The 72,089-nt window shown below is 39.1% G+C and overlaps 2 long non-coding RNA genes across 3 annotated transcripts; one reads left to right on the plus strand and one right to left on the minus strand.

Moving 5' to 3' along the window:
• The first annotated feature begins 19,579 nt into the window (after positions 1–19,579).
• On the plus strand, positions 19,580–30,883 carry LOC124904869 (uncharacterized). The gene is made up of 2 exons (XR_007067529.1): positions 19,580–24,322; positions 25,969–30,883. It is a non-coding gene; the product is annotated as an uncharacterized LOC124904869 (long non-coding RNA).
• A 6,902-nt stretch (positions 30,884–37,785) lies between these two features.
• LOC107985406 (uncharacterized) lies at positions 37,786–39,548 on the minus strand. 2 transcript variants are annotated; one of them, XR_007067530.1, is made up of 3 exons: positions 39,141–39,548; positions 38,262–38,470; positions 37,786–37,945 (listed from the first exon to the last, which is right to left on the minus strand). It is a non-coding gene; the product is annotated as an uncharacterized LOC107985406 (long non-coding RNA). The 2 variants fall into 2 exon arrangements; XR_001754498.2 differs by having other exon boundaries at positions 37,786–38,470; positions 39,141–39,264.
• Positions 39,549–72,089: the final 32,541 nt, after the last annotated feature.

Here is a 72,089-nt window from a genome sequence, read left to right on the forward strand (position 1 = left end):
TTCTGCTTTGTTGTTGATTAATTCTTCCCCTGACCTGTATACTGGCTTTGCACAGACGAGGGGTTTCACCAGTCAGCCTGGCTGGGAGTTCTAGACCCTCTCAAATGGTTTCAAATCTTTTCATCCCCCTTGTGTCTCCCTTTGGAACTGCACCTCTAGCATGCTGTGTACCCTGATTTCAGCTACTTCCAAATTCTGGCACCTGATGCCTCAGTGCTCTGAGTCAAGCCAGATAGAAACCAGTCCCCCAGGCTGCTCCTGGGCAAGACAATACATGGTCCACCCTTTTGTTTGCATTTGGAAAGAGGAGCCCTGTAAGATAGGTTTCCTCCCACTTGGTTTATGGTATGCTGCATAAGAGAAGAGGAATCAATAGGTATGCCAAATGCCCTGATTTTTACTACAGATTTCTCTGGAATTTCATCTTGATTCTATATGGCCTGGGTGCTGCAGCCTCCTACCTGGTCTCTAGAGTTTTCAGAGGTATTTTGGTACATATATTGTCATTAACTTGGTGTCTCTGTGGGGGAAGAAGGGCCAGTAGCTTCCTAGTCTGCCATCTTGCAGACTTGTCTGGATGCTCTTTTATGCAATATTTTTAGAAATCAAAGTAAATGCACAGAATTCATTATAGAATTTCAAAATTTTAACTAAAGGTAAGATCAGAGTGTATATTATATTTTTAAAGTAAAGTTCTTAGAGACCACTGACTTGTTACAGGTAATACATCTTTAATGCAAGGAAGAAAAGTTATGTGTGATTTAGTATGTTGTCACTAGTTCAGGCTCATAGGCTAAGATGGTTGCAACCACTTCAAGGAATAGATGGAATCACCTTATGGAAAACAGATTTTCCATTAGGCTAAGATGCAGAATTTTTAAAAAAGTGGAAGGAAAACAATGTGTTTTCAGATTTTTTTTTAAAGTTGGAGGAAAATAATGAAATACGAGAGGTACATTTTGTCTTATTTAATATGATCAGACAGCTTATGGTCAACAGATAAGCAAAAATGAAGGAAAACTTCGGATGGAAAAGTTAGAGGGCCAAAGTGTGTGTTACATAATGCATTCTTGCTAAGGCAAGTTAAAGAGGATATTTTTGATCCTCGTACCTTAATACTCAAAGGAGAAATGCAAATTTTGAAACAAAAGATATATTATCTGTTGTAAAATGCATCTTCCATTTTGCAAGTCCGTTTGGAAAAAGGTAGTAACTGAAAATTTAAACAGCAAAATTTTAAGTCTTATTAAAAATTTGTCTTTGAATTGTCCCTAAATTGGTAGATAAGTCTGAATTTTCTATACTCAATCCTGTCCAGCCTCTAGACTTCTAGATCTCCTCTCTCTGGCTCATATTTCTCTGTGTACACCTGCTCACATTTATCTTTGCTCAAGTCTACCCTCAGGAAGATTTCACATTTGTTAAGAATGTAAGCCAGTGCTCTCTCCTGCCTAGGCTCTTGCATTTAGATATTATTTCGCTGCAAGAGTAAAACAGCCTATTTACCTGTCAAAGGGATTTCAGACCTCATAGAGGAGATTGTAACTGCTAGTGGAGTGCAGTTGGGAGATGTCACACTTTCAATTTTGCTTCTGCAAAGGCTGCTCTTCGTAACATTGATCATGCAAAAAGAGCTACTGATGAGATAATCTTTCAAAAGTATATGAGATCGAAATGATGTTTTATATTGAGTTGAACCATCTTTATAGAGAAAAAACTTGATATGTCTGTACCATTTTTTGACATTTGTTTTCTAAACAGTCTGAGGATAATCAGCAACAAGTATTTTCCAAGAACCCTCAGACAGTTTGGTAGGATTAGAGACATGCCAAACTGACAGCCTCTTAGAATTAATGGTTCTACCTGGAGTAAGAATGCCACCTCAAAAATATTTTATGAACATATCCACTTATTTTTTTAGTTAAAACATTCTTATGAGCTTGTAATGTGTGCCAGGCATTGTTCCTGAAACTTGCTTTAGAGAAGATAACAGATAAAAATTCTTGTCGTCTTGGAGTTTACATTCTTCGAATTAGAAGGGGAGACATAGAGAAGACAATAAACATAATACTTAAATCTTATTGTGTATTACAAGATGGAAAGTTCCAAGGAAATCAAAGTAGGGCAGGGTCAGGGGTATTGAGAGTTAGGAGGGTGGTGCGAGTAGACTGCACTCTTAAATTGGTGCTCCTTTGCATAGCAATTCTTAAATACCCCTTTCTTTGCCTTCTGTAGGAGTCTACAAAGTATTTTTTTCTTCTGCAAAGATCCAGAATATAAATATTTTAAACTTTGTGGGCCATATAGAGTCTCTGTCACATTTTTTTTTGTTTGTTTTATATAAACTTTTAAGATATATATATATCTTTAAGATATCTTTAAGATATATATATCTTTAAGAGATATATAAAGTATTCTGAGCTCCTGGGCTATAAAAGAACTAAGAACAGACTGCATTTTGATTTTGATCATGGGCAGGAGTTTGCCAACCTTTGTCCCGGAAGACATCAAACTGACAAGGTTTGCCATGGAAAAGGGAAAAAGGTTGTTCTAATGACTTGATAAAGCCTCTATGATTAGAGTAGATATGTAGAGAAACAAGAGTCCCAAGAATGACTCCACATATCCTGAGTACCTTTAACTTGGCCAGTAAGAGCACACTTATAATATCCATTATTTTTAAGACATAGTTTCAGCAATACAAACCCATTTTTGACATTGAATGTGCTACCATATTTCTGTTAATCACCGATAGAAATAAGGGGCTGGCTTGAAGTAGCCATGTCTAGAGTAAAGCCCTTCCTGAAACGTGCTGGTTGAGAACATTTGACTGTGTTTTCTGGATTAGCAAATGGATATTGCCTTCAATTAGGCAACACACACAGTAACATGTGATATACTGAAGCATTTTTATGGGCAATCACTGGCTTATAACTGTGACATTTTTGGCATCTTGACAAAGGTGGCTTTAGGTTCTTTATATCTGAGGTTGCCAACTTAGTCGACTTGGGAGGCAAGCCCTTATTGGTTTCCAGGTTTGTCTTCTAAGTCAGTCTTTAGAGAAAGCCCAGATCTGCCACCTTGTCAAGGTGTGGGTAGGATCTGGCTGTGTCTGTAGTATGAGATGCTTATAAACATGAGACAAGACTAAGAGAACCAAACATGAGTGATGGAAAAGCACTGCCTGATTTGATGCTTGTCTTTGTCTCTAAACTCAGCTTCCTACTTGCCCACCGAACTCTGCAATCACCTCCACCATATCTGTTGCCAGCATATCCTAACCTTATTTCTTAGCACCTTTGCCCTTGCTATCTCCTCTGTCCTCAGCATGTTCTTCTTTCAGATAATCAAATGCCATGTTCCATCAACCCTCCATTCCTCTACTCAGATGCCACCTTTACAGAGAGCCCCCCATCCGTGGTCACTCTCTCTCAAGTGGCCTGGTTTTATTTTCTTCATAGCTCTGTGGCATGTGCATTTGGTGAATGAATACTTTTCTGTCTGTCCTCCCTAGCATCTAAGCGCCATGAGAGCAGGAATCATGTGCCCCCATGGTCCAGGAGAGTGCCAGACACAGAGCTGATAGTCAGGAAATGTTTGCTGAACAAGCAAAGGGAAACAGGAAGAAGATGAAAACACAGATGCACACTGGATACAAATGAGTTCCCCTAGATAACGCCGTCACCTGGGATATCACAGAGGACCACATGCAGCTGTGGTTCAAACTGTAGAGAACATAAGAGACTCCTGAAAAGAACAGAGCTTGGTGTGTTGACTTCTAAAAGCTGTTTTATCGGCATGTATCAATTAGAAATCTTGCTTAGCTAGCAATTGATTTTCCTAGCAATGATGATTAAGTAGCACAAGATGTAAAAATGCTCTCTGCGTCATCAAAGAAAATTAGATTCTGTTAAACACAGAACGTTTGTTAGATGTATTTCCTAATTATTTGAAAATCTGTGAGTCTCTATTAATCAGGCAACGTGATTAACTAGGAGAGCTTGTTCCCTGGCCTCGCAAGGCAACACTGGGTTTGCTGTAATGTGACTGCTTAAAGCCAGCAAGTCTGTAAAAATGTCCAGGAGGAAGCAGGAGGCAAATATATTTTAACTATTCATGAGTTGATGTAAAAGCCAATTGTAGGGAAAATTGATACAGAAAAAAAAAACCCAAAAAACAGTCAGACTGATTCTTGGTGTTTCACACTACTAGTAATATCCAGTACAAAGCTATGAAATTACAGATAATGAAGGCTTAGCAATCTGCTATTACCTATCACCTCTAGCTGAGTTTTATTCCTTCTTCCAGTAAATTAACAGAGAAGATTCTTCAACAGAGCCTTACTTGGGAAGAATAGGGTTTGGAGGAAGAGAGTGAACAGATTGACATTGCTCCTGGCTGTCCAGAAATAACCAAATGGAACATCTTGCACCTTGTGTGGCAAGCCAATCAATATCTTTTTTATTTCAAAGTCATAAAAATTTGAATATGGAAACTGTACTGTGAGAACTGGACCAGCAGGGGACATACAAATAAATAAATAGCAGATATCAAAGTTCAAATGGCCATGGCAATTTCCTCACTGTTTTTGTTTTTTGTTGACCTGAAATTGCAGCATACGCCTAATAAGTCTTTGATATGAAGTGATGTATCACTGTATGAAGAAAGAATTCATAATGACTCTAAGTCGCTGTAGCAGCTTCTTTTGTAAGTGGGGTAAAGAGAACATTTGAGAGGTAATGAGTTTTAGGCCCAATGCACTTGGGGTGGAGAAAGTTAATAACCACAGGGAAGAAGACATTAGTAAAAGAAGCCACTCTTATTCAGAATAGTAGAGAGGGTTTTAGCTCAGAACGTCCAGAGTGGGAAAAGAAAAATAAAGGGGCAGGGCAGAAAGCAACACAGTCCATTTACCTTATAATAGAAACATAAAACTCATTAAAAAAAGAAGGAAAGAAAGAAAGTGCATCTTGGTTTCTGTCCATCAGGTAAGAAGCTTGGAAGCTGTCACTCCATCCTAACAAGTAAAAAACTGGAAACTGAAAATCAACAACTCTTCTTAGCTATCGGAGAATTGAGGTCACAGGACAAACTGCTGCCCTAAAAATTGAAGAAACAGACAGGCAGATACAGAAAATTATAATTTACCAGAGCAGAAATTCACAAAGAGAAACTGCTGTTCATGAGAACCAGTACCAGGGTAGAAAAGCCATAACTGTCATTGATGAATTGCTGGAGGCTTGGTGAGAATAGGTCAGAGAGGTAAAAAGGCCATGGGGACCCAGCCTTAGAGGGCACTTAGGCTTTTGTAGTTTTATCTCTAGGAGCACTACTGGGTACTCAGTAAAGACTGGAGAAATATCCCTTCATACTTCCCAGCATGTAGCCAGTTTAAAATACTCTAGAACATTCTGTTCTTAACAAGTCCTGCCTTTAAGAAAAACTATTCGAGCCCCCAGTTGATGGAGGTAGCTTACAGAGTGCTTCAGCACTGTAAGAGAATCGTTCTGTAAGAGAACGATTGTACTGTGGGGGTCACCTGAACCGTTCACAATTTTTCCAAGAAAGAACTAAACCTTTGTTTTTTTAAGCCAATAAGTGACAATCTGGAGTTTTGATTTTAGAAAAACTGAAGCTAAAGAAAATCTCAAGGGTAAGTGTGGCATGATTAATTAGCCTATCTACCATGAACAAGAGGAAGCATTGTTCTTGTATTTGCCAATGGTGAGACCTTAGCATAGTGATGTCCGTTAGAGATTTTCTGCACTGTCCAATATAGTAGCTATTAGCACTAGTGGCCATTGAGTACTTGAAGTATGGCCAGTGCAACTAAGAAATTGAAATTTAACATAATGTTGATTTAGCCGTGTATGGATCATGCTTGTCATATTGATCAGCACAGCACATACCCTATTTGCATGCATATTCTAGATTTGGTAGGGTGAAACAAAGAGCACCTGGATACTAAGAAGAATTTTTAACCAGTTCTTCCTACCTTTAAAAAAATTACTCAAAAGTGAATACTTATAACATGATTCTTTTGTAAGCATGGCCTATTTTTTGAATTTCTTGAGACTGTAGGGTGAGGAAAGTATGCCTAGTAGTTTTAGGCTTCAAAATATAATTTAGTAAAAAATTTAAAAAGTCATGATTTTCAAGATATAATCTACTATACTGAGACATTATCCCTTGTACAAAGTGTTGATTTTAGAATTTACCTAAAAGCAAACACCAAGATAAGGGTTTGAGTGGGGACGTATTTGGTGATGTGATTTGAAGAAGCACAAGGAAGAAGAAGGAGGGCCAATGAAGGGGAGATTAATGAGTAAGCCATTTCTGTGGGTAACTGAGGTTCAATCCTATTGAGACCTTCAGAGAGATTGTACAAAGTATGCTTATCATTGATCCCCCAAGAACTGAAGAAGAAGGGGTATTTATCTATTTACTCATATGCCCAATTAGTTAAAAGGTAACCCTGAGGGACGTTAATATCCCAGAACTTTCAGCGTTTTAAACCAGAGCTGCTTATTTGCCAAAAGACCTCAAACAGAGGTAGACATGGAGGCTTGAGTAGGAAGCTGCCTGCATGGTCAGGAATTGACCTCCAGAGCTGCAGATGTCCTCCAGGATGGGCTAAGAACAGTATCTGCTAAAATGTGGAATATCATAAAGCTCATCCTTGGTCTCATTGAAGGGGTTGGCCTTCTTTCAGTATAAATACCTAATCAGAATATAAGCAAAATATGAAATAGGAAGCTCTGTCTCCTTTCTTATTTCAGAGTCTCAATGTCCAGTTGACTGCTTAGTTCTATATGCTCTTCCCAATAGGAGCTCAATGTGCTCAGGCTCCCCTGGTATTTCCTCACTCACCTTAGCCCACATCACCTACAGTACACGGCACCTCACTTATAATCTGCTCTTACTAAATGGTCCATGCTGCAGATTATGTAAATACATCCAAATGCATTCTTTTCTGGCTCATTATTACAGGATTCTGATATTAGATGTGAGAAGAGCTATAATATCACGAAAAGCATTCATATTCAGTGATATCCCTCAAGAATATGAGTTCTAACTAAGAAAAGCCAACCATAGAAAAATCTAGAAATGGTGAGACTTTATCCATTAAAACAGGTCAGTAGAGATGCTAGATGGGCCCTGGAATAAACATTGTCTCTTCCCTACCCAATATCGACAGCCCTCTATGCCGCCTTTCATCTTATTTCAGAGTCATGATTTCTCAAGATACAGCCACACCAGGATCCCAAGAAATATAAGCTTCTACCCTAGTTTTCAGGGGCAAATCATGATAGGTCTAGACCTGTGCTTGTCCAACACACCGTCCCTTGCTTCTTGTAGTGCTAGAGTACTTAATATGTGCATAGATTCCACTGAGATGCACTTCAAGTGTAAATGTGAAATATCTTGTTAATAATTTTTATGTTGATTATGTAATGAAACAATAATACTTTGGATATACTAGATCATATGAATACATCAATAATTAATATAATTAATAAAACATTAAAATTTATTGCACCTCTCTTTACTTTTTAAATATGGCTACTAAATTATTTACAATGTACATATGTGGCTTGCATGATATTTCTAATGGACAGTGCTGTTCTAAACAAATCATGATGATCTCATTTCCCATGGCTAGTAATCGATTCAGGGGTGGCAATGTGACCCAGTTCTCTCGAGATCTAAGAATAAATACGTGTGTGTAACTCCTGGGAAAGTGCTTGTTTTCTTGATAAAAATAAACAGTTTTGGCTGGCATGTTTCTCTGTTCTTTTACTCTCTTCTCTTCCTTTGCCCTGAAACACAGATGAGATGCCTGTGGTGTGGTAGCCATGTTGTGACTGTGAGGCAGGAATAGGCCAACAACTTTAAGGAATCAGTGTAACTCAATGTGAAAGGTGTTGGGTTTTGGATGATATTGTAGAGCACCTGCATCAACACTGGACTGTACTTCTCTTGACTTCTTGATAAGTCTCTATTAATTTAAGCTCTGCGTTGCATTCAAGGTTTTATTTACATGCAGATAAATTGTGGATTAAGGGCAGAGAGCCATTCCATCATCCTCCATTTACACTCACCATACTTAAGGGCAAGCCATTTAAAGAAGGCATTTTGAAGGAGTTTTAATCTTATAAAATGGTCTTCATTCACTACTAGAGGGCAGTTTACTAATTATCTTCACTCAAGCTCGGTGTTATTTCACCTGTCTATGAAGAGTTGATTCTGTATTTGTGTTTACCTAATATGTAAAATTATTTCACTATATAATCAACATAAAAAAATTAACAAGATATTTTACTATTTACTTAACACTTGCAGCACATCTCAATAGAATCTTCTCACATTTTAAGTACTCTGGAACTACAAGAAGCAAGGGACTGTGTGTTAGACAAGCACAGGTATGGACCTATCATGATTGGTTTCTAAAAACTAGGGTAGGAGCTTATCTTTCTCATGATCCTGGTATGCCTGTTTCAGGATTAGGCTAGTCCTGAAAGTGTGGGTAGCAGACATTGTTGCTATTCTGCCCAGGTCCACTTTGCAGGGTTAGAGTACCAATACCTGCTGCTACAAGCAGAAGTTGTTAACAGCTCCCAGCTGCCTCCTTCTCCAGAGGGTTCCTGTCAGCCTATGAGAGTCATCTCACCTAGAAATAACTGAGAGATTCTATGTTCTCCCCTTGCGGACAACCCAGAGCTAATGACTGACCTGTAAGGAAGACAAAAAAGTTGACTCTCTTTTCTCCAGTTGGACCAACTCTGTGGTAGCACGCATGCTCCAGAGCACCCTGTGGGACCTAGGCTGGACTCCAGCTAAGACCACATCATTGCTTGGCTCCACATCATTGCCCTGTCCTGCTTCCTTTATTTCCGTTATCCAGAGAGCTCTTGCTCAGTAAGTCGCTTGGTCAAGAACCCTTGCCTCAGGCTCTGCTTCTAGAAAATCTGACTGAAGACATATTTTTATAAGAAGTTGACACTCACTGTTTTAATCCATTAATCATGAAGAAAATTTATAAGTGCAATTAATGATGTTATATCAACGTTTTTAACATATCCTGGAATAGCTACCAATTATTTAAATAAATTGGTAAAACAGGTATTTTCTGCTTCAACAGGTAATTCTTCATGAATTCTAAGAATTCATAAAGCTACTCTTTATACAAAGAGGAAGGCTATTCCACTGTGTAAAAGTAAGATAGTATGCCAAATCCTACATAATTTTGTGTTGCTCTGAATCTTCATTTCACTTAAAAATTTAAACCATCTACAAGCAGCATATTCAAACTAAGTAAAATATCTTTGCTTTAAAACTACTTTTGCTGTACCCCTAATGAATAGAATAGAGGAACCATAGACAGAAAAGGGTTTTGAGATTGTCACAAAATTGATTTCATGCTCGACAGGGGCATGAACTAGCAAGGATAGTTCTTTGTAATTTCAGCCAGGTGCCCAAAGGAAATCAATATGTAGATATGAAAAACATAACTCTACTTCTACTACAGAGTCAGGCAAAGAATTCTGGTGGCAGAGTGACTGGGTAAGAGATTCTAATTAGGGAATGGGAAGAAAAGGAAATGAATATGCTCCCCTAAGGATCTGACTGAAGGGTGAAGTTCCCATTCATTTGCATTAGGTATTGTAGTCAAAGCTGGTTTTGTTCCCTGAGTCAAGGGAGAACTATGGATATGGGCCAGATTTAAATGTGTTTTGTGTAGCATTTCCTGTGCTCTCTCATCTTTACATTGCATAATTTCATGGAAATGCTTAAAATATTTTGAGAAAGTAGGTTATAGGTTTTATGTTCTTTGGAAAAATAAATTGCACATATCTGGAACAGGGCTGCTCTACTGTTTTGGTCATTAACATTATCAGTATTGTTGTGTGAGTTCAGATGAATCTATAGGCTATCTTGTAAAGATGAAGGATGTATTATCTAGAGTTTTTTTTACTAATTTACTTTCACACAAGCACCCTGTGGCTATTTTTATTTATTCAGCAAGTACTTTAAAGCTCCTACTATACCAAGACTTAGTGTGAGACTTTGGCGAGATCTTATGACTTCACAAGAGAAAAAAATATACAAATAGAATTCCAGATCAACATTGAGAGAGATGTATGTTAAAAGACAAACATGTGAAATGCCCTGGGGATTAAGAAGAGAAAAGACTATCTTTAGCTACTACTGTGACCACTGGAGGAAAAGGTGGCAAGTATCTGAAATCATTATTGTAGACATCACGCTGGATATTATTAAGACAGTCTACATGTTAAGCAGAGATAAACAGGGCTATGATTTAATGAGTTAATCTCTCTCATATACTAAAATCACGCTTCTAACTATTTTAAGTCTAGAAACTTTTCACAAAGACTGAAAATCCAGGAGTTATTTTTCAGAAAACTTCCAAGGATTTCAAAAAAATGACTTACTAAATAGAAAGCTCTTCACAAAAATAGCTGGAGACAAAGTCCCAAAGAAAAGAATTTTGATGGCATCTATTTATTAAAAGAATGTTTTTTTCCAGCATCACTTCAAAGTGAAGAATTTCATTTTGAGGAGTCAAGGTTTTCAGGGACAGAGGTTTCTAAAAATCATCAAAAACCAAAAGAGAAAAAGAAAAAATACATAGTCACATCTCATCTCTGGATTTCTGAAACAATGAGGAATGAGAGCGGGGAGCGAAGGAAGGAGAGAGAAGGAAAAGAAGCACAGATTTACTAATTGGTTTAGAGAAGACCTTATGCTCTTTACATAGTTGACCATATTTTCAAAAAGAAAAGTAAAAACTTTCATTAGCTTGAGGATGAAAGTAAGGTAGATATTGGAGAGAATAAAAAGATTTAGCAGACCTCAGAATTTTTACTTTTATAACACTTTCTGCTTTTGAGATTTGCAATAAATTTTAGGAATTTGTTTCTTGATTCTATATGTAGATGAGCTTTATTTTAAAGCAGAAAGTTGGTCTTAGTACTCTATGCTTATATAATATTTATTGATTCATCAACTACCGGGTGTTTACCCTGTGCCAGGCACTGTGCTAGACATCAGGGATACAGAGATGAGATTTAGTACTCACAAGTTGTAATCTAAGGTGACAAACAAATTCATCTCTCATATCAATACTAATAACACTGAATATATAATCTGTTTCATACTCTACTAAACACCATATATTGGATTTATGAAGACGATGGGTTTTTACTATTAAATTAGATTCTTACTCTTAATAAATAGCCCAGAGAAGTTAAATAGCTTGCCCAAGATCCCCTCTGCTGAGGTTAGGCTCCTAACCATCACACTATTTGTGTATTATTTAAGAGCTATGTTAGAGTCTATAATTATTTTTGCAAAAGAAGTGAGAAACCCTGCCTGCCTAGAGTTGGGGATGGGGGAAGGAAGAGAATTTGTTAAGGCTCTTCAACACTGGAATATTTGAGATGAATCTTAACAAATGAGTGGCTGGGGGCAATGAGAAGAGTGTATGCAGAAACTCAGCAATAAGAGCAAATAGCTCAGGATGGGACACTGAATAAGCTGGGAAGAGGGGCAAGAGATAAAGCTAGAAAAGCAAGCAAGATTCCAGGGAACCTGGCATGTCTTGCTTGTAGGTGTTTGACATGATCGGGGAAGGTTATATGTTAAGGCACGTTCCACAGAAGCAGGCTGTGAGACAAGGATTCATTCAGCTATAAATGATTTATTAAGGCAGCACTCCCAGGAGAAACTGGATGAGGAAAGAAGGACAGGAAAGGAAAAGAGGCTAAGCAAGGATACACTTTCAGGTAGAGTCTCGGTCTCAGTCTGATCCCATGTGGGAGCTCTGGAGTCTAGCATACATCTCAGAGTAAATTTTGCATAAAAGCAAATATTCTGGGATTCCTACTGTCCCAGAGAGATATAAACTCCCAGAGACTTCCAGTTCTCTGTGAATATGGGAAAAGCAACTCCAGTAACCCAAGAGTGGACCTCTGAAAAAAGGTGCAGAATGCAGTCATTTATCAGCAAAGCAGGCAGAAACTGGGACGCTGTGAACAGAACATGGACAGGGAACATCAATGTCTGTCACAGCTGGTAATCCCATAACTGTCATTAGAATAGACATTCAATTAGAATGGTTGTCATTAGAATAGACATGTCTATTCAAAGACATTTAAACTCTTGAATTGAAACATGTTAAAGTCTCCAGGAAAAAAGAAAGTTGTCTATTAAGCAATGAAAGTAACAGAGGCAGAGATGAAAAGCCTGTGGAATTATAGGCGATTAGGACAGAAATCAGAAGGAAGCTTAGAAATTACCCAGCCTGAGGACTATGTATAGATGAAGAAACCACAACCAAGGAAATCACTACATTCATATAATTAGTAGAAGTTTTTTTAATTTGGTAAAATTAAGTTTTAAATTTGGTAAAGTGAATGTGTTTCCATATGTGTATCCTAGGAGGTAGAAAGAGGTGGGAAGATGAGGTATCCTAGAAAGAGACTTCTCCAAAGTCTCTTTGGGCATTTTGCCTTAAAAAAACAGAAGTTTTTCCTCCTGTTTCCAAATTGAGTCTGTTCTGTATCCTATTACTTTCTATCCCACAACTTTAATGCTGAGGAGACCTTCTATTCTAACTTTAAGTTGAAAAATGACAACATCTATCTTAATCACTGAGATTTTAATTGATTAACCATTCCTTGTCAGCCTGAGTATGTTTCCTAGGCTCCGTTGCAGTTAGGTGTGGCTTTGTAATTGAATCCTAGGCTGTAAATAGAGATGATACAGCTAGAAGCACCACTTCCAGACCTTCCCACAAAAATATTCAGGTAGCCTTCTGTGTTCTTGTGTTCCATATGCTGGCCATAATGAAGAGAACTCCAAGGAAGTGAAAAAAGGTAGGTCAACAAAATGACAAGATTCTGGATCTCCAAACTATGTAGAGCAACCCCTCCTCCCCAGCTCAACTAATCATCCCACATTGAACTATAACATGGGCAAATAAATAGTAAACACTTATTTTGGTCAATGACCTAAATTTGGACTTGATTTGCTACAGCAGTTATCTACCCCTACTAATATATAAAATTGGTGAGATTGATCAAACCTTATCAAGTGCCTTTTGAGCCACTCTAAGGCACCAGGCTGGTATAGTAGGAAACCCAAAGATAAATAAAACATGACCTTCTTCTGAAGTGTTCTGTATCATAGCCAGTGAGAAAAGACATGAACACAGGAGGAGAGGTCAGGACAATAGATGCTATTGGAATTAGAAGCAGTAATAAAACACTTTGGGTTGCATGGATGATCTTTCAAAGAAATAGTAGCTTACTAAAACCTTAAAGGATTGATCAGTATTTTTGTAAGTTAAGATGGTAGAGTGAGAGTCAGTCACATGTAGGAACGACTGAAACAATGACAGGATGTGGGAGTCCTCTTGGGATGTAATCAAGAAGTATGGTAAAACAATGGAACCAGATTTTTGAGGACATTGCATTTTAAACTGTGTGGTTTAATCAGGTGTCTGTTACTAGATAGCAAGTGGCCCCAAAATTTGGAGACTTAAAACAACTATTTATTATTTATTACAGGTCTATGGTTTGCCCAGTAGAGTTTTTCTGCTATGGTACAAGCTTGGCTGATCTTGACTGGGCTCGCTCATGCATTGGCATTTAGCTAAAGGGTCTGCTGGAGACTGGCTGATCTGGGATGATCTCAGCTATTGCAAATTGTCCCTATTCTTTGTTTCTTAAGTTCTCCATCATGATAGCCTGGAGTTATTTTTATATCAGTAGCAGGAGACAAAAGAGAAAAATCTGAAATGCATAAGTACTTCTTAAAGTCTCTGCTTGCATCCAGCTTGCTTCTGTTCTATTGCATAAAGCAAGTCTCATGATCAAGCCTAGCATCAGTATGGGAGGGTGTACCACAGGGTATCAATAGAGGGAAGTGTGCAAAACTGGGACTATTAATGCCAGTGATATCCATAATTGGTATATGCACTCAAAGATGTGAATAAATAACTCTGAAACTAGAACCACCTGGATTCATATCCCAGCTGTATGATCTTACGCATGATATTTAAACTTTCTATTCCTCAGTTTTCTTATATGAGAAATGGGGATAAACTACCACCTATATCATAGAAGTGTTTGAGGATCTAGTAAGTTGATATATGTAAAGTGTTCATAGCAGTGCTCGGCACATGTTAAGTTCTTTCCATATATAAGTTAGTTATTACCAGGTCAATTTTAGAAATTTGGTAAAGTGAGTGTGTTTCCATGTGTGAATCCAAGAAGGTAGAAAGAGGTGGGAAGATGAGGTATCCTAGAAAAGACTTATCCAAAGTCTTCTTGGGCATTTTGCCTTAAGCTACCCCAGAGTACAATTCCAGTTCCTTTATTAGCTGGTGGCATTTTTGTAGATAGTCAAAGTCCAATTTCTCTTGACAAAGTTAACAGTCAAGGAAGAGTTTACTCAGGGCTGTTACAATAGTGGAGAGAGGCCAGATCTGAGTCTGAACTAAATATCTCTAAAACAAAAGATGAAGAGTTCCTAAGAGCTGAGGTGAGAGGAAGATCATAGGTCATCTGTGTGTGCTAATTGGTTTTATCCAAATTAAATATAACCCCTTCCCACAAGATCAACAAATCCTCTTGTGTCTTCATGACGTGAAGCAGTTTTGCAACTGGGAAATTAGGCTTCTTCCCTTCCAGAGGAACTGGGAGATAGAGGCCTGTCCTCCTTGATGATCACATTTGAAAGAAATGGTTCCCAGGGCCTTGAGAAAAACACTCCTGGGTTGGAAAACTGGCAAGATGCTTTTACAAGGCTTTTTATATCAAAGGGACAGTGAAAGGTTTTACAACTACAAGTTTTATAAAGTAAATGCTCTAAGAAAAGGGAGATCAGGGGACTAGAGCTGAGAGGACACCTGATTAAATTGTAGCCAAGCTGAGGGAATGTTAGGGCTTTCTTGGTCAAGAAAATCTTGTAGAGTTTCTATGCACTTTACCACTTCAACCTTAAACTGAGAAATTAAAAAGATTCAGTAGATGGCCAGTCAGTAACTTTTTGTTTAACAATATTTCTTGTGGGATTTTAAACCCGTGGTGGGTAACTACTTTAGACACTAAACAGGGCCCTGGTGAATATTCAAAATGCCTATTTCATGGCCACGGACACTCTAAACAAAAATGTTTTACATGAATCAAGAAGAGAAGGGCATTTAAAATGTTTAGAGCCAATAACATTAATCAAAACAACGAGCCAAAGGAAAGAAGAGGCACTTTAAATTTCCATAACATATTGTAATATGTAGTTTGTAATGCATCTATGCATTTCTTTCTTGGAATAACATGCTTCTTGGAGCATATTTTTATTTGAATCTGGTAGTGCAGATGGCACAGGAAAGTGTGAGTCTCTTGGGGTGCTGAGAAAATGAGAGGGTTAGGCTGGAATATAAAATGAGAAAGAAAGACCTATTTAGATGGTAAAGGAAAAGAGGGGAACAAAAAATGTTGATGATGAGATCTGAAGGGTGAAAGAGAAAGGTACCTTGCAGAGTAGCATGGACAACATATTTGTCTACCTAAGCCTCCTCCATATTTATTTTGGAAAACTCAGTACCATTCCCCTATATAGGGTAACTCTTCTTCCCTCGGTTTCCCATGGAGTAATTTTACAGAGGACAGACAATGCTAAGACCTGAATCAACAGGAGGGTTGGGTGTACTACTCAAAATAAGCTAAACAGTGGTGTTCAAACGATGTAGACCAAGATGGATGAGACATTGTAGAGTGGCCAACTGTCCTTTTTTTCCCATGACTGAAGAGTTTTCCAAGGAAATGGGGTTTTAAGAGCTAAAATCAGGAAAAGCCCAGAAAAAACAGGACACTTGGCAGTTTAGATGAACGTTTCTGTGGCTCACGATCAATCTTATCTTGACGAATAAGGTAGAAAATTATTGTAGTCAAATTTGTCAGTTTTCAAATGAAAATCACTCTATGAGAAATCTGGTGGAGATCTTTGCTTTAACACCCCTCACGCTCAAACCAATTTAGTTAAGACAAGCATACGAGTTGGGATACTAAATGAGAGATTATAATTTTAGAAAATGTGAAAGGGCACATCTAATATTCTCTACTTACAAATAAGATTTCATAAAATTTCTCCCATTTAGCAAAAAGATCACATCACACATTAATTAAGCCATATCCTCATCTCTCTCCCTAAACTTCACAGGTACACATAGAGAACTATCAGTGAGGTATTACAGAGAATGGTAAAGAAATAGCCTAAAATGGTTAATTGCATCTACATTAGTTACTAATATATTGTATACCACCCAATTCTGCATTCAGATGGTAACACTTCTCTAAAGCCTAAAGTCTTGGTTTGGGTTCTCCACAAAGCAAAACCTGAGACAAGAATATCAGTGGAGGTCATTTATTTGGAAGTGAGTCCCAGGGGCAAAAGTAGGGATGTGTGGAAAGTGGGATAGGAAAGAGAGAAAAGCCAAGAAGGGTGTATTAATCATCTGGTTGCTGCTGTAAAAATCTGGGGCTCAGTCCCGCTGAGAATTTGAGAATTATGTAGAAAATTCCCCAGACTTATAGGAAGATGAAGGTGCAGGAATATTTGTCCAGTGGCTCTCTTCAAACCCTAGTGGAGAGCTGACCCTGAGGGTGTTAATGGCCGGAGCATTGGGGTTTTGCAGTTTGGCAATGTTTCATGGCTAAGATGCACACTTCACTGACCCATGCCCCACCCCCATTGTGCAGAAATTAGGTGGGCCAAGGCAATGAGATACAATGCACCAGAAGCATCTGCTGCAGCATCCTAACATTTCTGCATATAAAATATTTTCCTTATACAGTCACCCTACAGGGACCTAACATAAGCTAATGAAGACTCTTGAAGACCGTATAGGAGCAATAGGCTTATTTACTAATGATCAATTGAAGCTGAGCGAAGTTAAGAAGTGACTTAAAACCGCACATGGACTCTTGGTAGAGAAAGATAAAAAACTGAAATTTTTTTCCTTCATTCCAGGGGATATCTGTTCACACTGAATGTGTGAGTATAGCCAAAGAGCCTGGAATGTGGGACAGCTACAAACACGATTTTGATATTAATGTGGGAATGATTCAGAGTTTCTCTTCTCTCATGCTTTGAAAATTATTCTTAATAGAAACATTTCATTGTATAAAAGCAAAACAACATGCTATTTGGAAATAGAAATTGTGAAGTTGAATACTGAGCACAGTACCTACTTACTGGGAAACATCAGGCAAAAATAAAATGCTTTCGTTTAGTTTCAGTTTCTTCATCTGTGAAATGAGTACGGCTTACTCTGTCTCGAAGTACGCTGCTGAAGATTAAATGAAATCAATTAGGTAAAAAGCATTGTAAGTCATAGCTACCAATGTTGTCAATATCATTAAAAGTACTACTAAAAATTTCCCCAAGTGTGACTTTTTGGAGGGTCTTTGAATCTGAGTTCTGCATACTTGCTTTCCAGTGCCCCTCCATACTGCAAAAGACCACCATGGATATGGTGAGACATGCAATAAAGCTAAGGAGCAAAAATTAGAAATCCACAACAATTTATTGTCAATATAACAACATATTGATTATTTATTGACTGAACTTTAGCACATGAAAATTGTGTTTGCAAATAAATGCAGACTAACCCAAGAAGGGCAACAATGGTTTGTTACAAGGGGTAAAACAAAAAGTATCTTAGACTACTGTTCATTTTTTTGGTTACAGTGTTCCAAAGAGCCCAGTGAGTTTGCTGTGGGTTTGTGTGTTTCTGTTTAACTATATAGCAGGCCCCAGAGAATACAGGAGACTTTTCATATCTTTGTTGCACGATGCCTTCCCTGGAACCCCAGAGAATGGCTTTGATGATTTACTCTCACAATATGCTTGAAAAGAAATCAGCATTGTTTTTGTTTGGCATATTTTTTTTCTTTATTCTTTCTGGTTTAAAATTGCTCTATTAAGCCATATGCAAAAAAGGCTTTACCCCAGGCCAGACAGATTTCAATGAAGGAGGTTAAAAAAGAGCTGAGTTAAACTCACTGTTACATCAAACTCAAACCTTCTAGGTGATAATCCCTGAAGTCAAATTTCAAACTCTAGTTTTTGTTAAGCAGCCTGTAGGCAACTCCACTAATAAAAGCCTCTTATCGGTATTGTATATCAAAGTTCACAGCTATGATTCACCACCATTATCATATGCACAATTTATGAACAGTTTGATATAAATACATATTTTTTCTATGTATTGGTGGGCTGGAGTATGCATTGAACTTGACCATTGACAGCTCTTGCCAAGAACTGAAAGGCCAGCAATTAAAAAAAAAAAAAAAAAAAACCCAAAAAAACCATACTACTGGTACATTTACCAACAAGGATGGGTCTCACAGGTATTTTGTTGAGTGATATGGTTTGGCTGTGTCTCCATGCAAAATCTCATCTTGAATTGTAATCTCCATAATCCCCACATGTCAAGACAGAGGTAATTGAATCAGGGGGCAGTTTCCCTCCTTGCTGTTCTCATGACAGTGAGTGACTTCTCATGAGATCTGATGGTTTTATAAGAGTTCAGTAGTTCCTCCTGCATTCATTTCCTTCCTGCGCCCTGTGAAGAAGGTGCCTTGCTTCTCCCTTGCCTTCTGCAATGATTGTAAGTTTCCTGAGGCTTCCTCAGCCATGCTGAACTGTGAGTCAATTAAAACTTTTTCCTTTATAAATTACCCAGTCTCAGCCAACTCTTTATAGTAGTGTAAGAATGAACTAATATATTGAGTGAAAAACATAATGAGACAAAAAGAACTCACGTTGTATGACTCCATTTATATGAAGTTCAAGAACAGGTGAAATTAATCTATGGCGATAGAAGGCAGAGAGTGGCTATCTCTGGGTGAGTGTATACAGGGGGGGCTTTAGAGAGCCTTATGAGATATTAGAAGTGATCTACATCCTTATTTGGGTGATAATTATGGGGGTTGCATATATACATAAAAATCATGAAACGGTACACTTAAGATTCCCAGCTTGTACACTTTATTGTATGAATGTTACATTTTAGCTTAATTACAGACACACACACACACATACACACAAACATGCACATGATGAGGGACCCAGATAGGTAAAGAGTAGGTTATTTTAAAAACAACTAGTTTAGTGGTTCTCAAATCTATCTGTGAATAAGAAGTCACCTGGAGAGCTTGTTAAGAATACAGATTTTGTCTGGGCGTGGTAGCTTGCGCCTGTAATTCCAGCACTTTGGGAGATGGAGGCAGGCAGATCACTTGAGGTCAGAAGTTCCAGAACAGCCTGACCCACATGGCAAAAACCCCATCTCTACTAAAAATTAGCTGGGTGTCGTGGAAGGTGCCTATAATCCCACCTACTCAGGAGGCTGAGGCAGGAGAATCACTTGCTCCTGGGAGGTGGAGGTTGCAGTGAGCCAAGATCATGTCACTGCACTCCAGCCTGGGTGACAGAGCCAGATTCCATCTCAAAAAAAAAAAAAAAAAAAAGAAGAAGAAGAAGAAGAAAAAATACACAATTTTAGGCTGCTTCCTTGACAGATTTGGCCTCTGAGAGTAGGACCCAGGGATGAGTACTTTAATTTTTTTTTAATATGCACTCCGAAGTGATTACTATATGATCAGTCTGTAATTGTCCACATGTGGCATTGAGGAAGCAGAGTTAGTTTACATAGGGCCTATGATATGTGTTCAGAGATCCTTTCCATTGATCATGTCATTTGAATCTTAATCTTATAGGGCAAGTAAAAGTAATATCATTTCTCTTTTACAGATGAGGGATTAAAGTTCAGTGAAATTCAGATACTTACCTTTAGCTCACTGAGAGTAGAGTCAGGTCTCCTAGTCCACATTTCATTTTGCTCTACCATTGTGAATGACAAGCCTTGCCTCTCCTTGAAGACTTTCTTAAATGGGCAGTTAAACGCCTCCTGTGATACCCTAGATCAGTTCAAACCCTCTGGCTACCTATGGTGACAAATCTGCTTTTTAAAAATATATATATTTTTTAATGAATGAGACCAATATGTTTACAAAATACAATAAAAGCCAAAAGCTAGAAAAATAAAATCCAAAGGCGTATAAAATACAACCTTTCATTTTTTTATTTGTGTAAATAGACTTAAAATACCATTTCAAAAAATAAGTAAGTGTAACATAGAACGATTGCTCATAAACATTTTTAAATGTTTGTACTCAGGTTTTATACTCTTCTCATCTCAAGCTGGTAACAAATAGTTTGCTAATCAACACTGGCCTGATTAGCAGTCAGACCAGTGGCCAGACCAGTGCTGATTAGCAAACTATTTGTTACCAGTCTGAGATGAGACTGGTAACACTTTCAGCAGCTGTCCTTCGCTTCATTATTGGGGGGAATTCAGCCCTTTTTTAGGAAACCTCTTTTCCCATGACTTCCAGCCAACAGGATCTGGTTCTATTTTCTGGAGCAATTAGTCGCAAGCTAACTGTCTTACATTATAACACCCCTGCCACTTGAGGACAGTTGTCTGCCGGAGATCCAACCAAACCTTCCCAGTTTCTTCTATTGACTTTCCTAAAATGGAATTCTTTTGTACTCCTTATCCTGGGCCTTCTCATCTAAACAGTCATTTATATTCCCCTAAACCAGCATCCAGGAGTGGAACACAGAACTCTAAATATGAAAGTGCATATTCTTTGCAAGACTTCTCACCTCCTCCTCCTTCTAATTTTCACAATTTATAGGCCATTCTTGGCTTTGGGTCTATAAGGACAAATTTCACTATGTTCTTTATCCCTTGTAGGGATAAAGTCTACAATCTGGCAGTTACCTAGGAGCTAAAACATCCGAGTAGCAGAGTTCCATAAGCCATTGAGTTGACAGAAAATTGCAACAAGGAAGGAGTAGCCAGTGGAATACGGCAATGGCCTGAGAGTCTAAGTTGAGGGGCAATCTTAAAGTGGCTGACAACATTCCCTTCATTTCTTGTTCTAGTGGAAAGCTTAGCACTTAGCTTCCTTTGTAGATCAACTGGTGGTTGTTTTTCTTCTCACACTGTCAGTGCCGGCTACTCTGAAGATGGGGTAGGTGTCCTACTCACTCCTTAGTGCGATCTCTGAATCATCTCCCAAATTCCTCTCTAAACACTGCCCCCTACAACTTAGAATCCCAGGCCATTGCCATATTCCACCTGCTACTCCCCCCTTGTTGCAATTATCTGTCAACTCAATGGCTTGTGGACTCTGTTACTTGGACGTTTTAGCTCCTAGATATCTGTCAGACTCTATTTCTAATGTCTTGGTGGCTCAGTTTCTTACTTCTCTTGGCATACTCTTGCCCTGCACCCTACTTCACACACACTGGGTCTTCATACCTGAGACACTGCCATTGCCAATAACTGTACCCCCTCCATTCTCTCAGTGTCAAACATCTCACACTAGCACTGCCACTTCCACACCTTCCTTCTCACTCCCTCTGATACATCACCTGCGTAGTTCTTAAATCCCACTGAGAACTCCAAATAACTGATGCTATCACCTCTTCTTAGTCCCTCAAAACCATACAGAATCCTTATCCATCTTAAATTCTGTGGCCAGCCATTATAATCACATTTTTGCCAACAAACACAAGTACTTGTGAAACTAAGCCATAGTCTTTGCTAAATCCAACTTTCTGTCTGCCCTATACTTGGTCACCTAGAGCTGAAAGTGGCTGAAAAAAAAACATACAACCATGATTGTTTGTCTCACATTCACTTCCTATCATCAACCTCAAGTGGCTCTTACCGCTATATGGTACTTAAATTTTCCCCGATCTATTTATTTATTCTCAAATCTCCTAGGAAACTATTTCATACCTTTTAATCTCTGCTCTACTCCTCCACACCTCCCTCCTCATCCTCAATCTCAGATGATGGCTCTGCTTTCTATTTCATAAAGAATATGGAAACATGCATAAGAGTATTCCTGCAGTTTCCCACTGCCACTTGTCCCTGCTTAGTTCCATCCATGCCCTATATTTGGTTTCTCTCCTATTAGGATCTCAGCATTGCCCATACTCCTAGCTAAGGGCAGTCCCTCCATTTGTCCACTAGATTTCATCCCTTCCTCACTTTCTAAAGATATCAGTCTAGAAATTCTGTCACTCTCATCATTTTTTTTTTTAAACTGGAATTTTCCCAACAACATGTAAGCACTTTTCCATTCCTAACACTATCTAGCCATTACCTTATTTCTTACCTTCCCTGTATAGCTTATCTCCTTGAAAGAGTTGCTAGTGCAGGCTTCTATTTGCCTCTTTCATTCTCTCTTGAGCCCACTCTGATCAATTTTGTCCCCATGACACCACTAAAACTGCTTCAACCAAGGCCATGAATGATTTCCATATTTACAGATCTCATTGTAAATTTATTCTGATTTCTTGTTTTACTTACTCTTTCAGCAGTAGATGACCAGCTTCTCTCTTACTTGAAATGTCTTCTCCATTTGGCTTTCTGAGTACCATAGAGATTATCTAATAGGTATTTAAAATAAATCTGTTAAAAACTGAGTTATTATTATTTGACTGAAAACATTCTCATTTGCAATCTTCTTCATCTCTAGCAAATGCTCAGGCTAAAACTCTTGGTATTACTCTTGACTGCCCTGAAAAACTTCCATCAGATAAACCTCTTCCATCAGATCAACCATATCTGATGAATAAGGAAATTCTGTTGGTGTCCATTCAAAGTATATCCAGGATTTGAGGACATCACATCTTCACTGTTAGCATTTTGGTTCAAGCCATCATCATCTCTTACCTGGGTGATTGACAATGTCTTCCAACCAGTCTCCCTGGACCCCTTTCATACAGTGGCTACTCTTGCTGATTTGGTTAAATTTCCAGTCAGATCACGTCATTCCTCTGCTGAAGCTGATGTCTCCCTTCTTTACTCAGAATGAGATCCAATGCTCCAATCGTGACTCACAAGGCCCCAGACAATCCATCTTTGATAGCCTCTCTGACTGCATCATCTTCTGTTCCCAGTCCTGTTTTTGCTCCAGTCACACTGGGCTCCTCACTTCCAGGCATTGCCGACTCAAGGCCTTTGCCTCAGATGTTCCTTCTCCCTAGAACTTTCATTCTGAGATCAGCATGGCTTGCTCACGTCCATCCTTCATATCTTTTCTCAAATAGCCTCTCTCAATGAGGACTTCCTTACTCAACTTATCTAAAATTGTAACCCTTCTATTCCCAACATATATTCCTATTTTTGCTTTCCTTTTCTTCTTACCACTTTTTCCTATAGAATTTTTTTTTCATTCCTTATTTGTCCTTTCTACTAGTTTTGGGTTTTATGAAGGCAGGATTTGGTGTGTGTTTTGTTTACTACTATATTCCTAGCACCTAGGACGCTGCCTAGCACACGGTAGGAACTCAATAAACACTTATCGTGTGAATCAATGGTTAAGTGAATGCAGGGGATGTTGGACTTTTACTTCTTAAGATACGAACATTTTATTCCATAAATACAAACTAAATGTGGATCAGCTTCTCTTATATTTAAGCAATCACATCCTACTCTTGATATATACCACGCTTATGATCAACTACAATTCCCAGCTCTTTTTCATGTGAACTTCTGCCAAGCCAGGAGTTCCCTATTATGTATTCATAGAATTATTTTTAAATTCCCACACATGGCCCTTTATAAACTTCATCTTGTTAAACTCAACAGCCCAAGTCTGCCAAGAGATAATTCTGGATCTTGATTTTGCTATATCTTACATTAACATTATCTTCTAGCTTTGACAAACTGTTTTGTTTGACTTTATTTTTGTTTATTATAATGATAATCAGATAGGACAAATAAAAAAATTTGTGGGCCATCAGAAGAGAAGTTGGGACAGACTGCATCTTTCAAAAACAGCTGCACCAATGAATGCTCTTTTATACTGTGGTGGTACTATCCCTTATTGCGATATTGGGTCTCATTTCCCTTCCCTTTAAACTGAAGACTCTTAAAACTGCCTCAATCAATAAAGTAGGGTAGAAGCAACTCTTTGTGACTTCTGAAAGTTAAATTAGCGGTGACATTACTTCTTCCTGTTTTTTTCTTTCTTGGGACATGCACCTTGGACCCTGAGCTGAAATGAAAGAAGTCTGGTTACACTAAGGCCACCATGCTGGAGAAATCACCTGGACAGACCACATAGAGATAGAAATTAAAGCCTGAGGTGCCTCAGATGTTCCAGCCCCTAGTTGTTTACATTTCTGAAGCCCTGGCACCAGACATGTAAGTGATGAAGGCATCAAGATGACTCTAACACTGCAACTTCATGAGGGACCCTGAGCCAGAACCACCTCACCGAGTTGATCCTGAATTCTTGACCCACAGAAACCATGAGAGATAAAAGAACAATGATTGTAGTTTTAAGCCACTCATTTTTTAGATGATCTGCTACAGAGCAATGGGTGACTATCACCTATTGTAGTAGAATGAGCTTCCTGGTGATCAGGAAGTTAAAAAGAATGGGTAAGACTTTACACACTGTCTTTTATAGATTCTCATGCCCACAATATCTGATCCAATGTTTCATAGTTTGATACATCTGATTATCAGCTCCTCCTCCTGTGGGAGAAGTAAGTAACAGGGTGCAGGTACACAGTTGAAATACTGTTGTGGAGAGTGGTGGACTCTACTGAATTAGGTCTTGGGGGCTATATATCAGAAACACTCAAGGTGTGGGAGAACACTAATATTCTCTGAGGGGAAACACAATCAATTTTCTTTAAGCATATGCTGAGTAGCAAGTTTCCAAAACACAGACTCTTTGGGGTAAACAAGAACAATGGTTTCAGTGAATTGAGATAGAATGAAGATGACTAGAAAGCAAGCTTTGGGAGATTGGTACAAGAATGGTGATAGGCTTTGATTCACGATTTTGCTTTGACCGGCCCCATTTGTCATTTATTTGAAGAAAATTTGAAGAAACAATTGTTTTGCATGGTGTTGAAATCTCTGTTGATACAAGCTCCTTTTCTGCATTCACCAAGTTCTCTGTGCTCACCACCTTTGGGTTTGATTTGCCAATGGGAGGACACTTTTAAGCTCTAAGGCAGAATGTTACCTTTCCATATATTTGCTCCAAATTTACATTCTCACATTTGAGTGAAAAATAAAAAGAAAAAACTCTAATTATTTCATTTACTCCAGTAATGTCTAATATATTGCAGTCTTTGGAGTGCCAACATTTTATATGGGATTTCAATTGATTCTTCTCACCTTGTCTTTTGATTTTAGGCAACCTGGGTTCATTTAAAGGCACAAACCCTATCTCAAGTTTTTCATTTAAGATACTGGCTTTAACTCTGTTCCTTCGCTCCTATCATTGTCATAATACCATTGTTTTTATATTAATAGCTTTACCAACTTGAACTGTAGATAGATATTCTAAGGTTTTGCTCTTCAAGAACAGATATAATAATTTATTAATATCTTCTTTCCCCAACACCTCTCTTTATGATTTCCTAAACTGATTTTAATCATAATGTCTGAAATTTTCCCTTTTGGACATTTATTTCAGGAGTATACAGAACAAAGAAAATTAGCCACAATTGGGTTTAAATGAACTTAATCAGATGATTTTTTAATGAGCAATGAGGGGTTGTCTCCCTCTTATTTCTCTTTTTCCCATAGAGTCGGACCATGCAAAAAATGCACACAGAATCTGTAGCCAAAAGAGAAGCAAATCACAAGGTTGTTAATTTCTGGAACTTAAGTTTTGGATAATTTAATCCCATATTTAAGTAATATCTGAGCTGCTTTTAGTTCTGGGGCCAATGGGTGTTGTCACCCATCTCTTACTCAGAATCTAAATGATATAATTTGGCATTTTTACTTCTTTCTGCAATGAAGTGATTCTGATACCTCCTCTCCAGTAGGTCACGTGGACAAGGATGGTCCTTCTCTCTGGAAAGCAGGCCTAGGGCCCCTGCAGATATGCTCACAGCACGGTGTCAAGTAGAATGAGCTTCCTGGTGATCAGGAAGTAAAAGAGAATGGGTGAGACTTTACACACTGCCTTTTATAAATTCTCATGCCCACAATATCTGATCAAATGTTTCATACTTTGATACATCTGATTGTCAACTCCTTCTGTGGAAGAAATAAGTAACAGAGCGGAAAGAGACCAGAAAGTCCTTTGTGGGCATTCCTTTTGAGTGGGAAGAAGGGGAAGAAATTACCTTGGGGTGGGCCAGTAAGGCTAAACGAGAACTGGAGTCTGTCATCCTTCACTTGCACCATCTTCCTAGACTCTATTTCCTCTTATCCAATTATGTTTAACAGCTGGGTCAATAGTTGAATTCGATTGTGGCTGATATTTCAGGACAAGTATATCAAGCCTAGTGGTTTAAAATAATAACCATTCATTGTCTCTTGTGAATCTCAAGGTCAGTGTGGTGGTTCTGGTGATCTTGGCTGGGATCATTCATGCATCTGCAGTCAACTGCTGGGTCAGCTAGAGCCCAGCTGGTCAGGATGACCTCAAATGGGATGACGCTACTTTCTTCCCTATATGTCTCAGCTGTCTCCATCAGATAGCATGGGCATGTCTTCATGGTTACTGCCAGGGCAAGAAAGTCTCTGCATGCATCCCATTTCTTCTTGTTTCATTGGCCAAAGCAAGTCACACAACTAAGCCCAGATTCAAACTGGGAAGAGAATACACAGTTATAGAACAGGGAGAATTCAGGGATCCTATTAGTTGGGACTACGAATGCAATCAAGAGAAGCAATGTATCAGGAGAGTCATGGTATTAACTTCTTGATTCTGATGTCACCCCCAAAGAAGTTTCTGTAATAATGAAAATGTTCTGTACCTATGTTGTTCAATATGGTAGCCACTAGCTACCTGTGACAACTTAAATTTAACTTTAATTTAAATAAAAGTGAGAAAATGAGTTTCTTAGTCACAATAGCTGCATTTTAAGCCTTAATAGCTAGCAGTATACTAATAACTTTTTCTAATATTTTACCTTAAATCAGTGAGGTGAAAAATTATTCACCTACAAGTCTCTATAGTAGGTTAAAATGGGACATTAATTTGCTATATTTTAGGCATTTTTGTGTCCTATTGGGAAGTGATTTAAATTGATTAGGTCATGCTCAGCCAGTTTATTCTTCTGGGGAACCTTTAGCAGCTTACTGTAATGGAGAAGGTGATATATCTGCTCTCCACAGACCTGCTAAAACATTACAGTGAAGCCAAGTTTCAGACATTGCTCTGTCTCACCTGTAGACATTTATTGGCAAACAGGCTTGAGTCTGTTTGAGACATACCCTGCTCTGCAGGATCAATCAAGACACTGTCTCTACTTTTAGGCATGTTTTTCAGCTTCACTGAATTGTAATTCTATATATTCAAGGCATACAATGTGATGTTTTGATATACATATATATTTTGAAATTATTGTACCAATCAAACTAAATTAACATAGCCATCACCTCACATAATTACCTTTTGGTATGAATATGTGCTGAGAATGCTTAAGATCTACTCTCTTAGCAAATATCAAGTATATTATATATTAACTATAGTCACTGTGCTTTATATTATGTCTCCAGGACTTACGTATCATGCAACTGACCAATGTCTGTCTATTTTCCCCATCCCTAGACCCTGGTAACCATCTTTTTAGTCTTTGTTTCTGTGAGTTCAACTTCTTTAGATTACTCATGTAAGTGAGGACATGCTATGCTTGCCTTTTTGTCCCTGGCTTATTTTACTTAGCAAAATGTCTTTCAGGTTTCAGGTTCATCTATGTTGTTACAAACAATAGAATTTCCTTTTAGTTTTTTGAGAGAGCGACAAAGGTCTCACTATATTGCCCAGGCTGGTCTGGAATCAAGCTATCCTCCTACTTTATCCTCACAAGTAGCTGAGACTACAGGCATGGCACTGTATCTGGCTTTTTATTTTATGACAAAATTTATGTTTTCCAAAAGTCTGTTATATTTCTATTTTGTTTAAAGTTTTTCTAGCAATTTTTAGTTTTAAAACATAAATGCTAGAACATGCAGCAAATGTAATTTTTGTTAATAAGAAATTGTAATCTTTTGTGGATGGTAATGCATGATCAATTTTTGTAAAGATGTTAAGAAAAATTAGGAAAAAGATATATTTTTTGTTTACAGATTATATATTTCCCTACAAATTCCAGCTTTTATTTTATATTATTTAAACTATGCATTTATTTATCTTTGTGTTCCTCATCTATCAAAGGCTGAAAACTAATGAAGGCTTCTTCATTGGTTGCAATTTTGTCCATTTCATCTTTAAAGTTTTTAATTTATGCATTTGGCAAGCTGTGATTTTATGCATGCCATTTTATGACTGCTAAATTTACATTGTGAGTGTATATTTTAACAATAAAACATGACATTTTAATTTGAATCATCCTTCACTCGGAAAGAATGTAAACTTTTGGTAATGTACTATTAATATTATTCAGAAAGGGTACAGGATTGATATAATTTCTTAAGACTTGCATACTTAAGACCTTATTTTTCTTCTGTCCAAAGAATGCCGATTTGACTGTGTAGGAAATTACTGGATTACAATCCTTTTTTGTTTTTTTCTTGACTCTGCTTCATTATCTCCTGACATTTCTTTCCTTTTTTTTTTTTTTTGAAGTAATTTGTGTTTTCTTACCATGTCACTGTTGGATTTTGTTTTCTGTGTTTTGCTAATTCAAAAATGCATCCAGTAGTTGTCAAGTTGTAATGTTTTTTCTTATTGTTTTTGTTTGGTTGTCTGTTGGAATGTGTGAGCTTTTTTAACCAGCATACTTGAGTACTTTCTTGAACTCTTTTCTCTTTTTCAAAACTTAGATCATTATTGTCTTTGGTTCTGATTTTCCTTGTTTTGTCTCATCAGGTATGCCTATAAGTCTTAAGCTAAATTTTTATCCCCTAACTCTTTGTATTTAATTTTATACCATATTGTTTTTGTCTCTTTATCTTTTTCCTTTCAGTTCTGAGAAAAATATCTCAATTCTGACCTTCACAGTCTCTGCCCCATCATGAACTAGATTTTCAGCAATGCTGCATCTGTTTTATCTTAGCTCTAGTGAGGACTTTAATTGGATTTTACAACGTCAGTGTCCTTAAAACCCTTCCCTATCTCCTCAGTCACCTTCATCTCAGCTCACTGTTTTGTACCTTACCCTGAGGTTATATAATCATCTTCGTTATTTTTTCTTATACCTTTCTGTTTCTATTTTATATAGATGAAGACGTGTCTTCTGTATTAATAGGACTCAGACTTTCAATCAACGGTGTTTGCTGAACATCTATTTTGTGCTCAGGGACACCTTTATTAGGCACAGACATTATACAAAATAATCACCCAAACAATTGTATACTGAAAAAATCATAGGGTGCCCTGAGAGGATGTAACAGGAGGCCCACTTTAATCTGGGGGGTGAGGAAGGGACTCCTTGAGCAGCTACCATTTGAACTAAAACCTGAATAAAGAGCAGAGGGAGCCAGTTACGGAGAGGTGGGGGAGAGGCTGGATGCTCAGCAAAGCATGCAGCATGGCCCAGGAAGCCAAAAATGCTGCCTCCTTCCATGTACTCATTGCCAAGATTTCATGAAATCATCTTTCCCTTAATCTGTACAGTTTTTTAAATTTTATTATTATTTTTTGTTTTTTAAGGGGATCCTGTATTGCTGTTTTCTTCTTAGGTTGAGAGGAGTTTTTCTCTGGACCCTAATCAGGGCACAGGCCCTGTGGATAAGCCAGAGCTCATCTGCCAACTTTGGTGACAGTGGAAATCCTCTCTCATGTCAAAGCTGAACTGAGTTAGTGCCAATGTGTGTAGTTTCCAGTGCATCATGCTATCGAAGCGTGTTCATCTAGTATGACATTGCTGGACTAGGCGATGTCTTCTGCTATGCAAATTGCCTGATGTGCCTCTCTTACTAAAGAACACCCAGGCACGGAAGGGCTGCCAGCTTTCCTCGTAGGGAGGGGAAGTTTAGATACCAAATTCTGAGTCAGTGTCAAATTGGTGGAAGGCATTTTTGTCTTCATGTTTCCCAGCCAATAGAGCTGCTTTGTCTCATGAACAAGGACTTCATAGAGAGAGGACATTCCTTCCAAATTCTGAAACTAGATTACTCAGCACTCCTTGTTTTTGGGTGATGTGATCAGCTTGTTTTATTTTAGTTGTTTTATCGTCTGTTCATTTACATATGTTTTAGTGGTATGTAAGAAGTTGTAACAAGATGCTATTTTAAACTAGAAGTCTTATAACTGAGAACATGTGGTATTTGGCTTTCTGTTCCTACATTAGTTTGCTAAGACTAATCGCCTCCAGCTCCACTCATGTCCCTGCAAAGTACATGATATCATTCTTTTTTTATGGCTGCAAAGTATGTTGTATATGTACCACATTTTCTTTATCCAGTCTATCACTGATGGACATTTAGGTTGACTCCATGTCTTTGCTCTTGTGAACAGTGCTGCAATGAACATAGACATGCACGTGTCTTTATAATAGAACAATTCGTACCCCTTTGGGTATACAACCAAAGTAATGGGATTGCTGGTCAGCTAAATGATAAGACCACATGGACACATAGAGGGGAACAACACAAACTGGAACCTATCAGAGGGCGGAAGGTGGGAGGAGAGAGAAGATCAGAAAAAATGACTATTGGGTACTAGGTTTAATACCTGTGTGATGAAATAATCTGTACAACAAACCCCCATGACACACATTTACCTATGTAACAAACCTGCACATGTACCCATGAACTTAAAATAAAAGTTAAACAAGTAAAATAGAAGTCTTTTATGTGTTTTTGCTCTGTGAAAGTTCCTGGAACTAGTTGATTTTAAAACCAGTCTTTTGGCAAGTGAAAATTTCTTTTAACAGCAGAAAGGAAAAGCATGCATGAAGGTCAGGTCAGTATTCTTTATTAACCAGTTCTTTTATTGTCTAGTATGAACTTGCGGGGATTTGGGTAATGTAGAAAGATGGCGAAGAGAGAGCATTGATCTGTGTATGAGGATTCCCAGCTCTGACATTAAATGTGACCTCCCTGGAGTCACGTTCCCTCTTTGCCAATGGAAGAACTCAGACAAGTCCATCTTTTTCAAGTTGTTCTGTAATATCCTAAGTCCTTGCCACTCCAAGTGTACTCCTGCACCAGCGGCATCATATCACTTGAGAGCTAGTGAGAAATCCAGATTTCAGGCCCCACTTTAGAGCTATTGAATCTGAACCCGAGTTTTTAACAAGACTCAGTGATTCCTATACTTGTTAAGGTTTGAGGAGCGCTGATTCTGCATGAGTCTATGATGCTAGAGGGCCCCTCATGGGAAAGCCAGGGGATGTGGCAGAGGGAAAAAGCAGGGTGTTGGAAGAGGATCTTTCTTCACTGTACTCTCTCCAAACTGCTTCAAACAGGGAAACCTCTTTTTTGCCTTTCTTTTCTTTTTAATAGATTAGCAGTGCTCATATATTTCCTTTCGGGAAAGACAGGTCCTTCTGCAAATAAGAAAATTCTTTGGCTAGGGTATCATCAACATTATTTCAGCCCAAAAGCTTCACAAATACACTTTCAAAGGCAAGAGGAAGGAAGGCAAATTGATTATAGCTTCAGAGGAAAATAATTAATACAATACTAAGCATACAGACTTGTTTTCTTGGAGCTCGTGTGGGATTAGACTGTTGCAGGGCTGTTGGAAATTCAGGAAAGGTTACCTTGATTTCTGCAGGAGGGAAGAAACTGGTCCTATACTACCACCAAGGCCCAGGAGAAACCCCATACCTGGATGCTCACAGAGCTCAGAGTAGGGGCAAGACAGCTCTCCCAATATTTCTAGCCTCCGAGCAAATTTTAAGGAATGTCAGATTTTTGGCATAAAGCATAGAATGGTCAAATGGCATATTATTTCTGCAATGGCAAGATTTATTTATATTCATTTGACAAGATGCATTATTAATTTCTGTTTGGCCAAAAAATGTTCATATGTCCACCTTCTATAATCTTCCCTTTCTCCCAGCTATCACCACAATAATTCTGCACAATTACCTCCAACATAATGTCTTAAAGCATGAAGTATTTTGTTTTGTTCTGTTTTTCTCGCAAATCTGCAGGTTGACTGAGAGACTGGCTGGCCTGGGCCAGGCTTGGCTGATCAGGGCTGGGCTTGCATCTGAGTCTGAAATGTGCTGGCAGAATGACTGGAGCTGGCTGGTTTGCCATAGGCTCCACTGAGATAACTCAGGTCTCCTCCCCGAATCATCCACATCTCTCTACTATGCTAACCTGTAGCTGTTATCACAAGAAATTGCAGAAAAGCAAGAGAGAAAGCAGAAATGCAAAGATGCAAAGATGCTTTTTAAGCCTTTACTTTCCTCCCATTTGCTAACTTCCCATTGACTTGAAGAAGTCCCATGGGCACCTCCAGGGTAGAAAGCCTCAGGGTAAAGGGTGTGAATACATGGAGGGCATTCATTAAACAAACTTGATTGGATTTAAATCAATTAAATTGAATATCAAGCTGACACATATGATCTTAAAACAGGAATTGGCAGGAAACCAGCTTAAGAAATGCTAAAAAGTTGAGTGACTTAGGAATAAAGTCTAAGTTCATGCCCTTTGCAGGGACATGGATGAAGCTGGAAACCATCATTCTCAGCAAACTAACACAGGAACAGAAAACCAAACGCCATGTGTTCTCAGTCATAAGTGAGAGTTGAACAATGAGACCACATGGACACAGGGACGGGAACATCACACACCAGGGCCTATCGGGGGTGGGGGGTAAGGGGAGAGATAGCATGAGGAGAAATATCTAATGTAGATGATGGGTTGATGGGTGCAGCAAATCACCATGGCAGTTGTATACCTATGTAACAAACCTGCACATTCTGCACATGTATCCCAGAACTTAAAGTATGATCATAAATAAATAAATTCTCAGAACATGGCTACCTCAGACAGATGGGGTTTGTTGCATTACAATAAGAAATAGGCACAGGTACAAAGTGAAGAGATTGACGACTTTTCAATCAGCCAGTTAGATTAAAATAACATGAGGAAAGGCCTATGGCAAGTATTCTATTTTTTCCTGTTTCTGGTTTGGGAGATACCATGCCCTGTCTTGCGTATTAACTCTCTAAACAAAGGCATGGTGTACTGCTGCCCAATTGATTTATGACTAATTCAACTTTACACGGTACTAATGTGATATTTACATGTGACCAATCATCTCTGCCAAGTACTTCTTCCATGGTCGACTTAGGCCCTCCTGTCAGGCACTGCCTTTAAAGTGCTTTTATGTAAGCATTTAATAAAGCCATGTGGCTGGCAATTACTGCAAGAAATGTTTATCTCCTGAATCTTAGATAGTCAGAAATAAGCTATGTGACTGACATACTCCTTTATCTCAGAACAAGCTTTGCTGGAGATGTCCAAACCTGGGAGGAAAACTCAGACTGAAATCTGTGAACTATCCTAAGTATATCAGGAATAACCCAGACTAATTTGAGTCTTGTTTTCCCTCCTACTGGGGACAGGAGCATGTGGGGTGGGAAGGTTAATGTAGTGCAGCCTTATCGCCTTTGGGCAATTCTGCCAACTTGGAATAGTTTTGTGTCTCTTCTCTGAAAAGGAAATGTGCTTTGCCATAGTGATAAGGAGGATAGTAAAGAGGTCAATCCAGGGAGATGAGGATGCCTACCAATGCTCCCTGTTCTACCCGGGATTATTATGAATCTAGGAAGTGAGAGGCTACAGTTAATTTTAGTTCTGAGTAATTCAGTCTCTAAGGGCTTTCTTTGAGAAATACAAATAACTCAACAGAACCTTGACAAAAAGGCCACATTCTATGCACCCAGGGCGAGGGCCCACATTTGATTTTTACACAGGAGTCAACTCAGACCTAATTCAACAAAGACAAAAATAAGATTTCTATACTTTTCAAGAATCTGTTATGCTCATCTTCCATGCCTTTGCTAAATAGAATAATTTTGCTCTATGGCTCAGGAAAAAAAGAGCAGGAATTGGTAATAACTTCCTTCTAATCATTATATCATTTTTTTTATGGCAAAGGAGAAATTTTCAAGGCCTTGAATACTAATAAGGTGCCATACTGCTGACAGGAACCATGTATAGTGAGAGGAGTTCATACCTAACTTCTGGGCAAACTTTCCTAAAAAAGCCACACTCTTCCATATGCATGAGAAAAGAGGAGGAGGAAACTCTTAGATACAACCTGAATATTGGTCCCTGTCTCCTGCTTTCATAACTCTTCTCTCTCCTTTCATGGACCTCTTTTCTATTTTCTCTCAGTAGCTCAGAATACCATCTACCTTCCTATTTAAAACCTATCTTGCTCACCTCTTATCTTCCAACTCTATACTTAAGTCAAGAAGATTTTTAGGATATTCTGGAGGTGCAAACCTTAGGCCTCCAAAAGAGCAAAATAATCTAAATAAGTGAATGAGTGGATGCATGGGTGAATCAATAAATGGATGAATAAATGAATAAATAAAATATGTTCCACTCTCTCTTCAGCCAATCCCAACAAAACAGAAATAATACAATAAACTTTCATTCACCTTCAGTACGACGGAGTTCCCAGGTCAATTAAGGTTGAGACTTCTCCCAGAATTATGGGAACCACAATCATGTCATTAAATAGGTGCATTTTCAGATTATTGGCATCTCAGGAAAGCTCAGAACTCCCTTTTCTCCATAGTTCCTCTGCCCCCACCACTTATACTGCCAGACTGTGGGGAGAGAAGTCATTCCAGAGCAATGCTATCCAATAGAAAATTACTGTGAGCTACACATATAATTTTACATCTTCTGGTAGTCATTTTTAAAGAAAAGTAGACAGTGTTTTATGTGTTGAGTCCCAGCAAAAAGTTATGTTGGAGTTCCAATCCCTGATACCTCAGAACGTGATCTTATTTGGAAATGGGGTCTTTACAGAAGTTAGGAAATTAAACTGAGGACATTAGTGTGGGCCTTAATCCAATATGACTGATGTTCTTATAAAAAGGGAAAATTTGGACACAGAAACCAAAATGCATAGAGGGCAGGTAAGGGGAATAGACACAGAGAGAAGACAGCCTTCTGCAAGCCAAGGAGAGAAGCCTGGACAGATGTTTCCCTCACAGCCCTCCAAAGGAACCCACCCTGTTGACACCTCGATTTTAGACTTCTAGCCTCCAGAATAGTCAGACAATAAATAATCAGTTGTTTAAGCCGTCTAGTTTCTGGTACTTGGTTAATGGTAACTCTAACAAACTCACAGCACAAAACCTAACACAGTGAAAAGATATTGTAATAATATGTTTTATTTAACCTATTTGATAATATTTAATATATCAAAATTATTATTATTCCACATGAAATCAACATAAAAATAGTTTACATTCTTCCAAATCCAGTGTGGGTTTGACTTTTACAGCACATCTCAATGTGGACTCACCGCATCTCAAGTGCTCAGTAACCATGTGCGGCTTGTTCCCCATCGGACAGCACAAGTCTAAGATGAGCTGAGTCATGCGGGAAGGGCCCTGCTCCCCACTTCCCCAAGAAGAATAAGTGCACATCCACTGCCCCAGGGAACTGTACAGTTGGGAGCATCTGGGGACTTTAACTTCATGTCAGAGGATACTACATTTTTTAAAAAAGCATTCCATGTTTTTCCATTCATATGGCTTCTGTTTTTAAAGGTTCATGTATTTCGAAACCTGACAATAGGGTGCATTTCCTGCTTGGGCAAATGGACCGATTCAGTGTTATTACTTTCATTATACAAATGCAAACTTTACAAGCAATTTACCATAGAAACTGAGAAAAAAACCCACCTTCTTCCAACTAAAAATATAACAGTCTCTATATAAATATGCACAACCATATGATGAACAATTTCTGGGGCAGAGAGCTCCATTTTATTTCCCTTAAAGAAGTCAGTGTGGTGGATCTTGAGTGCTATGTGCAGGCACGGATTCCTCATCCACATGCCCACCACAGGCGGGCGGGCAGTGCCTTCATCCTTGGGTTGGCCCTTCAACTCTGACTCTTCTATCTGTTGCATGGCACCAGAAGAAAAGAGCAGAGGGAGAAGACATTTCTCATATTGGTCAACTTTCTTTTTATAGCTTAAAAAATAAACATTCACAAATAAATATGGTTTATCTTGCCAAATACCTTTTCCAAGAAAAATAAGCACTGCCTGGAAAAGCTGGCACAAACTACTAATAAATGGGAGAGTTATCCAGGTAGATTCTAGTAGGGGAGAGAAAACGGAGTCCTGTAAAATTATGAGGAAAATGGGAGCATGAAAAGTATGAGACTGTGTTGAGAAAGGCACTGAGGCTGGCATTAGTCTGGGCCCGGGAGGGCCCTCCTCTATTTGTCTGCTTTTCATCTTTTTCCTTATGACTCTGTCCTCTCTTTGGTGTGACATCACCCATTACCACGGCTTCACTTGCCATATGTATTTCACTGATGGTCTCTAAGCCACTCACCGGCCCGGACCAAACTCTGACCCTCCAGAACCTTCTTTTTGCCTACTGTCCATCCTCATTCCCGGTTTCTCCAGCAGACCAAACTCCAGGTAGCAACAGCCTCAGCTTTTCCTCCTGAGCTTCTCCTCTTCTTGGCTTTCCTCCTGGCATAATGCACACCATTTATCACCTGAACGCTAAGGATCACACGTGACTCCTTTCTCCTCCTCATTCTCCACCTCCAGTCAGCCCCTGAGCCTCATGCCTGTTGCTGCTTAAAAACCACTTGAATCTCTGCTTCTCTTCGATCACTGGCACTGCACTGCCCACCTCAGGCCAAGCCACTGTCATTTCCCACCTGGACCATGAGGCAGCTTCCTCATGGGAAGCTACTTTCCATGATTCTGTTCCTTCCAGTTTGTCCTCCAAGCTTTAGATGGAGGGATTTCCAAAACAGGCAGATGTGATTAAGTGCTTGCTGGTTTTCATGCTTCTGTGGTTCCTCATTTCCCTGAGATTAAAGTCTCCATGTTCCTGCATGTTCCAGCAGCTGCCCCATCACTTTCCTCTCTCTGTTGGGTTCTACAGTGAATCTGAAGGTGAGGTGCCAATTGAGCAGCCTGACTCTCCTGGGAAGTTGTTAGAAAGGCAAATGCCAGGGTCCTCCATGACTTAGTTAATCTGAACCTTTGGGGCAGTGGTCAACATCTGTGTTTTTTAACAAGGCCTCCAGGGGATTCTGGTACATGGTCAAGTTTAAGAACTCTGGCCAACATGGTGAAACCCCATTTCTACAAAAATACAAAACAAAACAAAACACACAAACAAACAAAAATTAGCCTGGCATGACGGCGGGTGCCTGTAATCCCAGCTACTCAGGAGGCTGAGCCTGGAAAATCACTTGAACCCAGGAGGCGGAGGTTGTGGCGAGCTGAGATTGCGCCATTGCACTCCAGCCCAGGCAACAAGAGTGAAACTCAGTCTCAAACAAACAAACAAACAAACAAAAAAACAACAAACAAAAAAAACTACCAGTGCCCATGCTCAGCCATGTCAAGTAAAAAACACATCAGGACTCAGGAAGGGAGGGACTTCACTGGAAAGGAGCATTATAAGGGTACAGGGAAAGACTATTAGAATAAGAGGAATGCTCTGACCGCAAGATCTGCAAGCTTCTCAAGAGTTAGGCAAAAATCATTTTTCTTTTATGGAGGGTGAGCAAGGTTAGAAAGAGCCTAGTGTGACTCAGAAGTAGGATGGAAGAGTGTGGGATGATGTGACAGTGGTTTCAGAAGTGGCCTCTTCTCAGGAGCTGCTGTTGAAGAAGGTCTGCATGCTGGCTTGGGCTGAAGAAGGACCAAAGTACAGGGACCTGGGGAAAGGAGAGAAAATCTTCAGGTTTGATTAACAGACATTTTGTTACAACTGGTGGGTGAGGACAAACAGTTCAGCTAATCATTTATAAGGCAAAGCATAAGAATTTGGAGGGCCTGTGTCTATGCCTAGCTTTGTCACGGGTCATCCTTGAGTCTTCTCTATGTCCTATGGAGAAGGGAAGTTCCTTGTAGCAGACTGTTCTGAACACAAAAGACTAAGGGATTACTGAACCTTCGCTGTTGCCCAGGAGCAGAGGATTCAGGTAAAATGTAGCAGTGTCGGTCACTTGCACCTGCTGTGTCCCCTCTCACCTGTGGCCCTTTACACTTGCTCTCCCCTCTGCCTGAAGCACTCCTGCCCAGTTCTCCACTTCTCCTCTTCATTACATGCTCTTCCAGACAGTTCAGGTCCTGGTGTCATTTAGAGTCTGCTCTCCCATGCCAGACTCTATGTATGTCACCTTCACTCTGCATCTTCAGCTCTGACCCAGCACCTGACAACTAGATGGAGTCCATAAATACTGGGGAAATGAAGGAAAGTAAAAAGTTCTTGGAAGTTTTGTCAATTTAAGAAACGCTCCATGATTATCAACAATAATCCCTCAATAACTTTTTTCTTCTCTGCAGTTAGAAGGCAGCCTGAAATTTTGCATTTTCCCCCTGAGAGCTCCTCCACACTGCTCCTGAAATGGCTGTCATTCTACTTATTCACTGGGGTTCTCTTTTTCCAGGCTCAACTACCTGGTGGGGTTTTTTTTGTTGCCATTGTTGTTTTTTTTTGTCTTTTTAAACAACTTCTCTCGTTTTCCAGGGCAAGTTAGAGGTGTTAAGTTCCCTAATGTGCTACTAGGCTGCAAATGAAGAATTTAACAGCCCATGGGAGGACCAATTAGAATCAATTATGACATAATTGAACTGCCTTGTATTCCTTGTCGGTATAGAACTTCTTTCTGGAAGGAAGATTGTGCCTTTCTTCACACTATGATGGAGTAGCTGCATGAGTTCACAGGCAATGGTTCTGACCTAATCAATTCTAGAATAGAGTTTCGTGGAGCTAGCATGCCTTGTGATATCAGGGCCAGAGAAGCTCAGCTCAAGGAAGCCCTGACTTTCTCATTTCTGCCCTCCACCCCCCAGTTTTTTTTCCTTTCTTAAGAAAGCTGCTAAATTCTTACAAAGTATATAAAATACCTTACATGGGCCTCTGGAAAGTCAGGACACTCCACCTATTGAAGAAGTGAGAAGGAAAGATTGAGTCTGAGGTCACCATCCATTTCCCTCCATTTTCTTCATTATTGGGCGTGAGAGATCAGACAACCATGAGAAGATCAACTCTGTCCACTTTTCCCAGTAACCGTCCTCTGGAATCTGGCCTTTGGGCCATTGGTGATGGGAGCCAGTAGTTGCATGATTTCCTCTTTCTTGCTACACCCAGCCTCATCAGTCCTGGGTTGTAGCTTATATGGCTTCCAAAGGCTTCAGTCCATGATTAAGTAATCGGTCTCCCCAGCAGCAGCCGTCTCTATAACGCAGGCTCTTTTCAACTTCCTTTCTTGACTCTTCCTGTTTTTCATTCTTCCTCCCTGGAAATCTATACCCTAATAAAATAAAATAAGGTAAGCCCTCAATTTCACCCTCAGCTTTGTAATGAACCCAGGGAAGACCAATTAAACTTGTGAAAATGGTAAAACGAGAACAGGTTTTGACTTATTTGCATATTTTTGAATATTAGCAAATAGTTGAAGAGATCTAGTGACCAGTTCCTGACACAGGACTCTAAAGTAATAGAAGGAAAACTACTCTATGGCTCCGAATTTTGTGTTGTTTGAATATCCATGTCCAGTCACGTATCTGTTATATGCCTTCCTAGTTCCATTCAACTTCCTTTTTTATATCCTGGAGCAATTTCCTCCATCACTTACTCTCTATACAGAGCTTGTTTTGGTTTGGATCCCTCAGAAACAGATCCTGAGATAAGGATGTATGTGCAAGTAGTTTATTCTGGAAGTGATCCAAGGAGATGCTTGGATTCAGTGATCCAAGTTAGAGGAGTGGGGAGGTGAGGGGGAGAGAAAAGCAGGGAATAAAATATATGTCAATGTGGAACCCAATCCTGCTGGGGAAACTTCAGGAGACAATGTAGAACACAATTTGGAATTATCCCACTAGAAGGGCAAGGGAGCTGGAGTATTTACACACCAACTCCTATCAGTTGTATTGGTTGAGGGCTGCTCCTCGGGACAGATGGGATTAATTCTCTGTCACCTCCAGCCTGCCCTGTATGTAGGCAGAGAGGTTTGGGAAGCCAGAAAGAGTCCTAGGGCATCTGGAAATCAAGCCATTGTTCTCTATGACAGTAAAGCTGATAGGATATTGGTGGGATACAAGAATGCTATCAAGTTTACCTCCCTTAAGTCAAGAGAGCAAAGAGGAGCTCTATGTCTAGTGGTCTCTGGGAGTTCCAGCTTTCAGTAATCATCAGTTCTGGCTTCAGAATAAAACCACCTAGGAAACTTTTAAAAAATGCTATCACCCAGACACCTCACCAGAAAACTAATACAAGTGAAAAATAAGCGTATAAAAGAGTACTCAACATCATATGCTATCAAGGAATTGCAAATTAAAACAATAGACTATCACTACATTCCTATTAGAATGGCTGAAGTTCAAAACACTGACCATAACAAATGCTGGTGAAGATGTGGAATAACAGGAACCCTCATTCATTGCTGGTGGGAAAGCAAAATGGTACAGCCACCTTGGAAGAGAGCCTGGCAGTTTCTTACAAACTAAACATAGTCTCACCATATGATCCAGCAATAGTGCTTCTTGGTATTTACCCGAATGATTTAAAAACATATGTCCACACAAAAACCCCTCCACAGAAATGTTTATAGCAGCTTTATCCATAATTGCCAAATGTGGAGGCTTCAATGGAAAACGTCCTTCCATAGTTGAATAGATGAACAAACATACAAATGTGCATCTATATGCATATATACAATGAACTATTCAGCAATAAAAGGAATGAGCTATCAAGCCATAGAAACGTATGGAAGAAATGTAAGTGCATACTGCTAAGTGGAAAAGAAAAACTCAGAAAAGCCTACTATATGACGTTCTCTAAAGGGTAAAAAGCTACAGGCACCAAAAAGATCAGGGATTTCTAGGAATTTGGAGGAAAGAGTGGAGAGATGAACAGGTGGAACACATGGGGATTATTAGGGCAATGAAATGGTGGATGTATGACATTATGGATTTGGCTAAACCCATAGAACAGTATAACACAAACAGTAAATCTTATTGTAAACTATGCACTTTAGCTAACAATGATGTATCAGTTTTGGCTCACTTGTAACAAATGTACCATGCCAAAGCAAAATGAAAATAATAGGGGCAACTGTGTGAAGGCGGGGAGAGAGTATATGAAAAGTCTGTGCTTTCTGTTTAATTTTTCTGGAAATCTAAAACTGCCCTAAGAGATAAAGTCTAATTTTATATAGAACATACTCCATAAATTAAAATTTCCAGGGGTGAAAACCAAACATTAGTATCTTTTGCATGATCCCTGGGAAACCCTAATGTGCAGGGAGAGTTCAGTTGCACTGGGGTAAGTGTACAGAAGAGTTGAATCTCTCCTGGTTGTCTTTGTGCAAAGGTCTTTCCCTTGGAGGCAGTTGGTCTCAGTAGCATGCTGTTTAGGGAACAAGAGAATTTAAAAATTAGTGTAGAATCTGCAATTTTTAATTCTAAGGAGCCCATACATGCAAAACAGGTCACATACAGTTATGAATCATTAATAGTTTAACTACTTATTAAAATATATGCCTGTAATTTCATTAAGGTAAAAAATGTAGCCTTTGCTGTTCCAGAATGCTCCTCCAATCAGTATCACCTGGGAGCTTGTTAGCAATGCTCTTTCCTGGGTTCCCTCTCATTCTATGGAATCAGAAACTGTAGGGGATGAGGCCCAGGAATCTGGGTGTTGTCAGCCTTTCCAAGTGAAACTTAAGTGCCAATTCGTGAAAGTCGCTGTTTTGAACAGAGGACGAAAGTGTAAAGCAGTGGTTCTAAAACTTGGCTGTACAATAAAATGACCTGGGAAGATTTAAAAAAACAGCAATGTTAAACATATAGTGATGTTTAAAAAATATTGACATTTTGGTTCTATTTCCCCAAATTGTGATTTAATTGGTCTGCAGTATGTTTTGGGCAATGGGATTTTCAAAAACTCCCCAAGTGAGTCTAATGCGTAGGCAATCTGAGAAAAACTGGTGCAAAGACAATAATCAGCAAATTCTGGGCCTGCTGTCACCAACAGGTTGATCTCCAAAACTCACTTCCTTGAAACCCTCTCAGGAAACTTCTCCCAACCCGGAATATTTCCATCTTCCCCTGCCTCCATGCTCTCCAATTCATTATTACTAATACCACATTTTTGCCTCTGGTTCTTTTTCTCTTTCATGGTCTTAGGAAATGCAAAGTGCATCATCAGGGAAGTGTTAATAATGCCCATTTATTTTGTGATTCTGCCCCAAAAGACTTTCCTGCAGCCCAGTTATATAGTGCATATTACAAGAACTCACCCTGTAAAGAGAGGTGAGTTTAAGCGCTTTAAAGAGAGTTACTGTAATATGCACTAATGCTAATAAAAAACATTTAAATGGTGCTGGAATATTTTCTTTTGCTAACTTTTATTTTAAGTTCAGGGGTACAGGTGCAGGTTTTTTACTTGTGTCATGAGGGATTTTGTGTAGAATATTTCATCACCCAGGTATTAAGCTTAGTACCCATCAGTTGGTTTTCTTGGGACTCTCCCTCCTCCCACCTTCCATCCTCCAAAAGGCCCCAGTGTGTGTTGTTCCCCTCTATGTGTCCATGTGTTCTCATTGTTTACCTCCCACTTACAAGTGAGAACATGTGGTGTTTGGTTTTCTGTTCCTGTGTTAGTTTGCTAAGGATAATGACCTCCAGCTCCATCCATATCCCTGCAAAGGACATGAGCTCATTCTTTTTCATGACTGCATAGTATTCCATATTGTATATATACCACATTTTCTTTATCCAGACTATCATTGGTGGGCATTTAGGTTGACTCCATGTCTTTGCTATTGTGAATAGTGCTTCAGTGAACATTTGCATGCATGTGTCTTTATAATAGAGCAATTTATATTCCTTTGGGTATATACTCAGTAATGGGATTACTGGATCGACTGGTATTTCTGCCTCCAGGTCTTTCAGGAATTGCCACACTGTCTTCCACAATGGTTGAACTAATTTACACTCCCACCAACAGTGTATAAGTGTTCATTTTTCTTCACAACCTCGCCAGCATCTGTTATTTGACTTTTTATTAATAGCCATTCTGCCTGGTGTGAGATGGTATCTCATTGTGGTTTTGATTTGCATTTCTCTAATGATTAGTGATGCTGAGCTTTCTTTTCCATATAATTGTTGGCCACATGTATGTCCTCTTTTGTAAAGTGTCTGTTTATGTCCTTTGCCTACTTTTTTATGGAGTTGTTTGGTTTTTTCTTGTAAATTTAAGTTCCTTATACATGCTGGATATTAGACCTTTGTTAGATGCATAGATTACAAAAATTTTCTCCCATTTTGTAGGTTGTCAGTTTACTCTGTTGATAGTTGTTTTCACTGTGCAGAAGCTCTTTAGTTTGATTAGATCCCATTTGTCAATTCTTGCTTTTGTTGCAATTGCTTTTGGCATCTTCATCATGAAATCTTTGCCCGTGCCTATTTCCTGAATGGTTTTGCCTAGGCTGTCATCCAGGGTTTTTATAGTTTTGGATTTTACACTTAAATCTTTAATCCATTTTGAGTTATTTTTTTGTATATGGTGTAAGGAAGAGGTCCAGTTTCATTCAGTCTTCTGCATATGGCTAGCCAGTTATCCTAGCACCATTTATTGAATAGGAAATTCTTTCCTCGTTGCTTGTTTTTGTCAGGTTTGTTGGATATCAGATAGTTGTAGGTGTGCAATCTTATTATTGGGTTCTCTGTTCTGTTCCATTTGGTCTTTGTGTCTTTCTTGTACAGTACCACGATGTTTTGGTTACAGTAGCCCTGTAGTATACATTGAAGTCAGGTAGCATGATGCCTCCAGCTTTATTCTTTTTGTTTAGGATGGCCTTGGCTATTTGGGCTCCTATTTGGTTCCCTATAAATTTTAAAACAGTTTTTTTCTAATCCTATGAAGAATGTCAGTGGTAGTTTAATGGGAATAGCATTGAATCTTTATATTGCTTTGGGCAGTAGGGCCATTTTAACAATGTTTATTCTTCCTATCAATGAGCATGGAATGTTTTTCCATTTGTTTGTGTCATCTCTGATTTTTTTGAGCAGTGGTTTGTAGTTCTCTTTGGAGAAATCTTTAACCTCCCTAGTTAGCTGTATTCATAGGTGCTTTATTTTTTTGTGGCAATTGTGAATGGGAATTCATTCCTGATTTGGCTCTCTGCTTGACTGTTGTTGGTGTATAGGAATGCTAGTGATTATGGCACATTGATTTTGTATCCTGAGACTTTGCTGAAGTTGTTTATCAGCTTAGAAAGCTTTTGAGCTGAGATGATGGGGTTATGTCATCTAGATATAGGATCATGTCATCTGCAAACAGGGATAGTTTGACTTTCTCTCTTCCTATTTGAATGCCACTTATTTATTTATCTTGCCTGATTGCCCTGGCCAGAACTTCCAATACTATGTTAAATAGGAGTGGTGAGAGAGGGCATCCCTTTCTTGTGCCTATTTTCAAGAGGAATGCTTCCAGCTTGTGCCCATTCCGTATAACAGCACTGTATTTTCTACAAGCTGGAGATGTTCTTATAACATTTCTCTTCTCTTTTTTTCTCCTTCCAAAAATTGATAAGAATAGGGCTTTGGGGTTTTGTGTTCAAGGAGAAAAACTTTACTAGGGATTCCAAAGAGGAAGATGATCAGGGAAGAATAATAGGACCCAGAATCTCATAGCAGGCTGTCATGGAAATAAGAGTTGTTTTGGAGAGGGGGCATGATGGGAATGGATCTCTGAGTCAGATAAAAAAAAGAAGTTTTGAGGGTTTTCTGTGTCTGGCAGAGACCCAGGCTGGCTTGCATACGGAAGACGAAGACCCAGGCTGGCTCGCATATGGAAGACGAGGCTGGTTTGCATACCAAAGACGAAGGAATTGACCCTGGTGGCTAAAGGTGGCTGAAAACATGCATTGTGGCCTTGAGAGCATTGGAGGGGAATTCTGTCAGCAGGTCCGCTGTCAGTGGAATAGACCATGTGTGGCGTGCCTCTGAGTATGTTAGTTCCCTATTGCTTGTAACAAATTGCCATAAATTTAGCAGCATAAAACAACACACAGTTAATATCTCATGGTGGATTCCGTGGGTAGGGAGTACATTATGGCTCAGTTGAGTGCTCTACCCAGGGTCTTACTGGCTGCAATCAAGATGTCAGCTAACAATAATGTTTTAGAATTGGCTCTTTTGTAGCAAATGTACCACAGCCAAAGCAAGATGTTATAATAGGGGCAACCCTTCTTTCCAAACAACTCATTTTTCCAAGACAGCCTCCTAAGGGCTTCTATTAATTATTCTTCCCTGATCATCTTCGTCTTTGGAACTCCTAGTAAGTTTTTTTTTTTCCTTGAACACCAAACCTGAAAGCCCTATTTTTACGAAATTTTGGAAGGAGGAGGGAAAAAGAGAAGAGAAATGTTCTAAGGACAGCTCCAGCTTTTAGGAAATACACTGTTGTGTTCCATTCTGGAGCTTGGGGTCTTCTTCCAAGATCACATGGTGTTTGGCAAAATGCAGTTTCTCCTGGTTTTCTTGCTGCTGTCAGGTGGGTCCACTCTTATCTCCTATGTGCCACCTGCAGTTCTTTACCACATGATCCTTTTAAAATGTGACAACTGACTTCTTCAAGGCAGCGGAACAATCTTTTGCCTCAGAGATGGCTTAGTCCCCCTTTATATGGGCTTTCACCTCATCATTATAGGCCCACCCTGGAATATCTTTCTTTACTCAAAATCAGCTCGCTTGGGATTTGAATTACCTCTGCCAAAATCACTTTACCTTTGCAATATTGTAATGGCTAGAGGCAAGTTGCAGATCTCAGCCACACTTAAGAGGAGGGGATTACATGAATGCGGGGATACCAGGAAGTGGTAGTCATTGGGAGTTAGCCTAGGGTCTGTCCCTCACACCGAGGTAATGCAAGGTACAGGCCAGAAATGACATTAGAATTAGGTCACAGGGGAGCACTGGTAAAGTCAATGACGTAGTGGGCCAAAGGCCTGGCCCTTTTCCTATTTCATAGCTTCTAAAAGACCCGCAATTCTTGCATGAGGCCATCAACAGAGACAGAGGGCCTCAGTAATGATGAGCATTAACAAAAATCATTCCAAACTTGGATGTAAGATCAAAGGTGAAAGGCTGGATTATTCAGTGTCATACAGGAATAAAGAGTCCACCCAGGGATTAGGCAATACATGTTGTTTAACTAATTGTTCCCTATGGATTAGAAGTCCCAGACGTAGTGAAGCTACTTTGTATCTTGCAAATTTTTGTTCAGTGTACAGATGCAAATTATTTCTACAGTGGAGCAGATAACTTCAAAGGGTATGATTTATCACCCTGGTAGGCATTAACACATTTTGTATCTAACCCAGCAATATCCTAACCTGCCTTTATTACCTCACCTGTAATAGAGACTTGAATTACAAGTCTTGAATTGCAAAACAGCAACAAGAAAACCATGAGAAACTGAATTTTGCCAAATACCATGTGATCTTGGAAGAAAACTCCACGATCCAGAACAGAACACAGCCCAGCTGACACCTGGATTGGAGCCTGCGAGGCCCTCAGCAGAGCACCCAACTGAGCCATAATGGACTCCCTGACCCACAGGAACCATTACAGGTGGTTTCTTTATGAACTCACTATAACAGGTGAGTTAATAAAGGCAGGTTAGGATAAGATTGCTGGGCTGGATTTAACATCATACTGTTTCTCTCAGTAATTAGTAAGTTGAATAAATCTTTGACCCATGTTCATTTTATATTTACCTGATAATTATTTTATCCTCTTGAAAATTATATTTTAACAATGGGAAGGAATTCTCCATCAACCAGGCAGGAGAATACAGTTTATTTGATTTTGAAAAATAAAGAAAAATGATTTCTTTTTAACCCAATGGGGTAGGGGTACAATTCATCCTCTGCAAAATCCTCTCAAATTCTAAGAGGAAATAATGTTCTTTTGAAGGAAGGAAGGAAATAAATCCTCCAATAGCCACATAACTTTTTCCCTGTAGACTTATAAAAGCCTCATCTGTGGTTTGCAGGCTTAAGACAATAATACTTAACCACCAGATCTGGTAGTGATTGTAGCCCTGGCAAAACATTGAGACCCAAGTCAAAGATTCATTGTGAGGGTAAAGCATGCAGGTTAGAGCCTCTGTCAGAAATGCTCTGCTGAAAATATCTCAGACTGAGCACTCGCTGATATGACAGATTTCTAGCTAAATCTTTTCATTTTTTTCAAGCATGGTTTGACCTGGTTCTTGGCATATATAGTGTAATCCAATTAAATAAAAATTTAATCTGTTAAATTTATTTATAAATATATATATATCCTTCATTATGTATAGTTTATTTTATTCATTTTATATACATGTATACACACATGTGTGTATGCATGTGCATATACATGTGTTATGGTAATTTTGACTTCATGCTATTTTCATCTCTTACATTTACTTTACAACATAATGCTTGGATAAGACATGCCACCACTGCATATGGACCCAAGCCTGGCGTTGGATGCCACTTCACAAATGCTTGGTCTGTGTTGCATAACATATTTTCACAGAAGTTCAGGAAAGAACTGAGTCTTAGGCTGAGCCCTACTTGGACTTCTGAGTAGACCTTGTGGTGCCACCCAGAGTCCGTTTATAGGGCTGATACATGCATTGCTCAGCTACCATGGATGTTGCTTCTTAAAGGCACATAGCTGTCCTCCGTTTGTCTTCCTGAGAGAATCATCTTAATCAACAGAAGCTGTCTTTCCCAGAAATACTTGGAGATTATTCCCTTTAACCCTCAAAGTTGGGGCAGCCTGGACCCAATGATTGACTGATATCAAGGTGCAGAGCTGGCCCCATTTGATTCATAGGGTGGTCACTCAGTGACACTCTGGAGCTTTCTGTGGGCCAGGCTGAGACTGGATTTTAGCTGACATCACATCCTTACTTGGCTCCTTCACTGTCCTATCCCACATCACTCATTCTCCTTCTCCTCAGAGTGCCCCACCCAATGGTCACTTTGCACAAGAATCCCCATCTCAGGCTCTGCATTTGGGGAGTGCAGCATAAAACTTTCTGAGACAAAAACCTTCTGAGCTGATTTTCCTACTGCAAGTAATCCCAGAATGTTGACAGTGTGTCAAAGGAAGTACAGTTCCTTTCCTAGTAGTGATACTTCCTGTATTTAAGAGGGTAATAGTACCTTCCATATAACTACATTTCTACCTCTTTAATCCCTGACACTATCTTATCCATAGACATTTTTGGAAACTAATTCTATTACATCAGCGAAGTGGGAAATTCTTTGGACATGAAAGCAGTGGACTTTGTTTCTCAGCCAAACTCTACGGCAGACTTGCCATGTGGATGCCGCAGGACCCTACAATGGCGGCTCATTTTCACCATTGATGAAATGGGAATTGTCCAGCTGTCCAGACCACTTTGCAGATTACTGGGAGTGGCTAATATGAATGGATGGTGAATATAAAAGTATTTTGAGAACTTCCAAGTATGTTAGGATAAAGTACTTTTGTTTGTAAGAGAATATAGTATAATTGCAACTGACTTGAGGGAAAAAAAGTGACTATAAAAGCTTGTCTGTCTAAGAAGTTCACAGATTGAAACTGAGATCAGATTTAGGAGCTGTCATCAATGGAATTTTTCTTTACTTTTATCTTTGGGTAATTCTTACTTCTTTTTAGTTTTATTCTCAGGCACAGGGAAGTAAATGGCTTTAGTTAGCACATCTCCATCCCCCCACCACCACTACTCAGGCATAAGAATATCCTTAGAACTTATGACTCAGGGGAAAAGAGAACAATTTTCTGAGTAACTCTGGCAAAAATCATGGGAAAAACTCCCATGGGACAGGATTGTATCACATGCCTATCCCTGAACCAATCACTGTGGCCAGGGATGGTAATATACGAATTGGCTCAAACTTGGCTTACTGACCTATTCTAGGGTCATGGGATCTAAATCCACTATGCCATATGGAATAAGCAGGAAGGCTGTGGAGTAAGAAGTGATGATTTTCCCCCCCAAAATAGATACTAGATCAATAACCATATGTCCAGTGTTGTACACATTGCAAGGTATAATAATTATTAAACAGATAATATCAAATGTTGGTTGCTCTCAAGACCATAGATAACTAATTAGTCCTTGTGGTATATTACTCTATTGTGATAATTCATATGATAGGTAAAGTTGTTAGTATCACCAAATTGTCCTAGACTCTTAAGCATTGTTAAATATTTGCATCTGTATTATTCTGAAGTTTTTCTGTTTTCCTCTTGTCCATTATTGAAATTTTAATATGCTTTAAGTGTCCCTTCCACCCATTCTACCATGGACCAAGATTCTAGACATTTATGTTGAGATAGAACTTTGTTTAAATGAGAATATGTAGTTTTGAGAGAGACTCTCTCCTCTAAGAAAAGTTCACAGGTATTGAGACATCTTATTTTAGTGCTTAGAAGATTTTTATTCTCTGCTGATTTCTGATTTGTGACTTTTTGTCTCAAGAAGAAAAATAGTCCATTCTACCTCAAAAGATAGCTCTGTTAAGGAATCTGGATTGGATATCTAGAGTTTAGAGGGTTTTCTTGTTTTTCATTTTTTTCACTAATGAGAGAGCAGGCAATTGTGGCATGTGCTACAACTTCAGAATGGTAAGACTTTGATTATATTTCTGAGTCTTCCACTTACAGGTTAATCAAGTTAGTTCAATCTTCATTATTAAAGCACTTTTTAAATTACAGGCACAGTTATAGATACTACAGATATAATAAGGGTTATAGTAAATAGCTTTTCAGTTATCTATTGCTATAGAACCATTCACCTCAAAACGTATTGGCCTAAAGTAATAATCATTTTATTTTCTCCTGATTCTGTAATCTGCACTGGACTTGGCTATGTGGTTCTTCTGCTGGTGTCACTTGAAGTCTCCATGGGGCTGTAGTAATTTTGATGATAATCTGGTCCTGGCGGATCCAGGAGGGCTTCACTTACAAATCTGGCATCTTAATGCTCCTCTTCATGGTCTCTCTTTTCACATAGACTGATCATACAGTGACCTAGTCCAAGCTTTGTTACAGCATGGCAATTGGTTCAAAGTGTGAGTACCCCAAGAAGATAATGCCCCGTTGGCCATTCACATGACCAAGTCTCTACCCAGTGCTGGAGGGGAATGCACAGCAGTGAGTTTCACTGGGTACTATCAAAGTAATGGCCTACTACAAGTGGTTCTAACTAAACCTGTGATTTTCAAAGTGTATATCTTAATTTGTTTTCTGTTGCCTACAGCAGGATACATGAAACTGGGTAATTTATAAAAAAAGAAGTTATTTCTTGCAGTAATGGAAGTTGAGAAGTACAGAGTTGAGGGACACATCCAGTAAGACCCTTCTTGCTGGTGAGGATTCTCTGCAGAGTCCTGAAGTGGTTCAGGGCATCACATAGTCAGGGGGCTGAGCATCCTAACTCAGATTTCTTTTCCTTTTCTTATAAAGCCACTGGTCCCACTCCTATGATAATCCATCAATCCATTAGCCCATTAACCTTCTAATCCATAAGTGGATTAATCCATTCATGAGGGCAGAGTCCTCATGACCCAATTGCTTCTTAAAAGTCCCACCTCTCAATACTTTCACATTGGGAATTAAATTTCAATATGAATTTGGGAGGGGAACAAATATTTAAACCATAACTGTGTTCTTTCACATCCCTAGAATTCCAAACAACACTTCAGAGTGAAGTAGATAAGCCTCAATTCAACAGTAAGAATTTCACTTACAAGTATTAGGCATTAGCAGTGAAGATTTCTATTGAGGAAACTGTTCCACTGCTAAGAGTATATATATTTTAGAATCATCGAACTATATGATTTCTTTTAAGTTAAACATTTTGTGATTTTATGACTCAAGGAGTTCTCGGGCCACTTAGTTGATCTGTCCTCAGATGATAACACATATTCTTATCTACTCTACTGGATAGTTTCCAAATGGATGCAATAATGTCTCCACACTGCTTAGAAGACCTCAACAGCAACACTGAATGCGCCCATTGGTTTTCAATTCATTTTCTGCATCACATCCTGCATGGGAAATACCTCTGCTATTTAGAGAGTTAATATCCGTAATTATGAGCACTTATGAATTTACAGGCAGGTGTTAACATTAAGGAAGTCAGTACTGTGAACATATATTCATTTGAAATGTACTGTCCTGTATATGTGACCATGATATCATCATTCCCTGTGAACAGCACACACACTATTTTATTTCTAAAATTGTAAGTATTTTTCAAGTAGCAACTATAACAGCTATCATATATTGAATCCTTATTGTATGCCAGTCACTGTGCTAGGTGCTTCTCATATCTCCCCCTAAATACTTTCAAAACCTCTTCAAAGTTGGTGCTAGTATTATTCCCATTGAATGAACAAAGAAGGAAATGGAAACTTAGTAAGTGATCCAATTCCATGCAGCTAAGAAGAGAGTGCCAGAGCTGAAATGTGAATCCAGACTTTTCTGGATTCACAAAACCAGTCGTCTTTCTCTCCAGCATGTTTCGGTCCTCCCATACCTCACCCCATTCCTCTTGTGATTAAGGACATAAGCTAAGGTGTGAGGCTTTGGCATATGGAAAAGGAACATACTTGTCAAGACAGGGCTGGACTCTGGCTATTGCCAGCAGCGTGGATGGGTTCTCAACTTTAGCTGCACATTGAAATAATCCTAGGGGCATTTAAAAAATCCTGATGCCTGGGTTCCGCTTTTTGAATCCCTGATTGAAATTAGTCCTGGTGCAGCATAGGCATTGGAGTTTTCCAAGTAGTTCTAGCAATGCAGCCAGGGCTGAGAAGCCCTGACATAGAGGAACCACATTTAAGTGCCTCCAAGATGTAATGAGCTACTTGCCAGTATCCCCTCTTTCATGTCATTGCATGTAATAATGTAATACTTCTTTTATTTATATTTAATTACTTATTTATTTATTTATTTTGAGGCAGTCTCACTCTGTTGCCCTGGCTGGAGTGCAGTGGCACAATCTCGGCTCACTGCAACCTCTGCCTCCCGGGTTCAAGCGATTCTTCTGCCTCAGCCTCCTGAGTAGCTGGGACTATAGGCACACGCCACAACGCCAGGCTAATTTTTTGTATTTTTAGTAGAGATGGGTTTCACCGTGTTAGCCACGATGGTCTCGATCTCCTGACCTCAAGATCCTCCCGCCTCGGCCTCCCAAAGTGCTGGGATTACAGGAGTGAGCCACCGCGCCTGGCCCATTGCATGTAATGCTCCTATATGGAATGCTCTTACTTTGTTTTTCCTTGAGAAACTCCTAATCATGCTTCAAAACCCAGACCCAGTGAACAAAAAGGAAATAATCAAGGGGAACCAAAAAGTGTGCAAACATTCAGACCAACATTTTAAAAATATCCAGGTTAATGATCACTACCTCCCAAAGTTTCTTAGCACATTCCCTCAACATACTGACTGATTCTACCTAAAGAATTTCTGCTTCTTAATTCTTAGACTCCACCATCTGCCCCATCTCTTTTTAGTCCTCTCACTTTTGGAAGAGATGCCCCAATCACTCCTGGTTCTGTGAATCAACTGGGAGCTAGCTGGGGAGGAGGAAATGATGCCAGTACTCCAGTTTTACCTTTTTAAAATCTCTTCTGATTATAGAAAAGTCTTGTGAGGATGCACAGTGGGCTGCAGGGCTGTTGAGCTCATAGAATCAGTGAGAGTCACATGCGGCTTTCTCTCATGGGAGGGTAAAATGTGTTTACTCATTCAGCTTAGTGCAGTTTACTATCATCACTTTATCCTACACAATTAGTTGGATTTGAGGGGGCATGAAAAAGATGAGAAAAATGTTGAAAATGGAAAACACTATAGGGAAAATAACAACTCTTAACACGCTTGAGACATATCTCAAGCAAGGCTATTGGACTATGGGTAAAATTCTCCCAAGGTCTACGTTGTTTATTAAAACCTATTGTGGGCTGAGTACGGTGACTCACACCTGTAATCCCAGCACTTGGGGGGGCTGAGCCAGGTGGATCACTTGAATCCAGGAGTTTGAGACCCAGCCTGGGCAACACAATGAGACCCCATCTCTTAAAAAAAATGTATAAATGAGGCAGGTGTGGTATTGTGCATTTATAGTCCTAGCTACTTGGGAGGCCAACGTGGGATCACTTGAGTCCAGGAGGAGTTCAAGGATGCAGTGAGCTATGATCATACCACTACACTCCAGCCTGAGTGACAGAGTGACACCCTGTCTCGGAAAAACAAAAACAACAGCAAAAATACAAACCAAAAAACAGAAAACAAAAACCCAACCTATTGTGTCTAATTTTTTAAAGATCTCTCAACCTTGCTTAAGTGACCAACACTTAAATCTTCTCTAATTGTTTAGTTTACATTTATTTCACCTCACAAAATAAATTGCAAGATTCTTAAGAACTATATTTGTCACTGCATGATTATACCATCATCATCATAGTCATCGTATCATTCTTATCTTCATAGCTAACAGTTGTATAGAACTTACCATTTGCTGAATACTCTTCTAAGAACATTAAGCATATAAACTAATTTACATATTTTATGGTTCACAACATCTCTATGAAAAGTTACAATATCCCTATTTTACATATTAGAAAACTGAAGCATAGAAACATTAATTGATTTCATTTTCTAATGTACACTCAGTTGATAAATGGGAAATACTCTGATGACCCCAGAAATCTAATTCTGAGGTCTAGATTCTTAATCTCTATATGTTACCATTTTCTGGCATATTCGTAAAAGGAAAATAAGTTATTGTTATTATGAACAGGTAACATATGGTTCTCTTTATTTAATGTACTCAGGAATGATAGAGAGAGTCACTGCTAAGGTTTCAAAAAGACAGTCTAGGGAAAGTACCTCCCTTAAATATGCATGTGCAATCTGTACATCTATACATGAAAATGAAATGTCAATGGCATACATCAAAATGTTAGCAGTGGATATTTGGGATGGTGGGATTTTGGGTGGCATTTTTTTCTTTCTTTGTGTTGTTTTGAACTTTTACAAATATTTGCTACATTGAATATTAGATATTGCTATATAGTATATATTATATTTATTATCCAGAAGGAAAGAGGCAGCTTATGAGAGTGTCAGCAAAGTATAAACTGTATCCTTTCCCTAGAAGAATCAGAAAACAAAGCCTAGAAGAATCAGAAAACCCTAAAGGAATCAGAAAACAAGCGTAGAAAGCCATAGAAGAAGAAATTGGAACAGAAAAGAAATTTTCTCATGTTCCCCTCCTTCCTCCATGGTAGCCTTATGCTAGCAGCAGGCTGCAGCCCAGGTAGGAAGGCTGACCAAAACTGAATCATGTTGGAGCTTTGACATTTACAAGAACTAGACATTTTAATTACTTTTCTGATTTAAACTCATGGAGAATTTTTATCACATACTTGTCATGGGATAAGTCATAGGACCTGCTAAGCTTTTTTTCAGGGCAAAGAAAAAACAACCAAGGAGCAGATTTAAAAAGAATTAAAAAAAAAAAAAAGTCAGTGTGAGGTGGCTCACACCTGTAATCTCAGCACTTTGAGAGGCCAAGGTGGGAGGATCACTTGAGCCCAGGAGTTTGAGACCAGCCTGGGCAATATAGGGAGATCTTGTCTCTACGAAACATAAAAATTCATTAGCCAAGTGTGGTGGTGGCATGTGCTTGTCGTCTCAGCTACTTGGAGACTGATGTGGGAGGATCGATCGCCTCAGCCCAGGAGGTCAAGGCTGCAATGAGCCACGGTGACGCCACTGCAGTCCAGCTGCATAACTGAGAGAGACCGCGTCTCAAAAAATAAACAAATAAAAATTAAAAAAGTAACGTTAGTTACAGGATTAACCCACCCCCACCAGGAGTCCTGCCTCGTTTACTATCCATCAGGAGTCCTTCAGTGTTTACCATTTGTTTGCATATACAAATATTTATGAAGAAAGAGAGGCAGAGAGAGGAAAAGGAGAGAAAAAGATAAAATGATTTTATCATATTTTGTATAAAGTTTAATAAATATATTTCACCTTTGGCCTTTTTTAAAGAGCCTGCTAAAAGATTTTAGCTACTTTTCTACAATTTCTGAACATAAAACTCACTGATGTTTCTTCTGATTTTAACAAAACGTTGAGATAGACCTTGAGGGGGGGCTCTGGATTATGCAGGTACGTATGTAAATGTGTTATGGGGGAAGGAGAATACACTCGACTAGCTTTGCTATCACCAAAAAAAAAAAAGGCTCTTCATGCTAGGGATAAGCTTTCAACTTGGCCTTGAAGGATAAATAGAGAGGTAGTATAGCACAGTATTTACATGCAAGAACTTAAGAGTTAGAAAAGCCTAGATTCAAATTCAATGATCAGTCCTCCTCCTCCTCCTCCTCCTCCTCCTCCTCCTCCTCCTTCTTCTTCATCTTCAGACAGGGTCTCAATCTGTTACTCAGGCTGGAATGCAGTGGCAAGATCCCAAGATCCTAGCTCACTAGAGCCTCAAATTCCTGGGTTCAAGCAATCCTCTTTTCTCAGCCTCCCAAGTAGCTGGGATCACAGGTGCACACCACCATGCCCACTAATTTAAAAAAAAAATTTTTAAAAAGACTACATCTCAATATATTGCCCAGGCTGGTCTCAGACTCCTGGACTCCAGCAGTCCACCTGTCTTGGCCTCCCAGTGTGCTGGGATTAGAGGTGTGAGCCACCACATCCAGCCAATGCTCAGTTCTTATTAATTGAGGGACCTGGGATAATCTTTCCAAGCTAAGTTGTGAAATAAGAATTATTATTTAATCACATTTTGTTGTATCTTTCATTTTATATTAACTTAATTAAACATAATCAGATAACATAGTATTATTGATTATAGATGTATAATAATAATAATGCAGGTGTCTTTCTCCGGATTTATGATTATTATACAGTCTAACTCTGAATATGCCAAGCATAGTGCCTATTAGGAGGTATTCAAAAAATGGCAGCAGGCCAGCCGTAGTGGCTCACGCCTATAATCCCAGAACTTCGGGATGCCAAGGTGGGAAGATTATTTGAGCCCAGGAATTTGAGACCAATCTGAGTAAGGTACTGAGACCCTATTTCTACAATAAATATACAATTAAAAATATTATCTGGGTGTGTTGGTGCACATCTGTAGTCCAAGCTACTCAGCAGGCTGAGGTGGGAGGATCACTTGAGCCTGGGAGGCTGAGGCTTCAGTGAGCCCTTGTTGCACCACTGCACTCCAGCCTGGGCAACAGAGTGAGACCTGGTCTCAAAAAAAAAAAAATAATAAAATAAAAAAAAAAAGGTGACAGCAGCTACTACCACCATCAGAAATTGGCTAGATCCTCAAATAGGGGGATGAGCTCCCAGGCAGAAGGAAGAATGCACGTAGGTGTGTTTAGAACATGCTGATTATGCTACAGAGAACCCAAGAATGAGGAAGCTGCTTTAAGATTATCTGGAAAATGGAAATGGAAACCTGTATAAGCGGAAATAGGAATGTCAGAAGTGAAAGGAGACTGTGGCATCTTCATCTGGGTCCCTTCAGCCTCCTCTTTGGTTTCATTTGCATCCCTCCAGCCCCGGAATAACCCCCTCTGACAGCACATTATAAAGCTTTCAAGAGCAGGCGAGAGAAGGCACAAGGAAATGGAATGACCGCACTAACAAGTAATGAGTGGTTCCCACACAGCCTTTTACAAGGGAATTAATCTTTTATTAAGAGAGGAAAGTATGCCCAAATGCTTCAGGGTCTTTTTGCTCATGATTACACGTGCCATGGGAAGTTCAAATTCCTCCTGAGAGCCTCCGTCAAAAGCAATCTTCTAACGTCTCCTTTGGAAGCTGAAACTCTCCAGGGATTAGTATCGTTTTTCTTTTTTGATCTTGTGTGAATGAGGAGTTTAAGGACAAAATATACTGTTGGCTGCTTACTAAATACCTCCTTTCTGTACAGGATGCTGAGAGAAATTCAAAGTTGTGTGGGTGATCCTGTACACTGATGGGACAAGCTTAAAAAGAAATTTGGCAATTGAAGTACACTCATACTCCTGTCAGAAGGCTGAGCTGTGTGTGCAGATCTGGAAAGAAGGAGCACTTGAGCCTTTAGCAGAGATGCTAAGAAGGGAGATGTATTAAAAAGTGTATCCAGTGGCCAGGTGTGGTGGCTCATGCCTGTAATCCCAGCACTTTGGGAGGCCAAGGCAGGCAGATCACCTGAGGTCAGGAGTTCGAGACCAGCCTGGCCAACGAGGTGAAACCCCCATCTCTACTAAAAATACAAAAATTAGCCAGGTATGGTGGTGCACACCTGTAGTCTCAGCTACTAGGGAGGCTGAGGCAGAAGAGTTGCTTGAATCCAAGAGGCAGAGGTTGCAGTGAGCCATAGTGGTGCCACTGCACTCCAGCCTGGGCAAAAGAGCAAAACTCTGTCTCAAAAAAAAAACCCAATGTATCCAGCATCCATGCATTGAGGGCCCGTTATGGGCAAAGCACTACATGGGCTTGGGTTCTGCCCTCGGAGCTGTCATAATCCGGTGGAGGTGAAAAGGCTCCTACAGGAGAACTTCTGACAAAGGCCAGGATGCTTGCCAGGGCTGAGGCAGGGTGCCCAGTGAGGGCAGGGGTGAGGGCAGGTGTGATTTCACAGAAAGGAATGCAAGAGGGTCAGGTGCACACATGCGGGTCTGAAAGGGCGGGTGTAGGCATTGCACGAGGAGGGGCGCAAGGAGCATGGTACAGGACGGAAGAGAGGCCCAGAAAAGGATGGGCTGGCAAGAGAGTTCCCTTAAGGTTTTGTGAATGCTGAGGACCTCTCCTGCAGGAGTGAAGAGCTCATAAATGGGAACAAGGCTTCTGGGCCTACAGGAAATGCTAACTATAAAACCTGGAGAGAATTAAATGTTACCTAGAATGCCATTTTAGAAATGAAACATGGCACACATAAGAAGACAGGTCTGTGTAGCGGTTGAAAGCACTAAGTCGGGAGATAAATAGAAACACAACACCTAATGCTGTCATTTCTTAGCTGGTTGGCCTTGGGCATGTTTCTCAAACTCCCTTTGCAAAAAGGCTAATTGTCACTTTCATTTAGGTGGCAAGATTTCAATGAGATTGTCCCTGGAAGTACTTTGTACGTTATCTGGCTCATGGTAAATATGCAAAAGATTTGACTGTATCATTATTGCCAGGCCAGCTCCTCTTCCTTGCGAAGATAAAGTCCCTAAATAATAAAAATATAGCTAATATATAAGCCCTAAAAATAATGTTCCAGATCTAACTTGCAACCGTGGAGTTTTTGGAGACGTTTGAAAACTGTGGAAGGAGAGAAATGGAGACTTCAATGCAATTAGGAAAAAGAGTCCCAAAAGCCAAGTATGCTCATTCTTATAGTATTTGAGCAGATAACTGCATGGAGACTCAAAGGGAATAGAGTTTTGTACAGCATTAATACAACTTTTCAATAGCAAGGATTAAAAAAAGAAAGGAATGGAGGAAGGAAACAAGGCGGGTAATAAAGAGGAATGAAGGAATAAAGGAGACAAGAAAGGGAGATGTTGAAGGAAGGCAAGGAGGGAAGGGGAAGAAGAGAGAGCAGGGAGAGAATGAGGAGAGGGAGTGAAGTTAGGAGGACGGAAAAAAAAGGAAGAGGGAAAGGAAGAAAAGAAGAAAGGAAGAAAAGCAGTACTGGTCCTGTAGGGGAATGAGATTCTGACAAATGACCCTATCTACACTTTCCCCCAGAAGTATTCAAGCCAAGAATAAATGCTTATGAGGGATTCCTGCATGAGTGGGTTCCTGCAAGATTTTTAAAGGCCTTTCTAAGTCCATTTTTAGATGAAACTTTGGATTTTGAATACTGCAGATGATGGGATAATGCAAATACGTAAAACAAACCCCTTGTGACTGTTTTCTTGCAGCTATGCTTTCAAATCCCAAAGAGCAAAACTAAAATTTTTTCCAAAGTCATTATATGCATAAAATGTGAGCTATCATTACTGCATGTCCAAGGCTGGCAGATACCTTGCTCTTTCACTCAAATTTGTAGAAGTGCATGACATTTATGATCTAATTCCTCTGGAGTCCAACCCTCATTAAACATTCAGAAGTAGTTTCTTTATCCAAATTAGCAACCAAATGACATTTTTTCACTTAGGGCAACTCAGTGCTGCAACATTTGCTCATGAATACTTATTTTTTAGTGGAATTTAAGAAAAAGGGCCCTTGTCCTTACAAATCTAGACCTTTCTAAGAAAGCATATGTGACCAATGTCACCTTTGATTTTACAGAATTTGACTTTTCCCCACTTAAAAGAGCATCTTTGACTTCTACCAAGGATTCAGGTCTTGCGTATGCTATTAATTTGACTGTTGAAATGTATTATTATTACACTATTGTCTTGGATTGAACTTGCATTTGCCACCTTAATTCAACCTTGAAGACAACATGCACTATTGATCCTCTTGAATGGGTTTATTTAGAGAAGCATAGCTCAGCTCTCTGTACCAACTGGGGGTTTGAACACCTGCTGTGTCTAGATTCTGCTATCGACTACACAGATCTGGGAACACTTATAGGCACTGATGTTTACTGTCATTTTTAAGTATCTGAGATTGTGTTTTATTTATTTCTGGATACAATGGCTAAGGTTTGCGTAAGCTGCTACCTCTGAAGCTTTGTAGCAGCTCTGTATTCTGAATAAAAAGTTTTTCCTTAGGCATGGTTTATTCTGTTATCAATCAGCACATTTTCTCACAAGTATGACTTTTTATTTAAAAATATTATACAATGGGAAATAATAAATGTTGTATAACACTGACTTAAGGGTATTTATTCATGTAGGTAGAAAGCCAAGACACGACACAGAAGAACTTCCTGCACAAAGGGACAGCATGTCTGAATTTTCATGTTATGAAAAGTCATGAGGTGAAGAATTTCCACTAGATGTTTATTTAAAAGAGCTACATGGTACCTAATTTCAAGCAAATAAAAAACAATGTTGTCATTTTACGGGCCTTGCAAATGGGAAATGACCTTTAATAGGAGGAATAAACTTCAGCCACGCTAGTTTAAAGACAGAAGGTGGCATATCAGAAAGATTCTTGGTTCATAAAACAAAGCTTGGGATTTTTTTTTTCTGATCAGAGATTGTATGAGAAGCTTGTCAGTATCCTCAAGCTCAGTCTCCTTACTTTTAGAGAAGACAAAACTGACGCTTAGAGAGGAGAAATGTTCAGGAAATGCCCTAGTGGAAGATTACCAACTAGAACCTTGGCTTCCTGAAACTTGGCTCAGTTACCTCAGCCCAACTGATGTAGAGGAACTCCCCTACAAATTCAGTATGTGCCAGGACCCTCCCAATTTCAACCTGGATCAGCTGGAGTGGCCTCCTTGACCAGTAGAGTAGGCAAGGTGGGACCACGCATGAGGGCTAACCCTTGCTATTAAGGGAATGCTGCTCAGTTCTGACTTAGGCTAGGGGACCACACTTGATGAGTTCTGGAATGTCCTCTCTGGCCCTGATGCTGTGAGTGCCTAACAGGGTGCTGAGTATATAGTTGGCATTTAATAAATATGTTTTAAATGGCTGCATGCTTGCCCATCTTGCTATACTCTTCTATAATAATCTTAATAAATCAGTGCTCTTATTATATACTATGACCATATTAATCTTCACAATACCTCATTCTTTACGGGGTCAAGTTCAAACTCCCATTATTCTGCTTGGAATAATATTATATTCCTTAGCCTCTTATCTATCTCAATTAAGACAATCTTCCTAGCTGTATATGAAAATCTTGCCTCTTGTGTGAAACCTTCTTTGATTAGCCTAAATTTATCTCATCTTTCTCTGAAAGCACATTATGTACAGCCCACAATCAGGGCAGCCAGAATGTGCTGTGGAATTAACCCCTTCAGGAGTCATCGTCATACAGTAAGGAAATGGGAACCAGTGGTGCAGTTGTGTGTTCATTCTTCAAAAAGTCACTGATGGCATTGAGTCCCATTTGCCCAAAGTGGTGACCTGCTGTACAAGGGGTTTTACTACATACAGTTCACAATTTATTTTGAGTGAATCTTTTCCTCCCTCCCCATCTCACTTTCCCTACACCCTCATTTGTGCTTCCTGGGGCCACCTCATAGATATACTACTCGCACCTTAGTCTTTGTTTCAAGGCTTGCATTTAAAGAAACTCAAAGTAAGACACCATATATTAAAAGGCTTAGAAAACCACAAAGTGCCTAGTGTAGAGCAATGCACATTATATAAGCTAAAATTATACAGATTAAATAAGTGGATGAATGGAAACTAAGTAAAAAATATGCCCTATGTCAAAATATGTTTGGTGGTTTTTTTTTTTTTTTTTTTTGTCTCCCGTGAAGCTGTCAGATTGTACGAAGTTCCGAATTCATGATTAGTAATATGGATGCATCAGAGTTTCTGTTTACTCCTATCATGCTCCTATTATAGACCTCTTTTTGCCCTGGCAACCTCTCCTTTCCTGGCTAGTGCACCCATTCCCCAGCTGTTGAGCTGGCCATTAGAGAATTGCCCTAAGCCAAGCAGAGCGACTTCATTCAGGAGGTCACGTCCACCCTCCAGAGGCAGCCAAAGACTGACTGGTATGATGGGGTCACTAAAGGCGATTCCCTTCACCTCAAAGGGGGGTTCTGCAGTAAAATTCATGATACAGAGCTCCTGTGGGATCAGGCTGAAGCTAGAATCTAGCTGATATCACATCAGCTCATCTCACATTGCTCAACTCCTTTCCCTCCCTTTTCATGTTTTCCTCACTCCCCTTTCCCTGAGAGCCCTCTTTCAATATATCACATGGATCTGAATTCCTATCTCAGGGTTTGATTGTAGAGAACCTGATTTAAGACACCTCTTGCTATGCATTGATCTTAACCTCCAGGTTAAGACCCTTTGACCACCTACTATTATATTTCTCATATAATGTGGCAATTCATTTATTTAAATATATTGCAGAAATTTCACCCACGCAAAAAGGTAAGACCTGCTGCTCCTTATTACCATTTCCATCTCTCCCTATGAAAAGACTAAGAATACTATTTGGCATCTCTTTGTAGAAGCAGCCAAGGAAGGTATAGACTCCATTCAGCACACGGAATAAGAAAGCGATAAATTTCTTTGCAAAGCATAAATTAACTTTCTTTGAAGAAAAAACATGCTTTTTCTGTTTCTGGCCATAGAAATTTTACTGACACATCATGTATAATGATATTTAGTATAGCTCAGCTAATAATTTACAAGAGGCCACTCTGAGGTTAGAATATTTTAACTGCCCTATTGCTTTTGCAATTGAAGGGACCAGAGCAGCTAGAAAGACCAAAAACAACCTTTTAAATTCCCTAAAGCCTTGTTTAATGGAGTGTATACAGTCAAACTTCAACAATTCATGGCTAGATTATCTATGACAGTGTTTCTCAGACTTTAATGTGCAGGGGAGTCACCCTGGGATCTTGCTTAAATGCATATACTCTGATTCAGTCACTAGGGTAGTGGCGGAGAGTGTACATATCTGAAAAATCTCTTCTAAGATGATGATCCCGAGATAGATTTCACTCTAAGTAGCAAGGTCTTATATTTTTGTATTTTTTTTTGTTCTTCTGTTACTATATGGATAATGCAATCTAAAGATAAGATTTAAAGTTTTCTTTTCTTGTTTTGCATTGCTATAAAGAATACCTGAGGCTGGGTAATTTGTAATAAAAAAAAAGATTATTTGTCTCATGATTCTGATGGCTGGTAAGTTCACGATTGGGTATCTGCATCTGGTGAGAACCTCAGGCTGCTTCCACTAATGGTGGAAGGTGAAGGGGAGCCAGTGTGTGCTCCCTTTCCTTTGATGAGAGAGGGCGCAAGAGAGTGGGGAGTTGCTAGGCTCGTTTTAACAACCAGGTCTCACCCAAACTAATAGCGTGAGAACTCATTTATCCCTAAGGGATGGCATTAATCTGTTCCTGAGGGATCCACTCCCACTAGGCTCCACCTTCTAATACCAACACAGTGGGAATCAAATTTTAACATGAGATTTGCTGGGGACAGACAAACCATATCCAAACCATACTAAAAGTCTAACATTGAGGCCCTTCCTGACTGTGCCAAATTGACCTCCTTGACCATGATGATAAAGTCTTACTCCAGGAACATATAATGGTCTTGCACACGGTATGGAATAAAACACAGGCTGGTTTTTGGTCAATTAATTTTCTAGAAAGAATTGGGCTGAGATTGGACTTCTCCTAAATACACATCTTCACCTAGATTTTAGAAAAGGCTATCACCTTAAGTGATAACAAAAGAAAAATAAACACAGTCAATACAAAGACCATGAGAAATCTGGTTTATAACAATAAAGTTCTGATAGTATTCTACCTTTCTTGTTCTTTGGAGCTACCACTTCATAACTGGAAATTTTACTTAGTTTTTCAATGCCTCACAAAGGTCCAGTCTTTATCTTCAACATGAACCATTTAAATTAAGGCCTATTTTTACAGTAATTCAAAATTTTCTTTTTTTTTTTTTACTTTTTTACTTTCAACTTTTAGATTCAGGGGTACATGTGCAGGATGTGCAGGTATGTTACATAGGCAAATGTGTATGATGGTGTTTTGCTGCACAGATTATTCCATCACCCAGGTATTAAGCCCAACATTCATTAGCTATCCTTCTTGATCCTCTCCCTCCTCCCACCCTCCACTCTCTGACAGGCCCCAGTGTGTTGTTCCCCCAGTGTGTCCATGTGTTCTCATCATTTAGCTCCCACTTAATAAGAGAGAATATGTGGTATTTGGTTTTCTGTTCCTGTGTTAGTTTGCTAAGGATAATGGCCTCCAGTTCCATTCATGTCCCTGCAAAGGACATGATCTCGTTTCTTTTAATGGTTGCATAGTATTCCATGGTGTATATGTACCACATTTTCTTTATCCAGACTATCACTGACGGGCATTTAGGTTGATGCCATGTCTTTGCTATTGTGAATAGTGGTGGAATGAACATATGTGTGCATGTGTCTTTATAATAGAACAATTTGTATTTCTTTAGTTATATACCCAGTAATGGGATTGCTAGGTCAAATGGTATTTCTGCCTCTAGGCCTTTAAGGAATCATCACACTGTCTTCCACAATAGTTGAACTAATTTACACTCTGACTAACAGTGTAAAATCATTCCTTTTTCTCCATAACCTTGCCAGCATTTGTTTTTTGACTTTTTAATAATAGCCATTATGCCTGGTGTGAGACGGTATCTCGTTGTGGTTTTGATTTGCATTTCTCTAATGATCAATGACGTTGAGCATTTTTTCATATGATTGTTGGCCACATGTATGTCTTCTTTTGAGATATGTCTGTTTGTGTCCTTTGCCCACTTTTTAGCAGGGTTTTTTTCTTGAAAATTTGTTTAAGTTTCTTATAGATGCTGGATAATAGACCTTTATCGGATAGATAGATTGAAAACATTTTCTCTCATTCTGGAGATTGTCTGTTACTCTGTTGATAGTTGTTTTTGCTGTACAGAAGCTCTTTTGTTTAATTAGATCCCATTTGGGGGATCAGCCATTTCAGCCTGCAGTCTTTGGAGAGTCCAAGCTGACTAGGGCAGAGGCAGCTCCCCAGCACGGCATGGCTGTTTTGTCAAGGCGTGGCCAGACTGATTAAAGCGGGACCTCAATACATTCCTCCTCACTAAGTAGGACCTCCCAGCCAGAGCCTCCAGCCACCCTCACTCACCCATATTCTATGGAGACAGCTCTGATCTTTCCCTGGGATGGAGTGTCTGACAGGAGGGGCAGGCTGTCACCTTGGTTGTTAGGACAACTCAGCCATTCCAGCCTGTGGCCTTTAGAGGCAGAGGAGGTTCCCATCACAGCAGGGCAGAGTCCCCAGCCCATGAAACCACTTTTTCCTCCTGGGCCTCTGGGCTTGTGATGGGAGAGGCTGCTATGAAGTTCTCTGACATGGCCTGGAGAAATTTTCCCTATGGCCTTGGAGATTAACATTAGGCTTCCTGCTACTTATGCAAATTTCTGCAGCCAGCTTGAATTTCTCCCCAGAAAATGGGTTTTTCTTTTCTACTGCATCATCAGGTTACAAATTTTCTGAGCTTTTATGCTCTTTTCCCTTTTAAAACAGAATGCTTTTAACAGCCCCCAAGTCACCTTTTGAAGGCTTTGCTGCTTAGAAATTTCTTTTGCCAGATATCCTGAATCATCTCTCTCAGGTTCAAAGTTCCACAAATCTCTGGGGCAGAGGCAAAATGCCACCAGTCTCTGCTAAAACATAACAAAAGTCACCTTTGCACCAGTTCCCAACAAGCTCCTCATCTCCATTTGAGACCACCTCAGCCTGGACCTTATTGTCCATGTCGCTATCAGGCTTTTGGTCAGAGCCACTCAACAAGCCTCTAGGAAGTTCCAAACTTTCCCACATCTTCCTATCTTCTTCTGAGCCCTCCAAACTGTTCTAACCTCTGCCTGTTACCCAGTTCCAAAGTTGCTTCCATATTTTTGGGTATCTTTTCAGCAACACCCCACTCTACTTGTACTAATTTACTGTATTACTCCATTTTTACACTGCTGCTAAAGACATACATGAGACTGGGAAGAAAAGGAGGGTTTAATTTGACTTACAGTTCCACATGGCTGGGGATGTCTCATAATCTTGGTGGAGGGTGAAAGGCACTTCTTACATAGCGGCAGCAAGAGAGAATGAGGAAGAAGCAAAAGTGGAAACCCCTGGTAAACCCATTAGATCTCATGAGACTTATTCCCTATCATGAGAATAGCATTGGAAAGACCAGCCCCCATGATTCAATTACCTCCCCCTGGGTCCCTCCCACAACATGTGGGAATTCTGGAAGATACAATTCAAGTTGAGATTTGGGTGGGGGCACAGCCAAACCATATCAGTAGCCTAGTCTTTAGCTTTAAGAAACTTTCTAGTTTCTAGAAAAAGAAGATAAAACCTAATGCAAGTAGAAGGAAAGAAATAATAAGCATTACAAAATATATTAATGAAATAGTAAATAGAAAAATGGTAGAGAAAATTAAACACACCAAATGTTGGTTCTTTACAATAATCAATAAAACAGATATACTTTTAGAAAGACTAACCAGGTAAAAAGTGAGAAGGCTCAAATTATTAAAATTATAAATGAAAGAGATGATATTACTACTTACCTAACCAAAATAAAAAGGGTCAAAAGGGAACAAAATGAATGATTTTATGCCAATAAATTATCAACCTGGAGAAAATTGACAACTTTCTAGAAAGGCATAAAGTAGGAAACTTATTTAAGAATTAATAGAAATTTTGAATAGACCTATAACAAGTAAAGAGAATAATTAATTAAAAAAAGCTTTTTTTAAAACTTTTTTTAACTTTTTAAAACAAATTTTAGAAAACTTTTTTTAACTTTTTAAAACAAATTTTAGAAAACTTTAACTTTTAAAACAATTTTTAAAAACTTTTTTTTTAACTTTAAAAAAATTTTTTTAAAACTTTTTTTAACTTTTTAAAAAAGATTTTTAAAACCTTTTTTTTTTTAAAAAAAATGCTGAGGATCAGATGGCTTCCCTGGTGAATTCTTTCCAAGTTTAAAGTAGAATTAACAATAATTTCTCACAAACTCTTCCAAAATGTAGAAGAGGAAAAACTTTCCAACCATTAGCTCAGGCTAGTATTATCCTTATGCCAACCTCAAACAAAGTCATTACAAGAACAAATACCTACAATTAATATATTTTATGAATATAAATGCAAAAATTCTCAACAAAACACTAAGAAAGCAAATCTAGCAACATATAAAAAGAATTACACATTGTAATCAAGTAGGATTTGTTCCAGAATGTAAGACTGGCTCAACATACAAAAATCAATCAATGTAACATACCGTATTAATAGAACAAAAAACAAAAATACATGCTCATCTCAACACACACAGAAAAATCATTTGACATAATCTGACATACTGTCATAAAAATATTCAACATGTACAGAAGCAAATATTCATAAAAAAGAAAAATAATATAAACAAAAAATACTCAACATATAAAGAATGTAAAATACTTTAATAAAAGGTATCTACAAAAAATCCCACAGATAACCTTACATTTAATGACAAAAGTCTGAAACTTTTTCTTCTAAGATAAGGAACATGACAAAGGCATGTGTTCTTGGCATTTCTATTCAACATAGTAATGGAGATTCTAGGCTGAGCAATTAGGCAAGAACAAGAAATAATAAAAGGCATACAGAGTATAAAGAACAAATAAAACTGTCTGTATTTGTAGATGGCATGATCTTTTACATAGAAAATAACAAGGAGAGGAGGCAGATCAAGATAACCAAATAGAACCCTCAAGAGATCTTCCCCCACTCAGGAACACAAAATTGAAACAGACAAAAAAACATAAAAGAAAGTTCTCCACACAAGAAAGCACCTTCATAAGAACAAAAAACCAGGTGAATGATCACAGTATCTTGTTTTAAAATCATATTAATAAAAGGAGCATTGAAGAGGATAGGAAAAACTGTCTTGAATTGCCTATATTATTCCTCCCACATCCCCAAGCAGCACTGTGTGGTGGGAGAGAAAATCTGTGTGTTTGGGGCAAGAAGAGTACAATTATTGTAGGACTTTGCTTTGGAACTCAATGCTGCCCTGTCCCAGCATAAAGCAACACAGGGCAGAATTCAGCTAGTGTCCTCGGAGGGAGCATTTAGACCATCCCTAGTCAGAGGAAAATTGCCCATCCCCAGAGGTCAGAGTCTGAGTTCTGGCTAGCCCCACTACCATGGGCTAAAAGGCTCTGGGGTCCTAATTAAACTAGAAAGGCAGGAAAGGCCACAAGGACTGCAATTCCTGGGCAAGTCCTGGTGCTGCGATGAGCTCAGAGCCAGTGGACTTGGGGTGCATGCAACCCAGTGAGACAACAGCTGGGGCTGCCAAGGAAGTGGTTTTTTTGCCCCTCCCCCCAACTTCAGGTAGCACAACTCACAGCTCTAAGAGGAAAGGAAAAAGTGAAGAGGACTTTGTCTTGCAGCCTGGATACCAGCTCAGCCACAGTGAAATAAGGCACCAAGCAGAGTCCTGATGTCCCTGTTCTAGGTTACATCTAGGGCATTTCTAGACCCATCCTGGGCCAGAAGGAAATCAACTGCCCTGAAGGAAAGGACCTAGTCCTGGAAGAATTTACCACCTGCTGACTAAGGAGCCCTTGGGCCTTGAGTAATCATCAGCAGGAGCCAGGCAGCAGTTGCCACAGGCCTTAGGCAAGGCCCACTACTGTGCTGGCTTCAAGTGTGACCCAGCACATTTCCAGCTGTGGTGGCCATGGGAAGAGACTCCTGCTTGAAGTGAGGAGAAAAGAGTAAAAAGAACTTTGTCTTGCAATTTGGGTGCCAGCTCATCCACAGTAAAAAAAGCATGAAGCAGGTTCCTAAAGGTCCCCATTCCAGGCCTTAGGTTCTAGAGGGCATTTCTAGACCTGCCTTAAATCCTGAGTGAGTTTCAAAGAAGGAAACCCACTGCTATGAAGGAAGGAGGCCCAAGCCTGGTAGAACTCACTACCTGTTGACTAAAGAGTCCTTGATCCTTGAATAATCATCAGCAGTAGCCAGACAGTAGTCACCATGGGCCTGGGGCAGTGGTGGCCATGGGGAAAAACTCCCTCTTCTTGAGGAAAGGAGAGGAACAAGTAAACAATACTTTGTTTTGCAACCTGAGTATCAGCTCACCCCTAGTAAAACAAAGCACCAAGTAGATATATAAAGCCCTCAATCCTATGCCCTAGCTACTGGGTGGCATTTCTAGGCCCCCCATATACCAGAAGCAAACCTGCAGCACTGAAGGGAAAGACCCATTCATGACAGGATTCACCAACTGCTGACTAAAGAGCCCCTGGGCCTTGAATAAAAATCAGCAATGTCCAAGCAGTACTTGCTGTGGGCCTTAGGTGAGATTCAGTACTATGCTGGCTTCAGGTGTGACCCGGCACAGTTCCAGCAGTGGCGGCCATGGGAGTGTTTGCATCACCCACCTCCAGGCTGCTCGCACAGAGATAGACACCATTTGTGGTGGTAATCCAGGGAAATTTCCCAGATCTTACCCAAGACCACCAAGGCAATACCTCTATGAGACTGCAAGAGTCACAGTGTTTGGCATGCCTTCAAATGCACATGCAGCTGCAGTGAACAAAGACAGATCTCAACACTAAATTCCCTTTGAATACTTGGAAAGTCTTCTTAAGAAGGACAGGAACAAGCAAGCCAGACAGTGAATATCAGAGTAAGTACCTAGCTCTTCAGTGCCCAGACATTGATAAAAATCCACAATCATCAACATTGTCCAGAAACACATGACCTCACCAAACAAACTAAATAAGATACCAGTAACCAGTTCTAGAGTGACAGAAATATGTGACATTTCAGATAATTCAAAATAATTGTTTTGAGGAAGCTTAATGAAATCCAAGATAACGCAGAGAAGAAGTTCAGAATCCTATTGAATACATTTAACAAGGAGATTGAAATAATTAAAAATAATCAGGCAGAAATTCTGGGGGTGAAGAATTTAATTCACAAACTGAAGAGTGCATCAGAGTCTCTCAACAGCAGAACTGATGAAGAAGAATAAAAGATTAGTAAGCTTGAAGACAGGCTATTTGAAAATACACACAGGAGTTAACAGAAAAAAGAATAAAAAATAATGAAGCATACCTACAGGATCTAAAGAATAGCCTCAAAAGGGCAAAGCTAAGAATTATTGGAGGTAGGGGTAGAAAGTTTATTCCAAGGTATAATAACAAAGAACTTTCCAAACCTAGAGAAAGATATCAATATTCAATTACAGAAGGTTATATAACACCAAGCAGATTTAACCCAAATAAGACTGTCACAAAACATTTAATAGTCAAACTCTTAAAGGTCAAGAATTAAGAAGGGCTTCTAAAAGCAGCAAAAGAAATAACGTAGCATATAAAGGAGTGCCAATACAGCTGGCAGCAGATTTCTTAGTGGATCTTTACAGGCGAGGAAAAGTGGCATGATATATTTAAAGTGCCGAAGGGGGAAAAGAAAACTTTTATACTAGAATAATGTTTCTAGTGAAAATATCCTTCAAACATGAAGGAAATACAAAGACTTTCCTAGACAAACAAAAGCTGAGGAATTTTGTCAACACCAGACCTGTCATTCAAGAGATGCTAAAGAGAGTTCTTCAATCTGAAGAAAAAAGATATTAACAAGCAATAAGATATCATCTGAATATGCAAAACTCACTTGCTATTCGCAAACCTCATGGTAACCTCAAGTCAAATATCTTAAAACTGTTACATGATAAATATAAAGCAAGAAATTAAAATATAATGCTAGACAAAATAACTTTTACAAAAAGGAAGATAAGATGAAAGAAAGGAAGGGAGAGAGGAAGAAAAAACAACCAGAAAACAACAAAATGGCAGGAGTAAGTTCTCACTTACCAATAGAAACATTAAATATAAATAAACTAAATTCTTTAATCAAAAGACATAGTGGTTGAATGGGTAAAAAAACCCCGTAAGATTCATTGGTCCGTTGCCTACAATAAACACACTTCATCTATAAAGACACACATAGACTGAAAATAAAGGGCTGGAAAAAGATATTCCATGCAAAGGGAAATCAAAGGAGAGCAGGAGTAGCTATACTGAGATCAGATAAAATAGATTTCTATAAAAACTACAAAAAAAAGACAAGGAAGGTCATTATACAATGATAAAGGAATCAATTCAGCAAGAGGATGTAACAATTATATATATGTGTGTGTGTGTGTGTGTGTGTGTGTGTGTATATATATATATTATATATATATTTCCAACACTGGAGCACCCAGATATATAAAGCAAATATTATTAAGCTAAAGAGAGGTAGAGAGGTAGACTCCAATACAAAAATAGCTTGAGGCTTTAACACCCCACTTTCAGCATTGGAAAGATCATCCAGACAAAAAATAATCAAAGAAACATCATAATTAATCTGGACTATAGACCAAATGGACCTAATAGATATTCACAGAACATTACATCCCCTGGTTGCAGAATACACATTCTTCTCTTCAACTTATGGATCATCTTCAAGAATAAGCCATACATTAGGCCACAAAACAAGTCTTTAAAAATTAAAAAAAGAAATTATATCAAGTATTTTCTCTGGCAACAATGGAATAGAACTAGAAATCAGTAACAAGAGGAACTTTGGAAACTATACATGGAAATTAGACAATATGCTCCTGAATTACCAGTGGGTCAATGAAGAATTAAGCAGAAAATTTAAAAATTATTTGAAACAAATGATAATGGAAACACAACATACCAAAATCTATAGGATATAGTAGAAACAGGACTAAGAAGAAAGTTTATAGCAATAAGCAACATCAAAAATGTAGAAAATCTTCAATTAAACAACACAACAATAAATATTAAATAACTAGAAAAGCAAGAGCAAACCAAATTCGAAATTATTTATTGAAAGAGAATAATAAATATATGAGCAGAAATAAGTGAAATTGAAACTAAAAAATATAAAAGATCAATGAAATGAAAAGTTGGTTTCTTGAAGGGATAAACAAAATTGACAAACCTTTAGCCACACTAGAGAAAGAGAGAAGACCAAAAGAAATGAAATCAGACATGAAAAGGAGATATTAGAACTGATACCACAGAAATTCAAAGGATAATTAGAGACTACTGTGAGCAACTGTATGC

This window comes from Homo sapiens, chromosome 20 (genome assembly GCF_000001405.40).
Source record: "Homo sapiens chromosome 20, GRCh38.p14 Primary Assembly".
NCBI lineage: Eukaryota > Metazoa > Chordata > Mammalia > Primates > Hominidae > Homo > Homo sapiens.